This window comes from Halichoerus grypus, chromosome 8 (genome assembly GCF_964656455.1).
Source record: "Halichoerus grypus chromosome 8, mHalGry1.hap1.1, whole genome shotgun sequence".
Taxonomy (NCBI): domain Eukaryota; kingdom Metazoa; phylum Chordata; class Mammalia; order Carnivora; family Phocidae; genus Halichoerus; species Halichoerus grypus.
In genome coordinates, this window is record NC_135719.1 from 6,045,106 (window position 1) to 6,106,053 (window position 60,948).

The 60,948-nt window shown below is 46.8% G+C and overlaps 3 protein-coding genes across 10 annotated transcripts; 2 read left to right on the top strand and 1 right to left on the bottom strand.

The window, feature by feature from the left end:
• Nucleotides 1–656: 656 nt before the first annotated feature.
• MESP1 (mesoderm posterior bHLH transcription factor 1) lies at nucleotides 657–2,068 on the top strand. The gene is made up of 2 exons (XM_036069932.2): nucleotides 657–1,385; nucleotides 1,712–2,068. The coding sequence occupies exons 1-2, from the start codon at nucleotides 672–674 to the stop codon at nucleotides 1,784–1,786; spliced, it is 789 nt and encodes a 262-aa protein (XP_035925825.1). The 5' UTR covers nucleotides 657–671; the 3' UTR covers nucleotides 1,787–2,068.
• A 5,349-nt stretch (nucleotides 2,069–7,417) lies between these two features.
• On the bottom strand, nucleotides 7,418–50,818 carry WDR93 (WD repeat domain 93). 7 transcript variants are annotated; one of them, XM_036069901.2, is made up of 17 exons: nucleotides 50,690–50,818; nucleotides 47,188–47,529; nucleotides 46,378–46,570; nucleotides 44,766–44,830; nucleotides 38,809–38,887; nucleotides 36,738–36,850; nucleotides 35,091–35,129; nucleotides 27,640–27,724; nucleotides 23,877–24,048; nucleotides 22,628–22,698; nucleotides 21,985–22,071; nucleotides 20,802–20,921; nucleotides 19,203–19,416; nucleotides 17,322–17,385; nucleotides 16,337–16,493; nucleotides 15,809–16,007; nucleotides 7,418–7,756 (listed from the first exon to the last, which is right to left on the bottom strand). In XM_036069901.2, exons 2-17 carry the CDS (start codon nucleotides 47,485–47,487, stop codon nucleotides 7,660–7,662), a joined length of 2,055 nt encoding a protein of 684 aa, XP_035925794.1. In that variant the 5' UTR covers nucleotides 47,488–47,529; nucleotides 50,690–50,818; the 3' UTR covers nucleotides 7,418–7,659. The 7 variants fall into 7 exon arrangements, 6 of the variants coding, with proteins under 6 accessions (XP_035925794.1, XP_077935005.1, XP_077935006.1 ...); XM_078078879.1 differs by lacking the exon at nucleotides 50,690–50,818 and adding an exon at nucleotides 49,263–49,422; XM_078078880.1 differs by lacking the exon at nucleotides 20,802–20,921.
• Nucleotides 50,799–60,747, top strand: PEX11A (peroxisomal biogenesis factor 11 alpha). 2 transcript variants are annotated; one of them, XM_036069910.2, is made up of 3 exons: nucleotides 50,799–50,938; nucleotides 56,361–56,476; nucleotides 58,460–60,747. In XM_036069910.2, the coding sequence occupies exons 1-3, from the start codon at nucleotides 50,883–50,885 to the stop codon at nucleotides 59,029–59,031; spliced, it is 744 nt and encodes a 247-aa protein (XP_035925803.1). In that variant the 5' UTR covers nucleotides 50,799–50,882; the 3' UTR covers nucleotides 59,032–60,747. The 2 variants fall into 2 exon arrangements, with proteins under 2 accessions (XP_035925803.1, XP_035925807.1); XM_036069914.2 differs by lacking the exon at nucleotides 56,361–56,476 and having other exon boundaries at nucleotides 50,805–50,938.
• Nucleotides 60,748–60,948: the final 201 nt, after the last annotated feature.

A 60,948-nucleotide genomic window follows, 5' to 3' on the forward strand; every position in this document is an offset into this window, starting at 1 on the left:
ACTGATTCTTTTTTTTTTTTTTTTTTAATGATTTTATTTATTTGACAGAGACACAGCGAGAGAGGGAACACAAGCAGGGGGAGTGGGAGACGGAGAAGCGGGCCTCCCGCTGAGCAGGGAGCCCGATGTGGGGCTCGATCCCAGGACACTGGGATCATGACCTGAGCCGAAGGCAGACGCTTAACACTGAGCCACCCAGGCGCCCCCCCATCCTACCGATTCTACAGACCTGGCTGCAGCATGCCCCCAAGCTCCCATGGTACAAACTGGGAACGAACTTGCAAGAAAACATTAAGAATCTGCATTAGGTCCCAACAGGGAAGGCGGCCCCAAATCTAGGTCCTATACTTCCAGTTCCCTGACCGCGCTTCCTTTAACCTGCTGAGCTGGCCCAACACACCAGGCAGCTCGGGCCACTGGGCGCAAGCAAGAGGCCCGAGCGGCGGGGTCAGGTGCCCATGCGAGGGCCCAGGTGGGGCTAACCTGGGGCAGCCATCGGCCCGCACCTTCAGCAACCCCCCCCCCCGTTGGTTCAAAGGGTCAGGCCCCGCCCCCTCCAGGTCCCGAGCCCGCTTTGAAGTGCTGATGCGGCCTGGAAGGGGCCACTTCACACCTCGGGCTCGGGATAAAGCGGTCGCCGGCCGCCGGCCCCCAGACGCGCCACCGCCGCCATGGCCCAGTCCCTGTGCCCGCCGCTCTCCGAGTCCTGGCTCCTCTCCCGGGGTTGGGGCCCGGCCCGGCCTCCGCCGCCCTCCGACAGGGACTGCGGCTGCTCCCCCGCCTCGTCCCCGGACTCCTGGGGCAGCGTCCCGGCCGGCAGCCCCGAGCCGAGCCCCGGGCGGCCCGGCGCCCCCGCGGCCCCCCGAGCCCGGAGCGCTGGCAGGCGCGGCGCCCGAGGCAGCCGCCTGGGCTCCGGGCAGCGGCAGAGCGCCAGCGAGCGCGAGAAGCTGCGCATGCGCACGCTCGCCCGCGCCCTGCACGAGCTGCGCCGCTTTCTGCCGCCGTCCGTGGCGCCCGCCGGCCAGAGCCTCACCAAGATCGAGACGCTGCGCCTGGCCATCCGCTACATCGGCCACCTGTCGGCCGTGCTGGGCCTCAGCGAGGAGAGCCTGCAGCGGCGGCGACGGCGGTGCAGCGGCGCGTATGCGGCGGCGCCTCGGGGCTGCCCGCTCTGCCCCGACGGCGGCCCCGCGCAGGCGCAGACGCAGACTCAGCTGCAGGTGCAGGCGCGCGCCCCGGGCCTGGGCTCCGTCGCCGCGTCGTGGGGGTCCCCGCCGGCCTGTCCCGGAGCGCTAGCGGCGCCCGAGCCTCGAGAACCGCCGGTGCTTTACGACGAGGCAGCGTGTCCGGAATCGCTGGCGGTGGAGCTGAGCCCCTCGTCTCCGGTTAGTACCTCCTTCCCGCGCAGGACTCCCTCCCGGCGCCGTCGTGGGTGGTGCTACCCGCTGTCCCCGTCCCCGGCGTGCAGCTCCCCCTGCGGGGGCCACTCCCCCTGCGGCACCCCCACCGGCAGCCTGGCCCGGCCTGCATGCTGTCCGGAGCAGCTTAACTGGTGTGCCCGGGGCGCTCAAGCGGGGAGGGGAGGGAGAGGACACGCAGGGGACAGGGTCCTGTCTTCCGCCAAAGGTCCCCTGAGAGTGGAACCCATGAGCGCGGACACCCACCCTCAGCAGCCAACGCGGACGATAACCTGTTCCGTCTCTCTCCGCAGCTCTTTCCCGGCGACGTGCTGGCCCTGCTGGAGACCTGGATGCCCTTGTCGCCCCTGGAGTGGCCGCCGGCCTGAATAGTTGTAGTGACGACGTACAACTGGCGCCCTGTCTGTGAGCATCGAGGCCTTTTTGGCCTCGGCACCTTCAAAACGGCCCCTCTCCCGACTCCTTTCCTGGGAGGGGGCCCCTGTGATACTGGCATGCGCATTCCTGAGAGTGAGAGCCTGTCCCCACCCAGGACGGCCCTCCTCAGCCCCTCCCGCAGTGGAGGGACCCATAGATAGACCCTCGGAGGCCGGCAGGGGTGCCTGCCTAGTATGTATTTATTTATTTGTGAATAAACTGTGCTGGTGTCATTGACCGTTTCTTCTTCCCCTACATGGGCACAAAGCTCCCCCCCACCCACCCAAAGAAGAACCTAGGAGAATCAAGAGGGTCTCTTGCAGTCTTCAGCCCTCCAAGCACACAGGCTCAGGCCCTTTCCTCCTTACCCCCAGCCCTGGCTTAGCATCTCCTGATCCGGGAAGGTCAGCCTGGGAGGGGGAAGTGCTGCATGTGAGGACGTGGTCGCAGGGGGAGTCTGTCCATCTTTCCTTTGAACCTGGTGGGATCTGGGTAAACCTAAGTATCTCTGTAGACAATACATTTCTGTTAGTACTTACTATGCGGCAGGTCCTTTATACATTGTGTCACCAAATAACCATTTTACAGAAGAATAAACCAAGGATCGGCACTTAAGCCCTGATATGAATTCATATCAGGGCAGGGTCTGAGGGGACACCAGCTACCAAGGGCTTATTTCATGTGTCCCAAGCCTTTTCTCCCCTTGTGCTAGAGCATCATGGCTTGGACCTTGGGATTTTCTCATCTCCCTTCACTCTGGTTTCTCTCCCAAGTGGTTTAGGGACATAAACTAACGTCAGTGAGTCAGTCATGTAACTGTGAGCTCCTAGTGGCCTAGCTAGGGTGGAGAGGCTCATGGGGGTTGCATCCAGATCCATACAGCTGACCTGGAACCACACTCCTGTCTACACTGCTGGGTTCTGATCAGGGACACGTATGGGGAAGAAGAAAGCCTTGACCCTAAAGGAGCCTGGCCTCGCTCAAGGGGTCTGGGAAGCAGTCAAGCCTTGGGGGGAAGGTGAGATGGGGCTAGTGGATGTAGCCTCTGCCCAAAGGCCCTCTGTGGATGGATACCAAGTTCTCCCCTCTCCCTCAAGCATCTTTGAAATACAGGCCTTGGTTTTTAGTTTTTATAAGAGCTTTATTGAGATACAATTTATGTACCATAAAATTCAACTTTGTAATTCAGTGATTTTAGTATATTCATAGAGTTACGCACTCATCACCACTGTCTAAATTGAGAACATTTTTCTTTTTTTTAAGATTTTGACAGAGAAAGCACAAACGGGGTTGCTGCAGAGAGAGAGGGAGAAGCAGGCTCCCCACTGAGCAGGGAACCTGATGCGGGGCTCGATCCCAGGACCCCGGGATCATGACCTGAGCTGAAGGCAGAAGCTTAACGGACTGAGCCACCCAGGTGCCCCTAAATTGAGAACATTTTCATCACCCCCAAAAGAAACCCCGTGCCCATTAGCAGGCACTCCCCCGTTATCCCATTCCCCCCACCCCCAACCCAGCACACTCAACTCCTTTCCGTCTCCATAGATCTGCCTGTTCTGGACATTTTGAATGAGTGGAATCACACAACATGAGGCCTTTTGTGTCTGGCTTCTTTCGCCTGTCGTAACATTTCCAGGGTTTGTCCCTGTGGTCCCCTGCATCGGGACTTCTTACTGCCCAGTGATACGCCATCGCACGGACATGCCCCGGCTTATCTGTTTAGCCGTGGATACTGATAGGTTTGTTTGGAAACCACCTCAGAGCTCATTTGCAGTGCTCGGCCCGGCCGGGAGGCGCGGTAACTCAGAGCGGGCCGGCGACACGGCTGTGTCATTCAGTCGGCCAGGCGCACCCTGGCCAGCATTTGGCCGCGGAGAGTGGGATCCAAAAGCAGAGGCCCTGCAGGGGGGCAGACCTCACACCTCCACTGACCACCCCCTTTCCCACACCTCCCCTCCCATCTTGCTTTCCCCTCCCAGGACCCTAACCGGAGCAGAGTGGGAAGTCCTTCCCAGGGGCCTAGCCAATTTAGAAAATCTGTTTGCATGGCAAAGGCCCTGTGGTTTAGGATGGGGAATTAAAGTTATTAGCAAGTCTTTTCACAGATAAGTGGGGCTCATTGGCCAGCGCCCTCCCCTGGGGCGAGCCTGGCCTCCCTCTCTCGGAGCCGGGAGCGGCCCAGTGTTTATTAGCACCCGGGTGTGAATTTTCATTAACACGTCTCTGCTAATAAGACAGAGGACCGGGCATGGGAAGGGGTCTCCTCGCACCGCTCCTGCGCCTGCGCCCCCTTGCTGGGCCAGTGCCCCCCGCACCCGATCCGAGGCGCTGGGGCGGCCAGCGGCTTCCAGGTAGGCGAGAGCCTGTGCCCTCTCGGTTCTCCGCCCACCAGCCTGCGAAGGCGGCCAGCTGGTGGGGCCGTGTTAAGGATGGGAACGTGCAGTAAGGAGAGGTCAGGGGCAGCGTTGGATGGGGACCCGACGGGAGTGCAGCTTCCCCGGGGTGCACACACAGCTGAACACCAGCCTGTCTCGAGGACGAGGACGAGGGTACTGGGTGGTGCCCCCCCCGGGGGCCCTGGCAGGGGGCGGCGCGCGCCTGCTGGGAGGCGGGAGCCAGAGGCCGGCATGAGCACGGGGTGCCCCACCGGGCCACAGGCGGGTGCTGCCTCCTCCTTGGGGAGCTGCTTTCACGGCTGGCCGGGTCAGGACCCAGCGGGCACAGGCCCACGGAGCGGCTCCCGCCAGCCGGGCTCGGTGGTAAGGGCTTTAAATTCAGCGCCGGACCTCAGGTCCTCTGAGCCCGGGAGCCGCAGGGGAGGTGGGCAGGTGTGTGGGCTTAGGCCTATTTTACGGAGCGGGACACGGAGCACAGAACCCGGGGAATCGTTCACAGAGCGAGTGCCTCGCCGTCGGGGCGGGGGCAGCGGTGGGTGGTGGTTGACACATCAGGTCCCGGCAGGCGCGTGCGTGCGTGCGTGCGTTGGGAGGTGCAGAATGAGGCCCCTCGCGCTCCTTGGCCGCCCGTGCTATTGCTAGCAGGGAAGCTGCTTCTGCTCGCTGAGCAGGGATGTTGCTCCCGCTGAGAAGGCTGCACTGTGTGGGTGCTGATGCCGATGGGCCACGTCCTAAGGAGGGGCAGCTAAGCTGATGGTTTTATAGCCAAGACATTTACTCAAGGACATGCTACATGGGTCACCATATGAACCCCGGGGGGGAGGAAGAGGGTAGTGGTCACGGTTGTCTGTCGGCGGATGGGAGGGGATAGGACTGAGGCTGGGCCAGGCCTCGTGTGCCTGGGTGGTGCGTCTGGAGGAGGCTGAGCCCAGATGTCCCTCTGGCCACGTGTTGCTAAATAAAGAGGGCCATCTGAGGGGCACGCTGATGCACCAGGCTTCTGAAACAGCCTGTATCTGGAGAACCAGGGTAGCACAGGGCTGGGGAGGGCAGCTAGGCCGAACTGCAAAGCCCCTGCTTATCCCAGGGCGAGGCCAGGAGCCACCTTGTCCACCCCACTCCCCAGATGTCATCCCTGCGTTTGCACAACGCTGAGCGTGATGCCTCCTGACTATGGCACCTTGGGCACTCCTCTGACTCACACTACTTCCAACAGTCCCCTGAGAAGACCCAAGGTTCTCTTTTTTAGAGAGAGAGAGTGAGCACACTTGTGTGCCCACAGGGTGGGTGAGGGGGAGAATCTCAAGCAGACTCCCCCCGAGATCAGGACCAGAGCTGAAATCAAGAGTTGAACATTTAACTGAGCCACCCAGGCAGCCCGAGGAGACCTAAGGTTCTCGGTCCTTCTGAGGGGTTCTGTCACCCAGTGGGCAAGGACCTCTTTTGGGGACCACTGGCACCGCCCGCTCAGCCCCCGGTGGCGCACCAGCCCTGAGTGGGGCTAGAGCCGTGGGTCCCCCGCTCAGCGCTGCTTAGACCTCTTCTGCCCGTTTCCCGGCACTTTGCCCAGCCCTGGGTCCTCTGCCCTCCTCCCCGCCCCCCTCCAGTGTACCTGGCATATGAGGCTCCTTGTGAATGCCCCACCTCCCCTCCCCCCACACACTAGGCAACGAGGTGGCCTGGGTGGGCAGCACATGACTTTGGAGAGGGGGGACAGGGCCAGCTCAGCACCCCTCCTGCCTTCTTCCCATGTGACCTGGCATTTCCCTGTCTTCAGACGGCTCTCCCCTCCTTAGTTTGGGTGGGCGTGACCTCCATGTCCCTCCAGGGATGGGCCCGTGTCACAGGCCTGCACGGTCAACCCCTGAGTGCTTCAGGAACGTGACCACACTCAGACCCGTGAGAAGCAGGCTTCGGACTTTGCTGGAACCGTCCAGAAAGGGACACTGGCTGTGGGTGCTGTTGCCGGGCATGCTGCCAGCCAAGCAGAGGGCCTCCCTTTTTAAAAAGGGAACCAAAAGCGCGATGGAAAGAGAGTGCTGCTGTTCTCCCACACCTGGAGCCAGCCACGTGGCAAGCACCCCGCCTGGAGTTTTACATTACATGCGCCAACCCGGAAGCTCATGTGAGTTGAGTCTCTGACACCTGCTGGTGAGAAAGTCCTTTAGGACTTGATACGAGCTGTTCCAGGCCGTGTACCCGGAGCCTCAGTTTCCCTTCTGTGACATGTGGATAATGATGACCTCTCCATTTCACAAGGTTACTTGAGGCGCACGGGTCAAGCCCACAATCACAGTAGTGGCCCGTAAACGTTCGTCCCCTGTCCCATTCGGGTGGTGTGTGAGGCCACGGCCGTCATCCTAAGTTTGCCTCCCTCACCGGAAACGAGAGTGGCCCCCGGGCGTGCCGTCTGGAGGGACAGGGTTGTTGTGAGAGTCGCAGTTGCTGCCCGGCTCTAGCTTGCCCCGTGGGAGGCCCAGGGGCGGGGTACCTGGGGGGGGGGGGACCTCTCCGTCCAGGGACGTCCTGCGGTCAGTACCAGCGCCGTGAAGGAGGTGTCGTGGCAATGAGGAGCGTGTGTGACCCCAGGGAGGAGAGGGATGGGGGCACAAAGGGAGCTGCCTGTCACCCGCCTGCCGGGATCCGGGGACACGGGGACGCGTCAACCACCTGCAGTTGTCAGACGCACCACACGGTGTCCTCGGAGAGGCAGGCGGAGGCCCTGAGGGGGGCAGCCCTCCGTCCTGGGCTCCTGGAAGGGCCGTTTCCAGAAGAGAAAGGCACCTCTCTGCCCCGCTCCTGTCCTCCACCCCACCCCCCCCCCCGGCCTCCTCTAGGGTTCCAGGCCAGCAGTGGTACAGTCCCTGCCTGCCACCTCGCCTCTCAGGCCCCTGTGACCTCAGGCAGTGCCCAGCCACTCTGAGCCTCAGCCTCTCCGAAGTGATTCCAGAAAGGTCATGCGCCGGCACACAGAGGGAGAGGAAGTGGGTGGGGAGAAAGGGGGCCACAGAGTAGCTGGGGTAGCCTGGGGTCTTGCTCATTTGAGCAAAGTGACTCTCCTGGGCCTAGAAGGCGAGGGGTCCTCACAAGGCCCGGGACTCTGCCTGAAACCACTGCCGGGGCGCTGCTAGGGTCTGGCTGGGTGGGAAGGCAGGGCTGCACGCCACAGCAACTCTGGAGTCTGGAAACAGTATCGCTGTTTATTGGGGTGACACATCTGCCCATCCGAGGGCTCTGACAAGCGGCTTAAGGTTGAAGGCTCCCCAGATCATACCTCCGCCTTGCTGAGGTCCCAGACGGCCAGTCCAGCAGGCCCCTGGGCCTACTGAGCTGCAGCCCTTTGTCACCGCGTCTCTTGCCGTCGGGGCACCCTGGGCTGAAGCGGGCCTGCGGTCGGCCTTTTCACAGAGCCCAGGGCAACAGCCCAGTCACTTCCGGAAGTTCTCTCTTTGGAGAAGCAAGGAATATCTGCGAAGGCGGGTCCAGTGCTCCTGCTCTTTCACCTTCTTCTCCAGCTTCTGGAACCTGTGGGCCACACAGATGGGGATGAGAGGAAACCGCCTGGTGCCGTCTGCCCCCCACCCCTCCCGCTCCTAGGTCCCCGGGCAGCCCCTGACGGCCCTGTGCTAAACTAAGAAAGTCTCCAAACGGCACATCCACTGCCTGTCTGTGTCCTCAGGACTCAGCCGGGTGCACAGCCCGCCCTCGGAACCCCTTTACTGCCTGACGACAGGGCCGGCGTCCTAAACCAGGAGGCGCGCCCCGACAGAAGTCACCGCGCGCTGGGGGGCTCGCGGTCCGTGTGCGTGGACCACCGCGAGCCACATCACAGTGCCAACACGTCCAGTGAATAAACACTCCCTGAACATCGACTAGTGTCACCAGCTGGACCCCAAGCCCTGACCTTGACTGCCGCCTATTTGTACCCACCGACTTTTGTCCCGCATTTTTCCTTAAGCCCTTCTTTCCAAACAAGTAGTTTTATTTACTTTTTTTTTTTTTTAAGATTTTATTCATTTGAGAGAGGGAGATGCGAGACAGAGCACAAGCAGGGAGGAGAAGGAGAAGCAGGCTCCCTGTTGAGCAGGGTGTCCCACGTGGGGCTTGATCCCTTTCCAGCGTATCTCTTAACTCAGGCAAAAGACCCAAGGGGCACAGCAATTGTGATTGAACCCGAAACTACCCCTCAAGCAATGACATCTACCCAGAGACTTCCGGAGGCCCAGGCCACCCAGACCGGTTTGAACTTAACCCCCAGCTCACGCCTGCGCACATGGACCATGGAGTGACCCACGGAGGGACCGACAGTTACCTTTACCTCAATATAATACTAAAATCTCCACCTGAGGAGGAGCAAAAGCCTTGTTTACATAACAACCTATGTGCAGGCATGTTTCCTTAAGGCACATGCATGACCCTATGCCCACCTCTACGTACCATGACGAGGCTTCCCTGTTTAATATTCATCCTAACCCTCAATCAAAGGAACCCATTCACCCTTGCTCAGGGAGTCCCGGCTTTGGAAGTTATTCCCCGTGATCTCCTCATTGGCTGCAATGTGTGCGACAGCTCGCCTGGGGTAGTTTCCCAGTGAACTCACGTTGGTTTGGTTACACCAGTGACAGGCACGGGCGCTGCAAGTATGGGAAAGACCAGAGTGCCTAAGACAGCCCCGGTTCCCCCCCCCCCCCCCCCCCCCCCCCCGCCCTGCCCCGGTTTCCTAAGGGTGACAGGAATGAAAGAAGGCTTGTAATAGGAGGCATGTAAATGCCACCGAGGTCAAATGGAGGAAGGAGGAAGGTTCCACCCTGCCCGGGAGTGCTCCTGGGAGGTAAGGCGTTTGAGTTGGGTCTCTTACAAAATAAGAGGTTAATTACAAAACAAAACAAAAAAAACCAAGTAAATGCACTTCAGTAGAGGAGAGTCAGAGAAGTCCAGGAGTCCCCCCTCATTCTGCAGGCAGAGGTGGCCGCTGGGAGCACGCGGAGGACGCCTTCGCTCTGGGGAAGGGGTGCGGGCTGCGGGCCAGGCTTCTGCCTGTGTGCACGGAGGGTGTCAAAACGCCGAGGGCAGGCAGGAGGAGGGCTCCTTCTGGGGAGCAAGGCAGCGATTGCAGCTTTGGATTTGTTTGGAGGCTCTGCTTGCCAAGGGACGTCCACACGGAGATGTAGCTGGTACTCAGTGGACTCACTAAAACATTTTTTCACTTCAAAAAGTAATCTATACTTTGCTTTAAAAAAAAATCAAAGAATCCAGGTGGATATACAATTACAAGCAATCTCCCTCTCACCGCAGATCCTGGTTTTCCGTTCCCAAGGCAACCGTAATTAACAGCTCCTTGTAAATCCTTGGAAATTGTTTATACACGTATAAGCATAGACGGGCATAAAATCTTTTTTTTTTTTTTTTTTTTGCCACACACTGTTGTACACCCTGGTGTTTGCACTGGAAAAGTATCCTAGAAACTGCTTCTAGGTGGCACTCACAGATCCGCCACCTTCTCTTGCCCTATCGAGGACCCTCGGGGCTGCCAATCTTTTGTTAATGCCTTCCAGGCTGCAGTGAGCGTGCGTGCGTGCGGGAGCGAAGGGGAGGGAGGTGGCAGTGTGTGCGGGTTACACACTCAGGCTTTGAACCCAGACTGTGTGTGCCTCGCTTACAAGCTGGTGACCCTGGGCAGGCGATTTGCCCTCCGTCAGCCTCAGCTTCCTCGCTGTGCAGTGGGGACAGTAATGACAGTAAAAAATAGCACCCGGCACACAGTAGGGGCTCAGTACAGGTCAATTATCATAATATGTCTGCCGCTGATAAATTAGTGGAAGTGAAATTTCTGGGTCAGGAGGTCAAAACAACAGGGATGGCTCAGTTGGTGGATGGGTTGTAAGTTCGAGCCCCACATTAGGTGTAGAGATTACTTAAAAATTAAATCTTAAAAAAAGGAAAACGTGACCGTCCAAGAGGCAGCTGAATAGATGGCATGAGGGCCAGTTTTATTTATTTACTTATTTATTTTAAAGATTTTATTTATTTATTCGACAGAGAGAGAGACAGCGAGAACAGGAACACAAGCAGGGGGAGTGGGAGAGGGAGAAGCAGGCTTCCCGCGGAGCAGGGAGCCCGATGCGGGGCTCCATCCCAGGACCCTGGGACCATGACCTGAGCCGAAGGCAGACGCCTAACGACTGAGCCACCCAGGTGCCCCAAGGGCCAGTTTTAAAAGGAAGCCTGAAAATAAAGCCGTCATGTGTTAAGACGTGGGTGATTTTCAACATACACCGTTGGTGTGGAGACGGCCTTTCTCTATGATCTAATGCTAAGTAACGGCTCGCCTTTCCTGCGTGTGCCATAATGTCCCATGCGGAGATACGGCTGCCACTTACTTCATGCACGAAGACACTGAGGCCTGTCCCGTCACTCAGAGGCCCCCAGTCTGTGTCCCGGTCCTATTGCACAGCTTGCACCCTGAATTTGAGGCTCTTTATGCCCGCCCTTCAGTGAAGCCTAAGGGAGAAGGTGGAAAACTCCAGCTACCTGACCCTCGAAAACTTGTTTGGCTAGATGAGCAGCCATATTTGCTCCTACCTAAAGACAAACCAGGAAAAAATTATTCATAACACACTGGCACAGAACTCTCAAAATCAAAAGAAAATGAACTCACGCTTGGGAAAAAGATCCAAGGCAAGTCAAGGAAGGAGAGAGAGAAACGTACATTATATGTAACAAAAAGCTGCTCAATCTCCTTCACTTCCTAATGAAAATAGGAATGAGCTCTCAATTCCTGCCGGCCCAGCCCCTGGCTCCCTTGACTGTGGACCCGGTCTGTTGCGTCACCCCAGAAGCCCACCTTCTGACAGAAAGCTGGCTGCGGAGAACCCCCAGTTTTGCTGGGCTCTGTGTTCCACAGGGAATAAAGGGAAAGCGAGACAGAGAGGAGAGAGACATAGAGAGGAAGGGACACTCTGTTTCTGTCTGCTTCCTGGTGTCCAGAAATTTCTGTCTTGTGATCAAGTTTGACCCGGCCAGAGATGGCAGACTCTAAAGCAGGGCAGGGAGCCAGGAAATGGTGCCTGGAGACCGGGGCTGGAGGAGAGCAGAAGCCAGGCCTCAGGGAAGGGGTGGCGGGGTGGGGGGTGGGGGCACATATTTGGTGCTAACTGGCCTCCTTTTAAAGCCCCAAAGGCAGGCTCCCTTTCGCACTGGCTGTTTACAAAAGTCCCAAGTGCAGGTTTTGTGAAAACAATTTGGACAGATTATTGCAAGTCTGAAACTTTGAATCGATTGCCACATAAACCCATTGCCTTGAAATTTCACCTAGTTTTAGGGCCAATGGAAGCTGTTTCAGACATGAGGAATAAAAAGGGGAGAAAAAGATGAGATTAAAATTTGGGGGACATATATGGGTATGTGTGAGAAACAACAATAGGAAAATGTTAATGACAGAGTCTAAGATGGTATGTGGATGTTCAGTGACTTTTTTTTTCTCAAAGCTGCTGTATGTCTGAAAATTTTCAAAATAAGGGGCGCCTCAGTGGCTCAGTCGGTTGACTCCAATTCTTGATTTTGGCTCAGGTCACGATCTCATGGTTATGAGAACGAGCCGCATGGAGCCTGTTTAAGATTCTCTCTCCTTCTCCCTCTGCCTTCCCCCCCCCCCCCACCCTATGTGCACTTTCGAAAGGGAAGAAAGAAAGCAAGAAAGCAAGAAAGAAAGAAAGGAAATTTTCAAACTAAAATGTTGGGGCAGGGACTACTCTTTGGGAAAACCCCAGGTACCAGACCTCAGAGCAAGTAGAACAGGAAAAGGCTTCTTTAAATCAATGTTTCCCAATTTATTGCTGGGACCCAATTTAGAAAATGGGCTTTCTATTGAGATCAGGCCCAAGTAAATGTTCCTTCAATCTGGGCTGGCCACAACCACACAGTGTGACCCCTCCCAGCTCCTGCTAAGTCCCGGGACCCAGTGAGCACTTCCCTGAGCTTTTCTGTTCCCAAGCTCTCAAGCCCCTGGTCCCTGATGTCCCACCTGGCCAGCCCCTCCAGTCTTCTCCCCTGCAGAAGGTTCCCCGGGAGGCAGTTCTCTCCACCCCTCCCAGTGGCTATGGGGCCTTCCCAGGCAGAGGCTGGGGTGTGGGACCTAAGAGCTAAGCTGTGTTGACAGGAAGGAAAGACATTTGAAAAAGGGGGCTGTAGATAAGTCCCACTCCAGGGGCACCTCGGTGGATCAGTTGGTTAAGCGTCTGCCTTTGGCTCAGGTCATGATCCCGGGGTCCTGGGATCGAGCCCCGCATTGGGCTCCCTGCTCAGCGGGAGCCTGCTTCTCCCTGTCCTCCTGCTTGTGCTCTCTGTCACTATCTCTGTCTCTCTCTCTCTTTCTCAAATAAATAAAATCTTAAAAAAAAAAAAAAAGAAAAGAAAAGTCCCATTCCCACAGGAGCACAGACTGGAGGAGGTCAGGGCAGAAGAACCTCATCCTTATGAGAGCAGGCCCGACCACAGGGGAGTGGAGAAATATATGGTAGACACATCTTTCCATGGACATTACATAGGCGTTAAAAACCATATTTATAAGGAGTTTTTTCTTAAAAAAAATAATTATATTCTGGAGTGACACAAAGCCAGACTTAAAAACTGAACATGAAACAGGATCTCAACTTAGTAAAAACGCCAAAGGGAAAACCTGAAGGAAATGCACTAACATAGGAGGAAGAGCAGTGCTAGGGTTTTTGTGTGGATTGTGGGTTATTTAAATTTTTTTTTTTTTGCATTGTCCTGTTTTCCAAATTTCTGTAAGTGCATATATAATAACTTCTATCAGAAATAATGAATAACTTTTTTACAAGGGAACTACTCAGTTACAGTACTAAGTTCCTCTTGAAGCAAATTTCAGGGGCTATGTAGGGTTCCTTCTGCGGGTGTCTGAGTACTAATCTCCACTTATACCTTGTTTGAGGGTGGGCCTTGTCAATCAGGGACTAAGGCAGCCTGAGTTGGCCCGACCCTCTGCCGTCAGGCAGGAGGTGAGCCTCCCAGTACTGGAAATGTGGGGCAGGCGGGGCCCATTCCCCCAAATGGGGCAGCCAGTTGGCTTCTGGGTCAAGTGGGAAGGGTCACCCTTTCTAGGCCAGTAAAAGAGGGGGTCAGACTGAAAGGCAGAAATGGAAACAAGCTCCTTAAACAAGGAGTTCTCTGGGTCTCATCAAGAAAGAGCTCCAGACATTACTCAGCCATCAAAAAGAATAAAACCTTGCCACTTGCAACGACGTGGATGGAACGAGAGGGTATTATGCTACGCAAAATAAGTCAGAGAAAGACAAATACTATATGATTTCACTCATGTAGAATTTAAGAAACAAAACAGATGAACATAGGGGAAGGGAAGGAAAAATAAAATAAGCTGAAAATTGAGAGCGAAGCAAACCATAAGAGACAAACTCTAGGAAACAAACTGAGGGTTGCTGGAGGGGAGGTGGGGGGATGGGGTAACTGGGTGATGGGCATTAAGGAGGGCACTTCATGTAATGAGCACTGGGTATTATATGCAACTGATGAATCACTAATTTCTACATATGAAACTGATTTTAAAAATTTAAAAAAGAAAGAGCTCTAGAAAGCTCCATGCCAGGACATCCCCCGAGGAGAACAGTCACACTACAGCCATGACCTAAACTCATACTCTTGACTTTTTTTTAAACCATTATTTTAAATTTTCCAAAATAACATATTATTTTTGTAGAAAAGCTGCAAGTAGGGAAAACACAAAGAAAAAAAATCACACATACATCATCACCCAAATACAACTACCATTATTATGGGTATACACACTTCCAGTCTTTTTTACTCAAAATCAGGATTATACTGTAATATTTTATAACCTCTCCCCATCTTTTATTTAGAAAGATTTCAAACCTACAGAAAAGTTGCAAGTAGTACAATGAACCTACACCTATAATTCACCACCAGTGAACATTTTGTCTGTCTCTTTCTATGAATATTTTCCTGGGTTTCACTTCATATTTTCTCTTTCTCTCTCTAAACGTTTTCCTGGCCTGCTTGAAAGTAAGTTGTAGACTTCATGATGCTTCACCCTTAAATTCTTCAGCCGCATGTCCTCAGAACGAGTCAAGCCATCAAGGGTTAAAATAAGAACCCTCCGTGGGAGGAGCAGCCAAACACTCTTGGTAAATCTTCAACCAGGGGAAATGTCCACTGACCCCTTCTTTGCTGTCCTCCCCCAAGACCCACAGACCATCCCCCTCTCCTGAGGAATGGCCCTGCTTCCCTCCCAGGGATGCTGAAAGCCACCAGGCAGCCCACCAAGCCCAGGAAGGAACTGAGTGCGGCAGGTAAATGCTGTCATGGGGGCCGTGGCGCCACCTGGCGGTGGTGTTTAGAGTTTCCCGGGCACGAACTGGGATTAACCCAGCATCATTCTTGGACCTACCTGTGCCCAGCACTTAACACGTATTATCGCTCGAATACCTACAAAATGTGAGGGCCGGGCATCGTCGACGAGTCCACAGCACAGCGTGGTGCACCGTGGGTGTTGGACTAAGCTTTTTTGAATTAACGAGCAAACTGAGGCTCTTGGAGGTTAAGGGACTCAACAAGGTCTCAGGGTTTGTAAGTGGTGGCGTCGGATTTCAGACCTGAGAATCCTGGCCATTCCACTTCATTCCTCTGGAGGCAAGAGTAAATAGCAAAAGCGGGAGTGGTCATAAAGGGTTGTTACATGGCCAGGAGAGATCAGAGAGTCCCAGAGCGGACACTACAGAAGGTCCTGGAAGGGAAGGGGCCACCAGAGTCCCCCGCTCTGTCGTGGCGAGAATCCAGGGCTCCACTCATGACCCCGTCCCGCCTAAAGTGTATGGTCCAATCACGACACAAATCATCAATAAGAATTTGCAAGACGCCAGAAATTTGTGGCAGATAGATTAGAAGAGGCACCTGCTTCTCCAGAGCAGACAGAGTACAGCTCACGATGCTTCTACAGCAGAAAGGGCTTCGGACAGAGTCCCGGCCGGACTGGATCAGTGGAAAGGGGAGAGACGCAGGACCTAACCGTTTGTCCAGATGATGGATAAAGCAGAGGGGGCTTGGACCAGGGGCTGGCAAAGTTTCTATAACTGGCCCAGGTCAGTGAGGCGGGCCTTACGGGTCATCTGGTGTCTGTGGGCGGTGCTCAGCAGCACAAGCAGCCATCCGTAAACCTAACAAACGGGCCTGACTGTTCCAGTAACACCTTATTCCGAGAAACGGGCACAGCCCCTTGTTGGCCAGCCCCTGTCTTTGATAATCCAAATATGATTTTTAAAAAAACCAAAGAATTGAGAAAGCAGAAAGCAAACACAGTCTTGACAAGGAGAAAACAGCCAGCGGCAGCCCCTCCTTACCAGCCTGAATCCACTGCTGAATCACCAAGCTGAACGGGAACGGGCTCCCGGGCTATGACAGGGTGGGGTCCCCCGCTGAAGGGGGAACCTAAATGCTGGACGGATCTTACCATCAAACACACGCCACTAGTCCCCCACCCAGAGACAACCCCAGCTGCAGGGATGGGAAGCAGACCCAGGACTCTACCTCTTCTGGAGGAAACTCTCACATCTTTTCTCCAAGGGCAACACCTGGGCAAAGGCCATGTTCTCTGTCATGTCAGTTTCAGGAATGGTGTGATTTCTTGAGATGTTTTCCAGGAGTGGGTAGGCCTCGAGATTAAAATAGAAAACAGAATTCTGGATGTTCTTGGTGTCGTCGGATTCAATTTCGTCTGGGTGGTCTCCTGAAACGAGAGAGCCGCGTGCTGTGGAGGGATGACCTTCTCTGTGGGCTGGGCGGGCGCAGGGGGGCTGCTCTCTGTTTGTAAAGACTGGGTCACTGGGACTGAGCTGTGGGGGGCTCACTTGATCTGGAGCAGCAGGATTCCAGAGAGAAGACCTTGCCTAGCGCTTTAACTAAGTGCCTAGTGAGGACTGAACAGCTGTGTCCTTTTGGCTTGTGGTGTGGGGTTGAAGAGCAGGGAAGAGATCGGGCGGCATCACCCTGTGCTTTGGGAGGGGACAGAGAGTGTCAGGGAAATGGTCAGCAGGCCACGGGGTCCCCCTCCTCTACCTCGGAGCAGGAAACACGGGTGTTGAACAGACACGGCAAACAAGGGCTTCCAGGGGACCGCCAGATGGTAGGTTCTGGGTAGAGCAAAGGCACAGATGATCTGAGGCTTGGCCACATCCATGAGCTGTACAGAGCCATTCTTGCTGAAGATCAGCAACTGGGAAGGAAAGAGATGGTGATGGGGACTTCTCTGTCACCTCCGTTTGGAATGAGAGAAGCAGCTGGCCATAACAACCGGCAATAGAACTGGTTTGCTTTCAGGCCCCCAGAGCTGCTCAGGGAGCAGAGAAGTGTGTGTTTACTACCCTGGGGGCCCCAGCAGCAACAGGCCCTCCTCCAGGTGCTGGGTCTGATCCTCTGTGGTGCTTCCCCTTCTACCCTGGCTTCTCTTCTAGTTCACCAGCATCCCCCCTGCTGGGGAGCTGGCCCTGCACATGGTTTCAGTGCTGCCTCTGTGCACAAACCCTTTCCTCCTGTCCTCGGGGGCCCCTGCTCAATCCAACGGCCCCTCCTGGACTGAGATCGGAGGCAGACCTCCCTCCTGCCTGGGCTCCTTCCTCCTTGAAGATGAGCATGCTAGATGTACTCCAATGCCATCGTCTTCCACCTGCCACACCGTTTCCCCTCCCCCACACTCAAACATCCGGCGCCTGTCCTTGTCCTCTCTACCCCCTCCTGTCACGGCCCCCCAAAGCAGCCGCCCACCCCTGCCAACTTCCGTAGGCTGTGGGCAACCCTCTCTCTGCTCCTGGCATCCAGTGCATCATGCCTCATGGCCTCTCTTGTCTCCCATGGCAGCTGCTTGGCGATTTGTCTGTCTTCCCAGCTGAACTGTGCACCCCAGCAGGGCAGCGACTTGCCCCTTCATCCCCACGTAGCCCAGAGCTAATCTAGTGCCTAGCGCTTGACAGGCCTTCAACACATAGTTTTTGAAGGACAAATGACCACATTTACTGAAGGGGAGAGAGGGGCATGAGGAACCTACCATGCCGGGTAAGGCTAGGACCGGGGCCACTGCACAGATGGCCTCATCCAGGTGCTTTATAGGCCTGCAGGAAACAAGACACACAGACATTCATACTGGAAGTGCTCAGGCTGTGCTAGCCTCTGCTGGGCATACATCCCAGACACACTCTTGTATATAAGCACCAGGAGACATGTCAGAGACTGTTCAGAGTAGCAAATACTGGGGACAATGTGATTGTCCACTGGTAGGAGCATGCCTCGTTGTGGTCTATTATATGACGGGCCGCAGTGCCGGTGGGAGAATAACCGAGCCGCGTTCCCCAACATGTGCGACTCCCATGAACAAGGCCGCAAGGTATAGAAGAAAAAGCGCTGAGAAACAAGCTGGAGAATACATAGGACATGATTCCATTTACAAATTCCCCAGATATGCACAGCTAAACGATAGGTGACTTGGAGATACAAGTGGTTAACTCTTACAGGAAAGTGAAGGAATGATGAATTTTGGAAACGGATATTAGAGATTGAAAAAGAAACTGGCCTTAATATTTGGCAGCAACTCCTATCAAAAGGTGGGGTCAAGGGGCGCCTGGGTGGCTCAGTCAGTTGAGCATCTGACTCTTGGTTTCCGCTCAGGTCACGGGCTCTCGGGTTGTGGGATTGAGCCCCGCTGCTTCCGGCTCCTTGCTCAGTAGGGAGTCTGCTTGAAAGATTCCCTCTGTCCCGCCCCCTCCTTGCGCACACGCACTCTCTCAATATAAATAAATAAATCTTAAAAAAAAATAAAATGTCTTAGAAAAGAAAAGGTGGAGTCAGTTTTCCCACTGCTTGACTGCAGGTGTCCACATGACATGCTCTGTCCAGTGTGCCAGGAGCAGAGACCTGGAAAGCATTTGTGCATTGCTTGCTGAGGGGACCCCTTAGGCTTCCAGGTGATGGAGGCTGAGACAGCCCGCAGGAGTCGCCACAAGGATGAGAAACAAGTGTCCTGGCCAACGGCCAGCTATGTGACTGAGGCCACCTAGGACCGTCCAGCCCCTGGCCGAACTGCCTGCTGCCTGAGGCACACATGAGAGCCTAAGCAAGACCAGTGGAGGAGCCGCCCATCTGAGCCTCGCCCAAATTGCTGACCTACAGGATCAGGGGGTCCTGGGCTAAACAGTGACTGTTTTCAGCCTTAGCTGACCTGGAGATGATCTATTTTTTTAAAAGATTTTATTTATTTATTAGAGAGACATAGTGAGAGAGAGCATGAGCAGAGGGGAGAGGGAGAAGCAGACTCCCCGCTGAGCAGGGAGCCTTACACGGGGCTCGATCCCAGGACCCCAGGATCATGACCTGAGCCGAAGGCAGACAGACGCTTAACCGACTGAGCCACCCAGGTGCCCCTGGAGATGATTCATTGCTTAAGCTTGTACAGGGGAGTTTCTCTCTCTCTCTAGACACACACACACACACACACACACACACACACACACACACACACAACCTGTAGTGTATATAGACTATACATCTACGTGTATACATATATGGTGTATATATATAGATACACCCTAAATACACACACATACATATTCTATAGATCATTTGCATGCATAAAGTATTTCACAATTTAAAAAAGAAAGAGACCCTTGAGGAAATGGATAAAAGGCTATTTTGGCAGAAATGATCCTCTTCTTGGTCATGTGGGACATGAAAGGTGTCATTTGCGCTGTCATACAATTTTGCGAGACAGGTTTTACATATCTATCCACGTATAAAAGACAGTGGGGACCTTGAGAAGCTCACAGGGAGGGTGGCGGCTACAGAGCAAGTGGACTCCTGCTGGGGAGGTGGTCAGTTTCCTATTAGTCGTCTGGTTGGCAGATCATTTACCCTGTCCTGCGCTCAAGCCACCAACCTCTCAACAAGCACGCTGATGGTGGGTCCTTGGGTCCTCTTGGCTGTCACCAGATAGAGAGAAGAATCTGTGCACAGCACCACACATTTCATATGGGATTTCAAGGGACTCTCAGGGTACATGTTCTGTCCTTTGTGGACTAAGAAGTACTTCAGGAAGTGAATGCTCTGGCAGGAACATCCCTTGGGAAGAGCGATGACCCCAAGAGGGAAACCTGGAGAAACAATCACAAAAGCAGGTCAGAAAAGTAGGTAGAGGATGATGCAGCCATGGGCGCAGGGTCTGTGACCAGCAGGTATATGAGGGATGTGAAGGCAAGATCCAGCAATGAGAACCCTCTGAGAGTGAAACCAGAAACCCCAATGCCCAGTGGGAGAGAAGAGCCCCCCTTCTGAGTATGGAGAGGTGCGGGGGACAGGGAGGACCAGCCCCGTGGAGGGGGGCAGAGTCAGCACTGGGACCAAAGAAAGGAAGCTACACCCAGCCAGGTCCTGAACCACAGCTGACCGTGGCAGGTCAAGGTGCATCAGAGGGGGCGAGGGGTGGGGTGGTCTCAGAGAAGAAGAGGGAGGTGTGTCTGTAGCCAAGCAATATCCAGAATGTATCAATATCCAGAAAAATGAAAGCAAGCTACTGGGCAAGTGAATGTGCAATTAGGATCATTCTTCTGCTCTTGACGTGTCTTTAGCTATTGTAAGAACGCTGTGGGTGCAGTAACTCAAGTTCAAGAGGGCCCATAGCCATGTTTATCTTTCCACCATGTGGGCAGAGTGCCTGCTATCGGAAACAACCATGGAATTCTTCAGATGGAAATAGGGGCACCTGGGTGGCTCAGTCAGTTAAGTGTCCGACTCTTGGTTTCGGCTCAGGTCATGATCTCATAGGTGGTGGGATAGAGCCACGTGTTGGGCTCTGTGCTCGGTGGGGAGTCTGTTTGAGGTTCTCTCTCTCCATCTCCCTCTGTACCTCCCCTCCCCCCCCTCAAATAAATAAATAAATGGAGACACTCCTTTAGATCCTGATCAATTTAGGGCAACTAGACCCCACTGATTTTCTCCACCTGCAGAGCTGGACCCAAGACCCTGGGGCCCTGGGCCTCTAGCAAGGTGCCACCCACCCAGAATAGCTGCTGGTCTTGCACTGGCCACCTTAGAGGTCTCTTAGCTTCCACACCAGTGAGGTTCTCACTGACAAGGGTGGGGGTAGAATAGCAGGAACGCAGACTTGCTTATTTTGAGAGCTTGAGGGATAGGAGGGAGGAGGGCTGAGGCTGCCATGATCCCACATCCTGGGCTGGAAGACACTTCCTCACCAGAGTGTGATAATGAGGTAATGGACAGACTTCCAGGCCCTGGTCCGGTGCCGGGTACCGAGCAAGCACTCAATAAATCCACAGGGAATGGGAATTATCAGCACATGTTAAGTTCAATAAATGCCCAGCGAATGAGCGGAGGAGGAGAAGGCAGGACCAGCTCCCCAAGTTGACTTAAGAACACAGAGTAACTAACAGAAGGCCCAGAGCCTATAGGAATTCCAGAGTTCCCGGACTCTCATTACCCAGAGACCCATCCAGGTGTTTGGCAGAGGTGGGGGGCTCACCTTCGGCCAGGTCCCACAGCGTGAGCACGCCATCCTCACAGGCCAGCACTAGGTAGGTGCAGGTGTAGCTGAGCTGGGAGACCGCAATGGGTGCAGCACAGGGCCAGACGCCCTCCGGGTCTAGTGGGGAGGACACCACGTGCTAGGCTGCCCCCCCAACCCCGCACCCACCCATCACCTCCACCTGCACAGCCCGAGACCCCGCCTCGTCTGCCTGCCTGGGATGTGGGCGGGAGCCGCTGTCCGGGCTCACCATCTCTCTCGCCTCTCAGCAATGCTGCCTCCTCCCTCAGGATAAAAGAAGGGGTCAGGCTAGTATTCCACGGCAGCGAACACTGAACGGGTGCTCACGAGGTGCTGAGCACTGTGGTAAGCGCTTTACATGCCTCCTTTCAGTTAATTCTCACAAGGGTCCCATGAGGTGAGTCCTGGTAGTACCCCCATTTCACAGATGAGGAAACTGAGGCAGAGATGTAAGCGACCTGCCCAAGGTCCCAGCCAGTCAGTACAGAGGTTGAGATTGGAAGCCATACTGCCTGGGAGAGGGCTGGAAGGAGAGAGGTTCTTCCTTTGTCCATTTTTACATTTTACTATACTTGTAAAGTATAATTCTGAAGCATAACGTAAATGTCCAGCTCAAGGAATTACCACAAAGTGAACTTGCTTACGTAACTGCTTCCATGAGTTTGTATAAACCAAACAACCAACACATTTCCAAAGTGCCTTCAATCTCAAAGAGCTTTCACATCCAGAGACCCTCTGGATTTTGCTATGCGTAACAAGCGCGAGCAGTGGGCAGGGATGGTGTAATGAATTAGCTCTGTGTTTCAGATGAGAAAAAGGGACTGGGGCTCTCGGTGACTGGCCTGACAGCACGCAGCTTGCAGGCCGTTGGGCCAGGGCTGGATCGGGCCTCTGATGCCAGGCCTCTGTTTACTTGAGCTGCCAAAGGAGCCCTAGGGACCTGACCGGGCTTTGTCCCTACTGACCTGTTCTCTTTAAGAAACAGGACCGTTCAGAGACAGAGCCTTGCGGTCACTCACACCCCAGCCACTGAGCCACCTGCTTCAGTCTGCACAGCTCTCGTCCCCTAAAGTGACACGTCAGTCACATGCCCTCAACTAAGCTGGAGAAGGACACATTCTGAGAGCCCCGAGCTTGGGCAACTCCCATCTCAAAGTACCGACTTTATCCTTCAGAGTTCGGTGAAGCGAATAGAGGAAGAAGTTGTGACTTCCAGCCCAGTGTATGCCAAGGACACAGGCTACCCCTGGGGAAGAAGAGAGAAAGAAGCATCACATAAGGAATCTGGGTACCCTCTGGTTCGTACGGAAAGTGTTTGCCCAAGAGGAAGTCGTTTTGCAATCAAAAGTGGTCAGTTCTAATGGGCAACAGGCAACAGAAGGACGTGCCTCCTGGGTGGGGGGCACCCCTGGGAGGGCTGTTCCTAGGGCCGAGTCACCTTCCCGGGTTGGGAGGACGGTCACACTGCCCCTTGGCTGCTTTCACATTTTCTGGATAATTCACGTCCTCTTGGCTGTCGGTGTTTTAAATAACCTTTTCTCCAAAATGAATTTGTGTCCAGAAGCAGCCCGGCAGGCTACGTGCTCACACCCTCCTCTGTGGCAGGTCACTCCCCGAAGACAATGCCAGCCTCCGTCATCAGGGAATCTAGGTGCCGTGCATCCAACCAGAAACAGTTACGCTCCAGCTGTGAAGCTGACGACCCACTTTCCGCCTCATTCCCTCCCACATACAGGGTCTGCTGAGGCATTCCCTCGAGTGGATCACTGCCAAGGATAACTCCCTGCGTCGTGTTCATTTACCTGAGGGGCCCTTGACTTCCACTGGCATTGTAATTATGCTGCTAGGAAGGAGGAAATGGAACGTGGCCATGCTGGGGAAAAAAAGAGACACCAGTCAGAGCCCCGGCAGACTCCTTGGCCAGGAGAGATGCTGGCAGAGTCTTGGTACTAAAACCAGACACGGGTGTTTAGGATGGACCTTCCCGGGGGTACAGGGCCATGAGGTCAATCACATTCTCTGTGCTGGTCCTGGTGGCTGCAGACCTTGGAAGTTGGTGAGGGCAGGGGGGGCTGAGCTGCGGGAGTCATTCCCAGGCTGGAAAGAGCACCCCCGCCCGAGCAAAACTTTCTCTGTCCTAGGGGAAGATCCCTTAGTGACCAGACTTGGCTCACTTATGCTGGGGGCAATCCAACTAGGGGGGTGCTAATAAATTTGCTCTTAAGAAAAAAAGCAAACCAATTACCTGATTTATAGAGTTTGCTTTTACAAGAGCTTGTGGTAGAAAGGCTCCCACTACAGACATTGAAGGCAGTTTAACAACTAGCCTGCAAGACTCCTAACTACCCTGCTAGGCAGTGTACCCCTGAACCTCGCTGGGTCCCGGTTCAGGTCTCTGGCAGCTGCTATGAGGGTGCAACCCTAGGAGGCTGTGTCCTGAAGTGAGAAAATCTGAGGTGCGCTTGACAGCAAAATGTGAGGCCTCGCTTCCCGCGTGAAGCAAGAACATTCCTTGAGGTCCAGCATAGCTGTGAGGAGAGCTAGTTCCTAAAACCAGCTCCACCAAGTTCAAAGACTTGGGCTCAGTTTCTACAATCACAGCAGGGGGATCTTGAGCCCTACCTGCTGCCGGAGGTTACAAAGGAAGGCATTTTAATTATACGTTAACATATTACATTTAGAAAGACTGGATGGAAATTGAGGAAATCTGAATAGTGTGACTTTTATTTATCTCTTTAGGATCTTCTGTGTTGTCTAGATAATCAGGAAAACAAGTTTTTAAGACATGATGTGCATAAAATTGTAAAATAAACTCCTCATCTGCATACATGTCTATCCCCTCTTTGAAATCCGTGTGATCAGCCTCTGTTCTAATGTATTCGAATAATCTCCACACACCTTTTCAAAAGATCTGCTGAAATTCTTGGAAAAATCCCCTAAACCGGGAGGAGCTTTTAGACTTCGGATGAATTCGAGGGCTTGGGTCGATTGCTGTGTGTGCCCCCACAGCTCGCGGGGAGCGGGGTGCCCCTGCGGCCTCTGCCTACTCACCTGGGTGGCTCCTCTTCCCACTCCTTGTCCAGGTACTTCTGGTGTGGTGCCAGGAAGATGGCCGCCAGCTGCTCCCACTGACTGTCCTTGATGAAGTGGTTCTGCCCCGAGCCCAGCCCGTAATAGTCCTCTACCTTTGCGAACACTTCCAGGGGGCTTTTAAATGTGGTACCTCGGTTGAAAAGATTCCAGAATTGGTCAAACCATGGGACTTCCCCCTTCCTGATTTTCCCTCCTTCCTCCATGCTTTCTGGTTTCCTGTGGAATCCCTCATCCTCAGAAATCCATCTGGGAGCCCAGGGTTCGGCCTTCTCCCTGCCTCTTTCCGACCCCGGCTGCTCAGGGAGTGCAGGCAGCTGCCCTCCCTCCTCCTGCTCCTACAGCCCCATCCCACCACCACTTCCTGTTTCCGGATTACGGGATCCGCAGAGGAGGCCAAGGAAATGTTCAGGAGGTCACTAGAGGCCTCAGACCACCGTTGCTGTCCTCCCAGCTCAGCAAGGCCCCAAACCTGCCAGATATGGTCACTACTGAGCCGCTGCTGAAGGCCCATCTAAGCCAACAGTCCTGCCCCCTACCTGTGTTTACATCTACCCAACTACCGCCCTTCAAAAACCTCCTCTCCGCCAATCACTTTTCTTACCACTCCACTTCCCCTGAAACCTTTCATTTCCTTCTTTTTCAACTGTTCCTAAATCCACAGTAAAACTGTGGATTTTTCTGGGTGCCCGCCCCAGCTTTCAGAACTCTGTTCTCTTTGGAGGGTGCCCAGGAGGCCCCGCAGTGCCCCAGGCCCCCTTCCCCAGAGGCAACCAGAGGCAACTGGTTTCTGGAATTCGCTGCTACAAGGAGACCCCTTCTGTCTTAACAGATGGTAACATATGATACACTGGTAGTTCCCGGAAGTGTGGTCCCAGATCAGTAGGGATCCGGCAGGCTCAACCGGAACTTGTTAGAAATGCAGATTCTTGGGCTCCACCCCAGGCTGAAACGGAAACTCTGTGGGTGGGGCCCAGCAATTTGGGTTCTAACAAGTTCTCCAGGCGAGTCTGATCCCGCTAACGTTTGAGAATTGCTCTTAGACACTAGCACTCTTGCATTTTTCACTCACAGTAGCTTGGAGATCTCTTCATACCAGTACTACAGAGCTTCCTCATTGTTGCTTGTTTTCATTCACTAAGCCTTTTTCTTATTGTGAAATATAACACATTCAGCAAAGAGCATAAAAAATATATATCTTAATAAATTATTACAAGGCAAACATCTGTCTCTACTCAGGTCCAGAGACAGGACATCATCTGCTCCCTAGAAGCTCCGCAAAGGCCTGTCTCCAGTCACAACCTCCTGGGAAGAGCAGCAACCACTCTCTTGGCTTCTATGTAAGCACCGCGTTACATTTATTCTACTTCTGCTATCTAAATGTGCATCTAAACACGATAGCTTTGTTTGGCCTGATTTTGAACTGTATACACAAATGGAATTATATACGGTGTTAACTCTATGTCTGCCCTCTTTGGCTTAATACTGTTCCTAGATTTGGCCATTTTGTTGTGGATAGCTGTAGTTTATTCCTTTTCATTGATAGTATTCCATCAAGTGAATGAATATATGACAGTTTCTTTATCTGTTCTATCGTTGATGGACATTTCGGTTGTTCCATGTTGGGGGCTACTGAAAAATCATGCTACGTAGTGTTACCATTCTTGTATGTCTGTAAATGCCTGGTGCACATTTACTTGTAAACCATCAGGTATATACCTAGAAGGAGGGGGACTGCTTCACCCTGGTTTGCTCAGGAGTTCCCTAGTGTTAGCACTGAAAGCCCCACATCCCAGGAAACCCCTCAGCCCCAGGCAAGCTGGAATGGTTGGTCATACTGCCTAGGAGTGTAAGCACTGGGTCTCAGGGTATAAATTATCATCAACATTACTAGATCATACCAAACTGTTTTCCAGAGTGATTGTACCGATTTTCATTGGTACCGTGTATGAGAGTGTATGGTTAGTCCACATCCTCACCAACTTGGTACCGTCAGTCTTTTTCCATTGTTGCCATCCTGGTGGGTGTGGAGTGGTAGCTCATTATGGTCTTAATTTGCATTTCCCTGATAACTAAGGATGCTGAGTACGTATGTTCATATGTTTATTGGCCATCTGAATAATCTCTTGCCTGTTTTATACTAGACTATCTCTTTTCCTTAATAAGTTGTAGGAATTCTGTATATACTCTTGATATGGACCATTCATATGTTTTATGTGTTTGGCAAATATCTTCTCCCACTATGTGGCTTGCTCTTTCATGCTTTTAATGATGTCTTAGGGTAACTAGAAGTCCTTAATTTTAGTAGCCACATTTATCAAATTTTTCTTTTATTATAAGTGCTTTTTGTGTTTGTTTTGTGTGTTTTGTTTAAAAAGTCTTTCCCTACCTAGAAGTCATAAAGATATTGTCTTGTATTAATTTTTAAAAGTTTTATTGTTGGGATGGCTGGGGGCTCAGTTGGTTAAGTGTCTGTCTTCGGCTCAGGTCATGATCTCGGGGTCTTGGGATCAAGCCCTGTATCAGGCTCCCTGCTTGGCGGCGGGGCAGTCTGCTTCTCCCTCTCCCTCTGCCCCTCCCCCCACTCGTGCTCGCTCTTGCGTTCTCTCTCTCTCTCAAATAAATAAAATCTTTTTAAAAAATTCAAAAGCTTTATTGTTTTCTCTTTCCATTTACTTCCGTGGTTCAACTGGAATTTATTTTTGTGTATGGCGTGAGGCAGGAGTCAAGTCTCACTTTTGTTTCCATATGGACAAGCAGCACCATTTACTGAAATGACCATCCCTTCTCCACTGCTCTGGAGTGTCACCCCTCAGGTATCAAGTGGCCACTGACGCCTGGGTCTGTTCTGGCCTCTCTATTTCATTCATCTATTTTTCTATCTTGTCTTATTCACTGTATCAGCTTTATAATAAATCTTGATGGAGCATCATCATGTTCTTTTTATGAGAGTGAACTGGATATTCTTGGCCTTTAGAATTTCCTTCTTTGTTTTTAATGGTTGCAAAATATTCCTTTGGATGGGTGTACCAGATTTCATTTAACTAGTTTTCTGCCTCTATAAATACTGCTGCAGTGAACATTCTAGATCTTTGATGTCTGGTACAGATATTGAAAGGATAGACTCTGTCCTCTGCCTACAATGGACTTCTCCTCGGACTTCTCCTCGGCTCCTCATGACCTACTCCCACGTATCCTTCAAAACCTTCCCAAATGTCCCATCCTTTGATAAAGACTTTGCCTCTCTGTGAGCAGAGTTAGTCACTCTTTCCTCTATGTTTTCATGGTCCTAGATGTTCCCCATGGCTGCACATATCATATCCTGCAATGCTGGTTTCCTCTTACTCTTCCTTGGTAGAACTGCAGCTTTTAGAGCACAAGATGTGTCTTACTCATCTGTGTGCTTGGTGCATTACTGGCACTCAGCAAATACTGATGAATGAACTAACACAGGAATATAGAAATGAATAAACTCCAGCTAGAAGTCTGTCTGTCCTGATTTCCCAATTCTGTTAGTTAACTGTATCCTTGTAACATTTATATTTTTTTGTCTTTAGATCCCAGAGCTTATGACTTAAAAAAAATTTCCCTTTCAGAATTATACTTGTAATTTAGATATTGCTGCTAATAAATAGGAAAGATGGGAAATGTAGAGACAGGCAAAGAAAGAAAAAACAGAAATTAATAGCAGAAGGAAAGAGAGTGTTAGTTGAATTATACTAACCTGTAACTGGTTTGGGTGGTTTGATCTTCATTATGTGAACTGGAAGACTCAGCTTAATGTCTCCCCTAAAACAAACGTTCATATCCTACGATAAGGAAAAGGCACAGCTAATAAGCCAACAAAGGAGATAGAACAGAATCATTAAAAACACCTCCAAAAGAAGACAGAAAAAGAGGGGAAAGAAAGAAAAACAGGTGGAACAAATAGAAAGTAAATAGCAAAGTGATAGTTTTAAATCCAAACACATCAACAACCACATTAAATATAAATGGCCTAACTACCCCCAATTAAAAGGTAATTGTATAAAAATTGTATAAGAAAGTAAGACCCAACTACATGCTGTCAAAAAGAAATTCATTTTAAATACAAAGACAACAATATATTTAAAGTATAGGAAAAGATACATCTTGTAAAACTAATCAAAAGAAAGCTGGGGTGACTATATTAGTATCTGACATAATAGATTTCAGAGCAAAGAATATTACCAGGGATCAAAGATTCACTGAATAATGATAAAATGGTCAATTCATCAAGGAGACATAACGTTCCAAATGTTTACGCACCTAAAAACAGAGCTTCAAAATACATGAAGCAAAGACTCATAGATGTGAAAGCAGAAATAGATAAATCTGTAATCTTAGAGATTTGAACACTCTCCCAATAACTGATAGAATAGACAGAAAATCAGAATGAATATAGTAAGGATATAGAAGGAAAAGCAGTAAAGATATAGGAGACTTAAATAACTTGACCAACAACAGCTGAATACACATTCTTTTCAAGTGCACATAGAACAGTTATCAAGATAAACCATATCCTGGGCACAATACAAATCTTAATAAATTTAAAAGGTTTCAAATTATATGAAGCATGTTCTCTGATCACAATGGAATTAAATTAGAAATCACAAAAATAAAGATATCTGGAACATCTCCAGTATTTAGACCCTAAATAATATGCTTCTAAATAATTCATTGGTCAAAAAATAAATCAAAAAGCAAATTAGGAAGTATTTTTTTCTTAAAATAACATCAAAATTTAAAGGAAGCAGCTAAAACAGTACTTAGCTGTAAGTTTATAGCACTAAATGCCCATATCAGAAAAGAAGATCTCAAATCAATGAACTAGCTTTCTACCTTAAGAAACTAGAAGACAAGAAAAAACTTAAACCTGAAGTAAGCAGATGAAAGAAAATAATAAAAATCAAATTGGAAACTGGTGAGATAGAAAACACAGAAAATGGAGACAAAGAAATGAAACCAAAAGCTGGTTCTTTGATGAGATTAATAAAATTGACAAACCTCTAGCCAAGCTGATTAAGAAAAAAAGAGAGAAAACACAAATTACCAATATCAGAAATGGGGGCACCTGGGTGGCTCTGTCAGTTGAGTGTCCGACTCTTGATTTTAGCTCAGGTCATGATCTCAGGGTTGTGTGATAGAGTCCGCCATTGGACTCCGCAATCAATGGGGAATCTGCTTGGGATTCTCTCTCCCTCTCTCTCTGCCCCTTCCCCCCACAGCTTTCTCTCTCTCTCAAATCAATCAATCAATCAACAAACAAACCAATATCAGGAATGAAGAAGATGACATCAAAACAGATTTTACAGGGGTGCTTGGGTGGCTCAGTCTGGATTTAGCTCAGGTCATGATCTTGGAGTCAGGGGATCAAGACCCACCTCAGTCTCTGCATTTGTCATGGAGTCTGCTTGAGTTTCTTTCCCTCTGCCCCTCCCTCTGCTCACTCCCCCACTTTCTCTAAAATAAATAAGTAAATAATCTTTTTTAAAAAACATATTTTACAGATAATGAAAGGATAACAAGGGATTACAAACTACTTTAAGCCAATACATTTGACAACTTACATAATATGGACAAATTCCTTAAAAGACACAAAATACAAAAGTTTGCTTAAGAAGAAAGAGATAACCCTTTGTTACTCAAGACATCGAATTTGTAGTTCCACAAAGAAAACTCCACAGCTAGATGGCTTTATTGGTTAATTCTATCAAACATTTTAGGAAGAAATAATACCAATTCTACACAAACTCTTCCAGAAAATGGAATGGGAATACTCCAACTTATTATACAAGGCCAGCATCACCCTGATACCACAACCAAAGATGTTATAAGAAAATAAAACCGGGGTGCCTGGCTGGATCAGTCAGTGGAACATGTGACTCTTGATCTCGGGTTTGAGTTCAAGCCCCACGTTGGGTTTAGAGATTACTTAAAAATAAAATCTTAAAAAAAGAAAAGAAAATGAAACATATCCTTCATGAACATAGATGTGAAATTTATTAAGAAAATATTGGCAAGTTAAAATTAGTAAGTTGGATCTATGAACAGTTTCTTTAAAAAATAAAAAGAAGGCACACATAAATAACATTAAGAACAAGAAAAGGGACTAACTTAAGAGACAGGTTTTTATTTTTATACTGTAGGAGAAACATATTTACACATATCTATACCTATATATCTACACTAATAAATGAATTCTGACTGAAATAGGCTCAAAAAATATTTTTAATTTTGAAATTAAAAAGATAATATAGGACTTTTTTAGACCTAGAGGGTAAAAAAGGAAACATCCAGCCTTCTTTACAAGGCTAGCATAACACTAATACCAAATGCTGATAAGAAAACCACAAGGAAAAAAAGTTCTACAAGCCAATCTCATGTTTGAACATGGATACTACCCATGAACACCAAACTATCATTTTGGTCTGCTAATATCTTACTTAGGACTTTAATATTAGCAAAGCAAACTGACAATGTAGTTAAATGAATTATTACCAAGTATGGATTACCCAAGAATGGAAGGAAGAATGTTTCAACATTAAAAAATCTATTAATGCAATACACTACGATAGCAGATTAAAGGAGAAAAACTCCTCTCAAAAGATGAGGAGGAAGGATTTGCTGAAGGTCAATATCTATTCCTAATTTAAAAAAAAAAACAACAAAATCTTAGCAAACAAAGGCTAGAGGGACACATGCTTAACTTGATAAAGGATATTTACGTCAAACACCCACAGTAAGCTTCACGCACAATGGTGAAACACTTGGGAGTGTCCCAGTTAGGTCCTGGATAGTGTACTATCACCACAACTATTCAGCATTTTACTAGAAATCCTAGAAAATAGAACAAGGCAAGAACAATTAGTAAATAGGAGGAATAAATACTTGAAGGAGGATAAGTTGTCAGTATTTACAGTTATGATTGTCTATGATTGTCTGGCTAGAAAATCCAACAGTGTCAGCTGACAAACCATTAGGACTTCAGTAAAGAGGCCAAGAGTCCTGAGACTCAGGTAATGGAAGTGAGGCACCCAGGTATGAAATTTAAGGAGGCACTCACTCTTAGGTGCTCACCCTGTGCTTGCGTGACCCTGACAGTATCTATGTTTTGCTGACCTGACCCAAATACAAGATCGACATACAAAAATCAATAGCTTCCCTATGCACTAGTGCAGTGGACATTTGTCATCCTTTTGGCTCTCCAGCCCTCAACACGCTTCCTACTTTGAGGGGGCTCCCCTACTTGTGTGAGTCTGGAAGAATCAGTCTCCCTCTAAGGAACTGAAGGAGCCAGATTCTTCCTCCTGTCCCTTGGAATGTTGGGTGTTGACACATGACCTACACTCAACCAGCTGTGTGTTCCTGCCTAAGACTGTGACTCCTGAGGAAGTGACACGGAGATCTAGAAACAGTAGAGAAATTTTTTATAGCAGAGGTGGCCATGTCAAGAGCCCAGTGACAGAGCCATCATGGAAAGCCCAGCATCAGCTTTGGTGGCCGTGTCTCTTGGGGGTGGTGATGTTCAGGAGTGGTGGTAGTGTGGACTCCTGGCTACAGCATTTTCACTGCCTACCCTCCCTTGGTTCCTTCCAATTTTGGGAAACTTGATATCCTTCCAATTTCTTTGCTGCAACTAAGGACCTGATGAATACTGATACAGCCGTGCACTAGCAATAACTAGCTGGAAAATATAGTTGGTAATGGGAACATATAATATTTAACACCTCTCCTTCCTGAAACCCCATTAAAATGACAGAAAGGTGCTTTTTCAAAAGGGAATAAACTCATAAGGAATAAGAGAACAAAAAGACAAAGCAAGAAAATTTTGAAGTTGGAAAGCAGGTGGCTAAATGATTTAGCAGACCTAAGAAAATCAGATCTGAACCAGGAGGGGAGAAAGCCTGGGAGCCATCTGATTTATACCACAAACACCCTAAGACTCAAGAAAATGTCAGCTCCAGGTGTCTCGAGTGGAAATGCCAGTGGGGCCAGCAACAGGATTGGTTGAAAATCTCTTTAAGAAGCATTTAAACTCTTAGACTCCCTAACTCCACGCAGCCAACAGAATGAAGTTAAAGTTGACATACTGAACATAGAAGTCACCCCACCCCACCCCCAAGGTGTCTTCCCCACAAGCCTCTGCAACTCAGGTGAGAGTTGCAATTAAATAGGCACCCAGCACCTGCTTAGAGCAGGGGCCCCACCCACATCCTTCCCTGGGAGCTACACCCAGCATGTAGGCATCATGCGCCATAGCTTTTGACTCTGTGAACATCTGTGAGCATCTGTACTTCATGTCAATTTATTTTATACGTACATTAGCAAGATGTGTTCTAAGGTATCAGAAAAGCCTAAGAGAGGTTATTTTGGGAGTCTGGGAATGCTCAAAAATTTTTCCATATAAATTAATGCTAATTCTCCTTCACTTTACACTTTTGGCTTAGGAAAGGTTTCATAGGAATGCTCTCCTTTCAGATAGCAGGAGAAACCTGTGCTGTCCAAGACACTGACATGAGTGTTTTCCAACACTAAAGCCCAGTTGGGGCACTCTTTAGCAAAACCACAGTCAACCAGCCCCACCCATGCCCAAAATACTGGCTTCCTGTCAGTTTCCCCGTCACTCTTACTCTTATGAGTAGAGAGCCAAGTACCACTAGACAAGTGAGGAGAGCATCTCTTCGGAAAGCCAGAGACCAAAACAAATAGGAAGAAAAAAGCAATTTGGGGAAAATAGACCATCCATGGAGAAGAAACACCAACAATTATTATAAATGTTTTTAGGGAAGGCACAGTATTCATTAAATAAACAAACAATCAGAAAAAAAGGGAGGCTCTTGTAAATAAAAGTATGATAGCAAAAATGAAAAACTCAGTGAGAGAGTGGAAAGACTGAACCAATGAGATTTCCCCAAAGGTAAACAACAACAAAAGTATGGAAAATAGAACAGAAAATAAGCAGGTGGCATTGATGAGATTAGAACCCCAGCAGTTTTGCTCCAAAGTTCATTAAGGTCCTGGTGTAGGCAGATGAATATTGTAATGGGACAGGATAAAGAGCATAGACGTATATATAGGAATGATAAAAGATCACATTTCAAAACAAATGGGAAAAGATGAATTACTCAAGGATATTTGTGTGATGATTGGCTATTTGAAAAAAACAGATAAAAGTTGACCCCTTCTCACTCCATTCACAAAAGATGCTCCCCTATGAATTAGAGTGAAATGTCAAAAACAAAACTCTGAAATTATTAGAAGAAACCACAGGAGAACTTATTTATAACCTTGAGGTGGGGAAAGCCTTCTTCAGTGCAATGAGTATTTAAAAAAAAAAAGGATAGAAAATTCTGACTGTATCCAAACCTAAAACTTCTTTTTTTCTCCCCCCCGCTTTTTTTTTGAGAGAGAGTGTGTGCATGCACACGCAGTGGGAAGGAACAGAAGGAGGGGGAGAGAGAGAGCCCCAAGTGAGGCTCAATCTCACGATCCTGAGATCGTGACCTGAGCCAAAATCGAGTTGGACACCCAACTGACTGAGCTATCCAGGCATCCCAAACCTAAAACTTCTTTACAACAGAAAAGCACATGAACAAAGGAAAAAGGGAAACAACGAATTGGAAGCAAATACATAACAAGACAACGATACAGGCAGGCAATTCAAAGAAAACCTCAGTGGCCAATAAAAAATATGAAAGAGATCAATGAAAATTACACGAGATGCCATTTTGTTCCATCAGTTTGCAAAAAAAGAAAAATAATAATAATAATATCAAGGTCAGAGAGGCTGTGGAGAAATTGATTAAATGTAAATTGTCATGCCACTTTGGGGGGGGCAATTTAGCAGTATCTACATTAACACTAAAAATGCACATACCTGAATGCTCAGAAGCACCTGGTACACAAAGAATTTACAAAGATTTTCACCGTGTTATGTAAAAGCCATAAATTGGAAATATCCTCAGTATCATCAATAGACTCATACCCCAAATAAACTGTGGTATATCCATAATATGGAACAGAATACAAGAGGTCAAAAGAACAAGGTAGGTTTATTTGACATTGAAAAACTTTGCCAATAAGTTGATGAGTAAAAAAAAAAAAAAAGCAAGGTTGTAAGAAAATAGAAATAGTATAGGAAATTCTCATAAAACAAAAAAATAGAAATAATTTCCCATAGAAAAAACATTCCCATAAAACAAGACTATATATTTTTTAAGATAAACGAAGGTAAGAATCTAAATACACACTGAAGATTGAGAAAACACACATCAGGCTAATAATGGTGAGGACCTGTGGAGACAGCTGCTCTCTCTGAATTACCTAGCTTTTCCCAGGTATGATATGTTCACATATTGTTTGTATAATGTGAAACATAACGTAATTTAAAAAGAGGGAAAACAGAGGGCTCTCGAGAGACTTCCATGCGGAGGTGACCTCTACTCTACTGGCAAGCCTGAGTCCTCCTGAGAGCGGAGCCTCTGGAAAGCATGGTGTGCTCTTGGCCTCAAAGGGAGAGCTGGGAAGCTCCAGGGAAGCCTCTAGTTCCCTAAGGTATCCCAATACAAAGATGAAACCCCTCAGGAAACTTGGCTTGGGGGACTGGGCTGTTATTTTGGCAAGGGCAAATTGGGTCTCATGGGGCCTGAGGATATATGATTTGGGGGCCTTTGTAAAAAAAGAGAACACAAAATTTTGAGCACAAAATGCCCATGGCTATCTTAATGCCACCCAGTATGGAGTAAATAGTGACAGGGGAAATGTGAGTAAAAAGAGAGAGTAGTCTTAAGTGACTGTGGTTAAAATGTTACTTTTGCCAATTTTACAAAACTATATGACCATGTGAACACATTGTTAGGGTCCCTTGCAGGGCCTTGGAAGGAGCCATACAAGCGAGGGGCCCTGAAATTTCACCTCCCTTATCTTCATGGAAACCCATCTCTGGACAAATGCCTTGGGTCAATTATCCTCAAGGACAGGGGGCCTTCTTCCGTGGATATGAGGCACAAGATTAAGTCACAGAGAGTCTGAAAATAGTGCCCTGGGGGAACATTTTACTAGTATACTTGGTATTTAAAGTACATTTCAAGTCAAAATAAAAATCAGTGGCATGCAACCTAAATCTCCCTGGAGATTTTCTTTAAAGCTCCTTACCATTTCTAAATTCTCTGAAGTCACAGGTTCAAGAGTATTCTGAGGAGAAAAGTGAGAAATTAATTCACAATAGGCTTGATGTATGTGCCCCCTCCCCTTTAATCTCTTTCTCCCCATCACTGTTGTCAGTAGTGAACTCATCCTGTAGACCCAGAGGACTGGTATCTGCGTGGTCGCCAGGCCCGCAGGATTTTGACACAGGATCCCTACTGTCCAGGATCTTAGAATGTAGGAGGGGAAACTGGAAATAGTGATAGGAAGAAATATGAATGAACAGAGGTAAGGAGATCAGTTAGGAGCCCATTCCAAAAATCTAAGTTGAAGCAAATATTTCTGATTGGCAAAATATATTGGCCATGTTGACAATTTTATTTAACCAACTCTAAATGTAACTCACAGTTACCAGGACTACCCCTGCAACTGGTGTTAGTTGGTGGCTTCTCAGTGTATGGAAACTGAGTGAATTATGGTGAGAAACATCCCCATTCCAAGGTGGTTTTCCCAACTGGATAATAAATCAAGCCCTCAAAAAATCTATCTGTGGGGCATTGAGTATGATGCTGTGGTGTTGGTTCATAAGAAGCAGGAGGTATGTTTTTAACAATCCAGAAATTTATCATCTAGTTAACTAAAAAAAAAAACTTCCATGCACAAAAGGATAACTAAAAATCAAGGTAGTATATGGGAAATGCCAAAAAAGGGGTACAAGAAATAAATTCTGTAAGAGTTTAGAGGAGGAAGATCTCTGGGCTGGTGACTCTTCAGGGATCAGGATTACACCCCACTTTGAAGACATTCACTGGGGAGAAAAGGCCCTCGTTTGAAGCCACTCAGTGAGCTCGGCAGTGAATGTGAGTCTGTCTCGCTCTCCTGTATTAATAATTTCACAATTCTTTAGCACCTGATACAGTGCATTTTAAAGGCACACCCAATTAATAATTGTTGTTGGCTAAAAAATAACAAGTGCACATTGGATAGATAAGCAAATTAAGTTTCAAAACAGTATTTACTGAGGAACTATATTTTAAAGACAGAGTACAAGGCCCAGGGATCACATGTAACTAAACTGAAATGGGGGTGCCTGGCAGGCTCAGTCATCGGTGGAGTGTGCGACTCTTGATCTCGGGGTCGTGAGTTCGAGCCCTATGTTGGGCACAGAGATGACTTTTAAAAAAATTTTAAAATAAAAAAATAAACTGAAATGGTAGAGCACCTACTTTCTAAGAATAATATGAAGAATAAATGTATTCCTACATATTGAGAACGACCAGTTTATACCATAATCTGGGAAATTCAGTGAGGCATGAATGGATTATTTCAGTCCAGATGGGGGAAAAAATTACCAATGAGGCAGGAATCAGGACAAAAGACCGTTCTCCCAGAGAAATGCCTGGGAGTGGTCTTGGTGGAGAGGCAACTCTCAGACAAGAGAGAGTGAGGCTCCCACTACTGAGGACACCTCTACTTTTTAATATCTTATTTTAACCAAAGCAAATCGATTTTGGAGTCATGGGCCAGTGTGCCTGCAGTCCTCTCTTACAGCCTCCATAAGGCCCCATTCGTCCTGAAATCCCAAGGAGGACTTAGGCTAGATGTGGGTCAAGGGGAGGAAGAAACATATCAGTGGAAAACAGGGACATTTCCTACCGGTTGAGGCTGTCTTTTTTTCTTTGGATTTATAGCAGGTTGGGGGTGCTCCACTTCCTTGAGCCAAGACTCCTTGGGCAATTTATACACATCCAGCCAAATATCTCCAGCTCCTGCATTGGGAAACCAAGGAGCCATTGAGCAACTGTGAGCAGGCCACAAGTTTCCTGTGAGGAACAGCCTGTCTTCTCAGAACCCCCAGCACAGGGACCAGCAGGCACCCTTGTTTTTTTGTTTTTGTTTCTTTTAAAGATTTTATTTATTTATTTGACAGAGAGAGAGAGAGAGATGGGCGAGAGATGGAACACAAGCAGGGGGAGTGGGAGAGGGAGAAGCAGGCTTCCCGCGGAGCAGGGAGCCCAATGCAGGGCTGGATCCCAGGACCCTGGGATCATGACCCGAGCCAAAGGCAGACGCTTAACAACTGAGCCACCCAGGTGTCCCCAGCAGGCACCCTTGTAACAGCCACTTGGGCAAACAGAAGGAGACGTGGTCCTGCAGTGGGTCGCTGCCAGTCCTCACTCCCCCAGAGCTGTAGGGCGCCTCCCCTCAGGCCTCCGCCCTCTGAAGGAAACCAGGCTCCTCACACTCACAGCACTGATATTACAGTTTTTAACTAAGCTGTCTGCTCTGCCCGGTCCCCATGTTTTCTAGGTTCCAAGTGGTAAATTACACCGACATTTTGTCATACAGCTTTTCCCGTCAGGGGAGGAAGGCGGTATTATAGAGTCCATAACTCTATAATGGGTATGGCTGAGGGTTAGAATTGGGAGAGATCCCTCCGGAGCATTCTTCTGATATTTGAGGAAATGACCACCCATGGAAGTGGTTGTGGGGCTTTAACTTGTCACAGAAACACGCTCAGCTTCTATACCCAATACCTGTCAACCTGGGAAGGGTTACTTCCCCTTGGTTTGGGGCTCTGGCTAAGTGTTTCCTTTAACACGTAATCATCTGGACATCTGGACTTCAGGCTTCTGGCCTCCAGTCCTGGGAGAGAATAAATATCTTTTGTTTTAAGCCACCTGGTTTGTGGTACTTTGTTGGGGCCTAGGAAATATGACGAAGTATAAAAGCTTCCTTTGATGCATAAAGCATTATAAAGTATATAAGCACTTAACATTTGAGGGGCCTGTGGCAAGAATATAGAGGTCCATATACTGTCTAAATACTTAAAAGTTAAAAATCAAGCTAACAGTCACTTGAATAAAAGAATAAAAGATGTTCTATCACCACAGTAATAATGACAGCAGGTAAGATCCAAGAATGAATGATAGAATTAGTGGGTTATACTTTAAGGGGAAATGGGATATATGCATAGTCTCAAAGTATCTCCCCCCAAATGTTTATCAATTACTGTGGTGCTTTCAACATATGCCCCCAAATTCTTTGATTCTCCTGCCTCCAGGAAGGGATGCTTAAATCCTCTGCCCTTGAGTGTGACCTGGACGTAGTGACTTGCTTCTAACACAGTATGGGAAGGGAAAAGCAATATCTTAACAGTAGAGGAACCTGGCAGACACCAATTAACTAGATGACGTCGCTAGCACATACCCCCGATATACAACGACACCCCTGTGGCATCTCCCCCAAATCCGTAACCCTGGCTGAATCATGAGAAACACAGCAGGCAAATTGAAATTGGGGGACATTGTACAAAGTATCTGACTGGTATTCTTCAAAGGTGTCAAGGTCGTGAAAACAAAGAAAGACTGAGAAATTGTCACAGATCGGAGCAGACTAAGAAGACCCGATGCCTAAATAGAATATGATATCCTGGATTGAGCCTTGGAACAAAAATATTAGTGGAAAATGGGCAAAATCTGAAAAAAAAATCCTACCACCTTTAGTTAATAGTATTATACCAATGTCATTGCTTGATTTTGACAAATGTACCGTGGTCATGTTAAATGTTGCTATTGGAAAAGCTGGGTGAAGGGTCCAGGGGAACCCTGTACCGATCTTTACAACTCTCCTGTAAATTATTTCTAAATAGAAGGTTTGAAAAAAGGTGGTTATCTGGAAGAGACTACAAATCTGAACCTTCTCATCAGCCCTCGGTTAATCTTGCCTTGTAGGAGGAAGGCTGCGAAGTCCCCTCCTTGAGACATCTCCATCTTTATACAGGTGGTTTGCTTGCTGGCATCATCCTGAAAAGAAGAGAAGGGCTGATGGAGTAAGCTCAGCCTGATGACGGAGAGGAATGTGTTTCAGGGTCTTTTGTGGGTCACACCAGGGAACATAAATCCTCTTAGAGCTTGAGACATGAAAAGATGCCTCAAACTGCTTCATACTTCCCATTTTTGTACAGCAGTTGGACAAGATCGTATATAAAGAAGTGGAATTTCAATTTCCTGCCTAAAGGTTTTGGACATATTTCCTGGTTTCTTAAATACTCCTGATGATTGTGGTGATTACATACTATCTGTTCTCCTGGTCATCTCTGCAAACTCTAAAGACCTATGCCAGCACTCAGTTATTCAAAATGAGTCGAACTAAGTTCTGTATGACACTGAAAACTGGTCAGGTGTTGAAGAAAGGCTCTATGTGGACTACAACAGTGTCTTCGTCTGTTCAGGCTGCTATAAATGGCTCATAAACAATAAACCTTTATCTCTCACAGTCCTGGAGGCTGAAAAGCCAAGATGTCCAGATTTCAAGAATCTGGCAGATTCAGTGCCTGGGGAGAGCCCGTTTGCTGGTTTGTAGACTTCCTGCCTGCCACCTTCTCAGGGTGCCCTCTCATGGTGGAAGGGCTGAAGGAGCTCTCTTGGGCCTCATCTGAGGGCACTAATCCCATTTATGAAGGGTCTGTCTTCATGACCTAAACACTTCCCAAAGGCCCCACCTCCTAATACCTAATCCCACTGGGGATTAGGATTTTCAACCTGAATTCTGTGGGGATGCAAACATTCAGTCCATAGCAAGAAGAGACTGACTGTAACCCTAGTATGAAATCTGCTCAAATTTCAGGCCAGGTGAGAGACTCAATGTTTATGGTTGTCCGTGGCTTGCTTTTTCATTTTCTTAATTGTATCTTTGTAATAACGAAGATAATTGTTATTAAGACCTTTATTAATAGGTGTTTGCATTTTGTTGACTTTTTTTGAAAAAAAATCAAGTTGTAATGTTTTATTACAAATTAAAAATGAGGTGCTTAAAATCTCAACTTGGTTAGGGGCACCTGGGTGGCTCAGTTGCTCGAGAGTCCAACTCTTGATTTTGGCTCAGGTGATGAGATCAAGCCTCGAATCTGGCTCCACACTGGGCATGGAGCCTGCATGGGATTCTCTCTCCCTCTCTCTTTGCCTCTCCCCCACCACCCCAGGCTTGCTCTCTCTTTCTCTCTCTCTCTCCAAAAAAAATAAATAAATAAAAATAAAAATCTCAACTTGGCTAGATATGAAACAATTTAAAAACCTTTAAGGGTGTATCAAGAAAAACCAGACTTTTTGAAAAACCCATTTGGTATTACCAAAAAGAGATATCTTTAAGTAAAAATAAAAACCAGATGCTGCAGATAATGCCACTAGTTTTAGCTGTCTGGTCAATGGTAGAAAAACAAGCACTTGAGGTCTTCAGCTCCAATCTTTTTTTCACTTCTTAACTGCCAGAGTGTCATAATTTCACCCATCCTCCCACCTCCATCCCCCCACCCTGCCCCTCTGGCAACCACCAATTTGTTCTCTGTATTTAAGAGTTTCTTTTTTTCTCTGTTTGTTTGTTTTGTTTCTTAGATTCCATATAAGAGTGAAATCATATGGTATTTGTCTTTCTCTGTCTGACTTCACTTAGAATTACACCCTCTAGGTCCATCCATGTTGCAAATGGCAAGATCTCATTTTTTCTTATGGCTGAGTTATATTCTATTGTGTCTGCATATACCACATCTTCTGTATCCATTCATCTATCAGTGGACACTTGGGTCCTTCCATAATTCGGCTATTTTAAGTAATGCTGCAGTAAACACTGAGGTGCATATATCTTTTCAAATTAGTGTTTCGTTTTCTTTGGGTAAATTCCCAGTAGTGCAATTACTGGATCATGTGGGATTTCTATTTTTAATTTTTTGAGGAATTTCCATACTGTTTTCCACAGTGACTGCACTGATTTACATTCCCACCAACAGTGCACAAGGGTTCCTTTTCTCCACATCCTTGCCAATTCTTGTTATTTCTTGTCTTTGATTCTAGGCATTCTGACAGGTGCAAGGTAATATCTCATTGTGGTTTTTTGATTTGTATTTCCCTGATGATGAGTGATGTTGAGCATCTTCATGTGTCTGTTGGCCATCTGCATGTCTTCTTCAAAGAAATGTCTGTTCATATCTTCTGTCCATTTTTTAATTGGATTATTTATTTTTTGGGTGTTGAGTTGTAAAAGTTCTTTATATATTTTAGATACTAACTCTTTATCAGATAGGTCATTTGCAAACATCTTCTCCTATTCTGTAGTTTGCCTTGTCATTTTGTTGATGGTTTCCTTTGCTGCGCAAAATCCTTTTATTTTGGTGTAGTCCAGACAGTTTATTTTTCAAGATCACTCCTTGTTGGCTGACTGAAGTGCATGACGGTACAGGTGGTAAGCCTGCATTTGCTCAGCCCCGCCCTGCTCAGCCTCAGGAGCCGTGAAGTCTCACCTGAATTCTCAGCTGCTTTTGTCCCTTTGACATCTTATGGCCTAGGTTTTCCGGGCATTTACATCAGTAGTAGAAGTTGCGGGGTTGAGGTGGCTGCTGATCTTGGGTCTCATCTCCTTGATTTTCCTTCTCCTCTTCATTGCTGTCCTCTCTAGGCTGTCTTCAGTGAGAAGGGCCCATCCCCTGATACAGATTCTCTCACTGCTTAGCTTACCTTATTCTCTCACCATCTACCTGCTTCTGCACCCTGCTTGTCAACCCCCTCCATCCCTTCTGCACAGGAGGATTGGTGTGGTGTGATGGGCTCCCGAAGGGTCTCTGCCCACATGCAGGTGGGGACTGTCGCCTGCGCTGGGCCCAGTGCTGTGGGGCCTGACATTCAGGGGCATTCTCTGACCCCTCATTCCTTTCCTTACTCTCACGAGTCTGGAATTCTACTGGTAATTGCATGGCCCTAGACGTGGACGGTGTTCACAGTGCTTGTCTTCTGCTGCGGATTTACTGCCTTGCACTGAACTCCACCAGGGCCTGTAAGGCCTACTGCCTCTGCACACTTTCTCCTCCAACAACATCAAACTCTTCCATCTCTCCAGCTCCTATACCGAAAAGTCCCTTCTTGGGGTTACCCTTTATGGCAGTCTGCTATGCAAATACATCTTCCTTGGTGTCCTTGCTGCTAATGAAACCATGTCTGTTCTGCACATGGAATCATCTGACTGGTCCCTAAACCTCTGTTGCTGTGACCTCCTTGTCCCCACCAGCAGATGCCACAGCTCCCTGCACGGTGGCAGGTGGCGTGGGTGGGGGCATTGCAGTGTGGGCGGGGCCATTGTGGAGGCCCCTGCTGGGTCTCTGCCCCACTGCTCAGGACTGTGGTCACTCTGACTAGGGCCGGCTGCAGCTCCTACTGGGGTGTGAGGCTCCTCCTGGGGTGTGAGGGTCACTGGCCAGCACCAGTGGGGCCACTCAAGGCCCTCAGGCTCCAGTCAGCTCCTGCTACAGAGTGAACTCTACTAACATCTTTTGATGAGAAGTTTTAATGTTTTTAAACAGGTATATGTTATAGGATATAGGGATATAATAACATATACCAACTACACATGCTTAAAGTGTACAATTTGATGTTTTGACATATGTATACCCCTTGAAACCATCCCCACAGGACCGTGAACATATCCATCACCCCCAAAAGTTTCCTCCTGCCCTTGGTAATCATCCCCTTCACCTTCCTCCCACCCCACCCCAGGCAAAAACTGATGTTCTCTGTGACTACATTAGTCTGTATTTTCTAGAATTTTTTATAAATGGAATCATACGGAGTGTACTCTTTTTGTGTCTGACTTCTTTCACTCAGCATAATTATTTTAAGATGCATCCATGCTGTTACGTGCATTAATAGTTCATTCCATTGTGTGGGTATACCACAATTTGCTTATCCACTCACCTGCTGATGGACATTTGGGTGGCTTCCAGTTTTTATCTATGACACATGCAGCTGCTTATAAACATTCACGTACACGTGTTTGTATGGAGATATGCTCTCAGTTCTGTGTAAATATCAAGGAGTGGAACGCCTGGAGTGTATGGTAGGTGTATGTTTAACATTTTTAAAAAACTGCCAAAGGGGTGCCTGGCTGGCTCAGTTGGATGAGCGTGCGACTCTTGATCTCAGGGTTGTGAGTTTGAGCCCCACGTTGGGTGTAAACATTACTTAAATAAATTTAAAAACTTAAAAAAAAAAACCTGCCAAAATGATTGCACCATTCTACTTTACCACCAGCAGTGTATGAGTTCTGGCTGTTCTGTATCTCTGCCAACGCTGGGTGTGGTCACTCTTTTTAACATGAGGCATTCTAATGCATGTGTAGTGGGAGCTCACTGTGATTTTGACTTGTTTTCCTAATGACTAAGGATGCTGAGCATCTTATTTACTTTCCATGTATCTTCTTTGGTGAACTGTCTTTTCTTTTCAAACTCTTGCCCATTTTGAAAACTGGGTAGTTTATTGCCTTATTTTTGAGTTTGCGTTTTGAGAGTTCATCGTGTGTTCTGGATACAAGTCATTTATCAGATAGGTGATTTACAAATATTTTCTCCCAGTCCACTGCTTGTCTTTTTATTCTTTTACCAGTGTCATCTACAGAAGTTTTTAATTTTGATGAAATCCAACTTATCAATTTTTTATTTGATGTTGCAGCTAGAAACTCTTTGCCAATCCCAAGGTCACAAGACTTCCATGTTTTCTTCTAGAGGTTTTATGATTTTAGATTTTACAGATAGACATGTGACCCATTTCAAGGTAATTTTTGTGTATGGTATGAGAATAAGAAGTTTTTAACTTTGATGAAGTCCAATATCAATTTTTTCTTTTATATTTAGTGCTTTCCATGTCCTAAGAAATCTTTGCCTTCCCCAAGGTAGCTAAAATATTTTCCTGTGTTTTCTTCAAAAAGGATAATGTTTTTAGCCTTTACATTTAGACCTATAATCCATCTCAAATTACTTCTCATATATGGTGCAAAGTAGGGTGGAGGTTCATCTCCCCCCTACTTGTTAATCTAGCATTCCAGCATCATTTGTTGAAAATACTTTCTTTTCCACACTGACTTGCTTGTATACCCATCAATGGTATTTTTTACAAGTTAAACTGCAATTAAAAATCTACTCTGAGCAATCTCTCTCTCTCTCTTTTTTTTTCTGGACTCATCAATTCACAAAACACTTTCCGAGACCCCACAGTATACAGGCAGTGTGCTAGGAACAAGGGATACGTGGGTGAATACGACATGTCCCCTGCCCTCAGGACGGTTACGTCCAAGAGAAGAAGTAGTCATACAAACAACTAAGTATGCAGGGTGGAGAAAACACTGTGATAGAGATTCTGTTCTGTATGGGGGTGGACAGAGGAGGGAGACAATGGGTCCTTTTGGGCATCTCAGGGACAGTATCTCAGAGAAGGAAATATCTGAGCTGGTCTTAAAGGAAATGTAAGGGAATGAGGGAAATTTAAGAGGCACACATAGTCGGTAGGGAGGCAAGGGGAGCACTCTGAGCAGAGGGAATAGCACAGGCAAGGGAACAGGACGAGAAGCAGCCTGGAAAATTTAGGGACTTGTAAATAGTTGCTGAATATATTGGTCTGGTGCTCAATCTGGCCTGGAGTTCCTTAGTAACTTTCTTCTCCCGACAACAGGGTAAATAAATCCAAAGCATTCAGCATGTACCCTGAGCTGGTGGGGGATCTTTAAATTGGATATTTTAGAGGAGCTCTCCATCCAGAGAGTCTCTATCTTTCTACTCTAGGACAACTGTCGTCACCTCCATAGTAAAAGTAAACTTCATTCGCTACAGCCTTTGGCCCAGCTCTAGGTGAAAGAACAGGAACTTACCACTTCATTGATGGCTTTGATTAGGAAAAGACCATCCTTATTAAAATAAAACAGTCTAGCAATACCTGAAACAGAGAATGTAAGACAGACAAATGAATCAAAGAAGAACTGGAATTTTATATCTGACTTTCTGAATTATCATCTTGTGCTTATGGATTCTTAAGTCTCCTCCTGGCCTCTCCATGGCCCCTGCTGACTCAGTCTCCCTGGCTTCCTCCACCCCTGACTTGACATGTTCAGGCTGTTCTCCCTCCTGGGTCCTCTCTGCCTACCGTGGCCCATCCTCTTGTCCTAGAAGCCTCTGTAAGACACTCCTAACTTGCCCCAATACCCGTAATCCAGAAAGGCAAAGGCAAAGGGCCCACTGTGGGTGAAGGTCTAACTCAACTCAATAAACATCCAAGGGATAGCTGCTCCATGACCACAAATATGCCAGGGACAACCAAGGCAGTCTCTGCCTTCACATGCATTACACTGAGGATCACACAGACGTGAAACCAAGCAGATGTAATGCAGTGATAAAATACACTCCTATCTTTAGACCAAACTCCTCTTGAGTATCAACTTTCCCCCTCTAGCTGCCTCAAGGCTGTGCATGCTCAAACTTACAGAAAAGTTTCGACAATAGTACCAAGAGTTCCCGTATATCCCTCACCTCACTTCCCCAGTGATAGCATCTTACATAACCATAGTATGATTTTTCCTTTCATTTTAACAGCCTGTGCCTTGGTTCAGACTTTCATAATTTCTCTCCTTGATGAAAGCAACAGTTCTTCTTGGTCTCCCTCCCTCCTTCTTTCCTGCCTTCTTCCTTCCTTTCTCTTTCTTTCTTTCTTTCTTTCTTTCTCTCTCTCTTTCTTTCTTTCTTTCTTTTCTTTTCTTTCTTTCTTTCTTTCTTTCTTTCTTTCTTTCTTTCTTTCTTTCTTTCTTTCTTTCTTTCTCTCTCTCTCTCTTTCTTTCTTCCTCTCTTTCTAACAGAAGATAAGTTTATGTGGGGATAGTACAGAATTGCATCCCTGGACAAGTAAACTACTAAACAACCATATCTCTGCCTCTCATTTTGACTTGCTCCTACCATAGTGTCCTTCCTAAAATGCCAATCTGGTCAGGTCACTCTCCTGCAGAGACACTGTCCTCCACGACACTGTCTACAGTTCTGTGTACTATCATCCCCATGAAGCCCTGGTTCATCCTCAGGCTGAGGGGAAGAAACAATCCCTGGTTTTTATGAGCAGTAGGATTTCTGAGTGCCCAAAGGGTGTGAACTCTGGGTCCACATTGGCTGGTTGGCATCCTGCCTGTGCCACTCACCTTCTACATGACCTCAAGTAAGTTATTTAACCTCAATGCCTTGGTTGCTTCTTCTGAAAAACAGGGATAAGAAATTGTGCTTACCTCCTAGGGCTATTGTGAAGGTTAAATGGGCTAACCTATGTGCAACGTTAGACTAGTGCTTGGCACACCATCCTGTCCTGTGGATGTTAGTTAATACTACATGACCAAGGAGAACTCTCCAGGTCTGGCCCCACCCATACCTGGAAAGGAGATTAAATTGAACAGTCTACAGATAACTATAAATTCGGCTAAAAAAAAAAAGAGGAAGAACATGTACCCATTTCATCCACAGGAGCAATAAGTATTTCATTCCCCAAATCTGTGGCCCAGATGGAAGTGACATCAACCTTAAGTTTCTCCCAAATATATATTCGTTTAGCATTGTACAGATTATAGATGGAGAATCCTTTGGCTCCTCCAATAAAGACATAGTCTTGGGAAATCGCCATACAATTTGGCATTTTGTTGAGCTGGGAAAACAAAAACAAAGAGAAAAGGAATGATTTTCAGCTGCCACCAGCTGCAAGAATATGAGCTAACTTTTCAAAGAGGCATGTGGGCCCTTCCTAGGTATAATATCACCCCCACACAGTACCCATCTAAATATCTTGCCCAAATATCAAGAAAGTCATAGCATTCTACTTTTAGGAGAAAGGAGCCAGAGCAAACAAGTTGGGAATAAGTAAACATTTACAACACTAACCATAACCACAAGCCCTGTGATGAGTGGACAATGGCCCCATTCCCTGTACTTTTTTCATCTAGAATGCTGTGGAAAGAGCTACAGCTGAGACACTGGCAGATTCTCAACCATCAAGCAAGAGAGTGATTAATATATTCAGAAATATTTTTAAATAACAACAGAATATAAAAGACTTTCTGTATAATCTTCAACTAATCAGAACACCCATTCCTCCCAGGTAATTACTAGATCCATTTTAATCAACATCAGCATGCCTAGTAATCTTTCAAAAATGCACCTATCTTAATGAGTAGGTTCCCTGTAGGAGTTCCTTCCCTGGATCAGGTATTTTCATTTCTTAACCCTCAACTGGGAAACAGGAACTCCTGGTCAGCTGCTCCATACCTTGTTTTCTACAAGTGGAGGGTAGGTGGTGGGCTGGGTCCGGCTGAACTCAACATCCCTCAGTGCATCCCTCTCCTGGATAACTTCCCAACATTTGTCGAACAGAAGGTTCACCATCTTGTTGATCATGCGATAAGGCTGTGGCAGGGAATCCACCTCCTGACCCAAGTCTACGAAGACATAATCATCTTCATCATCCTTAGGCCAGTCCTTCTCTGCTGGGGACGGCACCTCCAGCAGCCCCTTTCTCATAAAGCTGGAGAACCTCTTCTGGACTTGACTTCCTCTGGGGATTGACATCACAGAAGCTGGCACCGGGAATGTCTAGGAAACTCTGAAAAGCTGATAAAGGAAGCAAGCAAAGGTACTTTGAGAAAAAAGGGAAGTTACCAGAAGACAGCACATCATCTTCTCAAGCCCAAAAACCCATGGGACTATCTATTCTAGAGACTGGCACTTTCCTTATTTATCACAGGATTGTTACCACATCACTAAAGAATGATCTTCGTATTATAAGGATATCAGCAGAAACGGGTATTAACGAGTCACATCTTCCAGGCCAGCTCAAGATGATGGGTGCTTTGGCACAGGGAGAGGAAATGTGGCATCCTTGTTGCCTTTCTCCAGCTCCTACTCAGAGAGTGTCTGTCTGGGTTCCAACTAGAATCCAACCGCTCTCCTACAACTTAGGTCTTCTCCTTCTTCCATCTCTGCAAGTGGCTGTGCCCAGGCCAGCTGGGTAGTGAACCAGGACTGCTCTCCTTCCTTTCCCTCGCCTCCAACCAGATGCCCTTCAAGCACTTTTAATCCTTGCTGTCTCATTTGGTCCTTTCTCTCTAGGCCCACTGCTACCAACCGGGAGTTCTGTAGACCGAGTGCCAGGGCCTGTGAGATTTTTCTAGGGCCTACAGAAATGTTTGAGACTCGGAAAAAAAAAAAATAGACTAAAACAAAACAAAATCCTCACAAAATCAAAATAATTAAACATTCACAAAAATATTACAACTTATCAGCTCCAGTCTGCATGTGTGCATAACGTTTCAGTCCATAGAAAAGAACAAGTCATCTGAACTTCATAAAACTCAAAACTGTACAAATTATAAAAAGGCTTTCAAAATTACAGTTAAATAAAGGCATTTAATGTGGCACATGGGGTCCATTTTAAGATGCTGCACCTGCAGCAGAGTGGGGTCTTGCACTGTCAAAGCAATAAAAAAAAAATGACCTGGCATGCAGAGGCAAGAAAACACAGCCATAATAAAAGAGAAAAGTCAGTCAATTGAAGCTGACTCATCAACACAGTTATTAGCAGACAAATTAGCAGACAAAACAGTTATAAATGTATTTCACATGTTCAAAAACCAAGAGGAAATGTTAGCTAGCGATGTGGAAGTTGCAAAGAAACACAAGCTGAGCTTTCAGAGATGAAAACTACGATGTCTGAGATGAAGAATTCGTTCGATTACATTAATCACAAGTTCTCAGAGCAAAACAAATTAGATGGACAGAAGATTCATAAATTTGAAGATACAGCAATAGAAATATTGAAATAAAGAGAAAAAAATGAAGAAAGTGAGGTGTGGGAGAACCTGAAGTAGCCTAATATAAGTGTGATTGAAATCCCCATGAAAACTATAAACTCACAGATCCAAGAAGAAAAACAAGTCCTAAGCAAATGAAACACAGAGAAATCTATACCACAGCACATCATGAGCAAAACTAGTGATAAAGACAAAATTTGAAAAGCAGCCAGAGGAAAAAAGACATGAATAAAGGAACAAAATAAAGGATGACAGCAGATTTCCTAAGGAAACCACCAGTGAAGAACAGCAGAGCAGTGTTCTAGAACACCCAACCCAATAACAGCAGTGGACAGCTTTTTTTAAGTACACATAAAACCGTTATCAAGACAAATCCTATTCTGGGCCATAAGCCAGGTCTTAATAAATTTAAAAGTACTCGAGTCATACGAAGTATGTTTTCTGACCACACAAAATTATTTTAGAAATCAGTAACAGAAAGATATTTAGGAATACACAAAACCTAAGAAGACCTAAATAAGTGGACAGAGATACCTTGCTTGTGATTGGAAGACTCAATTTTGTTAAGATGTCAATTCTCCCCCAATTGATCTATAAATTCAACACAATCTCTATGATAGTTCCAGCTGGACTTTTTCTTTTTTCAAGGAAATTTAGAAGTTGATTTTATAATTCAAATGGAAATGCAAAGTACCTAGAATAGCCAAAATAACGTAGAAAAAAGGACAGAATTGGAGGATTAATACTACCTATTTCAAGAGTTATTATAAAGCCACAGTAATCAAGACAGTGTGGTACTGGCATCAAAATGCACAAATAGATCAGTGAAACCAAATAAAGCGTCCAGAATTAGACTCACATATGTATGCACAGTTTATTTTTGACAAAGGTGCAAAGATAATTCAGTGGAAAAAGGATAATTTTTTTTCAATAAAGCTGCAGCAATTCGAAATACACATGAAAAAGAAAATGAACTCTGGGGGTGCTCGGCTGGCACAACTGGTAGAGCATGCAACTCTTGATCTTGGGGTTCTGAGTTCAAGCCCCAGGTTCGGTGTAGAGATTATTTAAAAATAAAATCTTTTGGGGTGTCTGGGTGGCTCAGTCCTTAAGTCTCTGACTCTTGGTTTCCACTCAGGTCATGATCTTAGGGTCCTGAGATGTAGCCCCACTCACTGAGAGTGTGCTTGGGATCTCTCCCTTGTCCGCCCCCCACCCCATGCCCTTGAGCACACACTCTCTCAAATAAATAAAAATAAACCTTTAAAAATAAGTATTTTAAAAGTAATAAAATAAAAAATAACCATATGGTATGTGGGTCTCTATTTGTAGTCCTCCCCTGGGGCCTGCAAATGTTAAGGGCAGGCCTGACCAAGGGAATAAAGGTTACAAAAATAGGTGACCTCACTTTTTGATTGTAGGGGGTGTATTTTGTAATATTACTGCTATGGAACGGGTGGGATTCCACGTCTTCAAACCCCAAAGAACCAACGTTCAGTGGTGCAATTTCGTCGTAATCGATTCCTGTCTCCACTTTGTCCTTATTAACCCTTCTAGGATTTCCTCAGGTAGCAATCTTCTTCGAGTACTCAATGATCCGAACAGAAAATTCACTTTACCCAGATCTTCATGCCAGAACTACACACCACGCATTGGCTTCTCTCTGCTCTAACCATTTCCTTCCCCAGACCTGGAGCTGGTGTTGCTCAAGGGAAACCGAGGTACAGAGGTGGGAAATGATTAGGCCCCAAAGTCCCCAAGCAAAACCTCAGGGGAATCTCCATTCGGGATGCCGCATGGGGTTCCTGAGTTCCCAGGATCTCCGGGAAGGCCGGAGGCTGAGCAGATGCCCCCCCCCCCGCGCCCCGAGTCCCCCTCTAGGAGACCCTAGATGTCGAAGGGCGTCTGGGGACACGCGGGGAACCGCTGAACCCCGGGCCGGAAGCCTAGTTTCTGCTCACCTGCGCCGGGAGCGTGGCGTCGCCTTAGTAACGGCCACTTCCGGCCCCCACCGGAAGCCCGCAAAATCGTTCTTCGGGAGGCGTGCCGGCCCCCACTGGGGCGGGGAGACTCAGCTTCTCCCCGGGGACCCGGCGACACCCTTGAGGACTCGCGACTGAACCCGGGGCGACACGTGGCCTCGGGCCGGGAGCCATGGACGGCTTCATCCGCTTCACCAACCAGACCCAGGGCCGGGACCGACTCTTCAGGTGAGGCAGGTGCCCGCGGCCTCCACCTCTTCCCGGTGCTGCGACCCGAGCTGGGTCTCGGGTCTTCCGGCGTCGGGAGGAGGGACTCGCCCAGTGGACGGCGGCGGGACGGAGTTCGGGTCCGGAGCCCTTCTCGCCGGCACTCTGCCGGACCGGACCCCGCGGTCCCGCCGAGCCTCCGCCGGACAGCCCGGCGTGTGGCCCCGGAGCCGCCCAGGCCCTGACCGCGGTGGACCGGTCCACCAGCGCTCTCCTAACCTGGGAGAGACCGGGTCCTCTCCACTCAGCGTTCTTCCGGGATTTTTTTTTTTTTTTTTTAAGGATTTTGGTTTTTTTAAGTAATCTCTACACCCAAGGTGGGGCTCGAGCTGGCAACCCCGAGATCAAGAGGTCCACCACTCCAGCGACTGAGCCAACTGGGTGTCCCCCGGGATTTTTCTTTTTCTTTTTTTTTTTTTTTTTTTGGAGATGAACTTTGGGTTGGCATTTGCGGCCAGGGAAGTCAGCCACTTGGTTGTGGCTTCAAATACCCCCATGAAATGCTTACGGAGAGACAGAAGTCGTATTTATCTTCTGTTACTGCCCTGTCTACCTCATTGAGATTGTAGGGAAGGAAAAATTCTTCCTCTACCCTCAAGGTCTTTCAACTAGACTAAGAATTAAGTTTACACGGAACAGGTTCACAGCAGGGGGAAAAGAAAAGGTGTGTGCACAGAGGCCCAGTATTGAAATTAAGACCTAGAGAAATGCCCCAGGCAGGCAGTGTTTCTACATTTTAGACAAACAGACAATACATTTGTGAGGAATTGACAGGATAAAGGAAACAGGTGTTTGGGAGCTTCATTTAGGCGGGAATCCTAAATCGGATTTAGGCTGAGGTAGCAGGATTAGGAAAAAAGTAACGAGGTTTGTTTCTACAACTTTCTCTGTTTTAAAGCTCCTATCTCCGGTGATAAGGATGTCTTTTTACTTCCTTAGGAGAGGGAGGGTATTTTTCATATGGGAGATGTGTTTTCTACTTTCCGGGGGACAGAGGAGGGTCTGAGTGTCCTTGCACTGGCTGTCTCTTAAGTAACTTTTATTTAGAATAATCAGTATGCCCAAGTGGCACATTTTGGGGTGGCCTACCCTCCCCCCCTACAGTTGCCTTTTCTGAAACTTCCCTGGAAGTTTCGTACGTTAAAAGTTGAGCTGATAAGTTGTTCCATTTCCTTGAACCAGTGTCTTAGTTCTGACAGGTCATTTTAGTTAAACTCATTTCAGGAGGCAGCGGTGCAAGTGTGTTCTCAAAGTTAGGCCTACGGTTCAAATAATCAGGTAATAAATAAGGCATTTCTATGGAAACAAAAGAAAAACAATGATTCATGATTAGATCAAATTATAAGCCAGTTTCGGAGTTCTCAATGCAGCCAGTCGAGGATTTCTAGTTGTCAGGTTTAAAGCATCTTTACATAAAATGAGGGCAGACTGTGGCAATCTGACAGAGTTGCTTGGTTTGTAGTTTGAGTATCTCTGGTGATCATTTTGAGTGGCTCATAGAGCACCAGGCATGAAGATTGCTCATGTGTGAGCTGTTGTGATTTTTCTGAAGTTCGCATCAAGTTGTTCATATTCAGTCTGCAGGGCTTTAGGAGAAAGGTCAGTCTTAGTTATCAAATGACTTCAAGTCAAAAATAGAAAAAATATTAGTTTGGAGAATTGTAGCCAGGCATTGGAAGAAACTAGAAGAAATCAGGATCTAGTCCAGTTTATAATGACTTGTATTTGAATCTAATATCCACAAAGGTGTGTTATTGAAACATAATTTTTTTTTCATATAATCACTCTCATTTTACCAAAGATAGCCAAATCAAGACTAATTTCTTTGCAAAATAAGCCTAGTTTGGATAAACTTGGCCTGATTATTTATATAAGTGCAGCAAAAATAGTGATTAATCATATAGGCTCTTTTTTTTTTTTTTTTTTTTTTTTATTTGAGAGAGAGAATGAGAGACAGAAAGCATGAGAGGGAAGAGAGTCAGAGGGAGAAGCAGACCCCCCACTGAGCAGGGAGCCTGATGCGGGACTCGATCCCAGGACTCCAGGATCATGACCTGAGCCGAAGGCAGTCGCTTAACCAACTGAGCCACCCAGGCGTCCCCATATAGGCTCTTTTAAATCTGCTTTGCTGGAGCTTTTTATAAGGAATATCCATATTGAACTTTAAACGGCCGTTTGATGCCAGAAGCCAAGCCAAATACTTGCCATCAGACTTCACCTGTAATACCTACAGGTTAAGGTTAATTCCTCTCTTCTTGAGGTCCCCCCGAATATCCTGAGGTTCTTGCACCTGTCAGGAAGTGACCTCCTTTACTCACCTGGTAAGATTGCTGGGAGCCCTGTAAGCAAGCTGTCAGGCTGTTTTTCCAAAGGGCTTTGCTTGCTCCATAGAGTCACCCTTAGTGCCTTAAACCTGTCTAGTCATATCCGAGTTAATGCCTGTCTCCCAAATGTGACTTTCCAGTCAAAGCCTTGGTAATATAACCCATGCTTCCAATTGTGTCCTGTTACAAGGAGAACAAACTCTTACTGAACTTACCCAAATAAATATGTTGTCAAAAAAAATACAAGAATTCAATGGGAGTTTTTGAATTCTGGAGGGATCAGATAGGGAGAAAAAGAAATTGTTGTAAATCATAGCTTAAGAGAAGAACTTTTCTTAAATCTGGAGAAACAAAACATTAAAAAATTATCAATGTTTCAAGCAAAAATGTCACAGTTGTAATTATCCTCCTCAGTTCATTTAGTCCCATGTTATTTATTCTTGATCTGCTTTAATTCTGTTCTTCCATTAGTTTCAAAAATTATTTCCCAGTTCAGTTTTATGATCTTAAGGTTATCAGAAACCTGTATTTGTCAAAGTTCCTTTTTATGAATCTCTCAAGATGAAACACATTTGCAGGAAACTTTTGTAAAAGGATCTGAGTAAAGTATTAATTGTCTATAAATGATAAAAAAGTTAAAAATGGCCATGGTTAAAGATCTGATTAAAGTTTGTCAGGGAGCAAGAATTCCTGTTCTCTCAAAGATCCTTCTAGCTAGACTAAGAATCAAATTGACCTGAGACGGATTAAAAGAAGAAAATCAAATTTAACAGGTGTACACACAGGGTATCCACCTAGACATGAAAATTCCAAAGACAGGCAAAATGAGGTGTGTGTGTGTGTCTGTCTGTCTCATCCTGAGCTAAGGAGAAGGGAGTACAGGTCTGGGATTTCAGAGGAAAGAAATGCACTTCACAGAGGAAAGAAGAAGAGCAGATGTTTGGTAATTAAATGTTTACCCTACCATACAGATGGGTCATTCAGATAAAATTTATCTCTGCTAATAACCTTATTCTGGGAAAGACCTTCAGTTTAGATTCTGTACAGTTAAGGGAGGGGCAGAAATTTCTCTTGAGCCCGTAGGGTCTGAGAGAAGTAGGATTAGAAAAAAGAAACGAGGTTTGTTTCTACAACTTTCTCTGTTTTAAAGCCCCTAAAGGATGTCTTTTTATTTCTTAGTACAGGGAGGATATTTTTCATATGGGAGATGTGTTTCCTACTTTCCAGGGGACAGAGGGGGGTCTGAGTGTCCTTGCACCGGCTGTTTCTTAAGTAACTTTTATTTAAAATAATCAGTGGGCACATTTGGGGGCAGCCTGCTCTTGGCCCCTACAAGAGTCTGCGTGTGAAATAGTTTTGTGAACTGTAAAACCAAGTACCATATGGAGAGCGCCAGACAACTAACTGCACCTCTAAGTACTGAAAATACTAAACAGAGATTGTGCTTTCATACTAATTAGTTCATGAAGTTTCTTTTAGAAATTTGATTGATTCTCGCTCAGTAATAAAGAATAAAAAGGAACTTTGACAAATACAGGTTTCTAAATCGTTAGGGTTGTGGTTTCATTTAACAGCTTCCCTTCTCTTCTGGGTGTGCTCGTGCTAATACAAACAGTCCAGTACGCATAGCCCCAGTCATGAGACTTTTGGAAGCCAACTTTATGCCAGATTTTGTTCTCAGTGTGTTACCACTGTTAATTCATTTAACCCTCATCACAACCCTGAGAGGTGGATACTCTGAATGATTCCCATTTCACAGATGGGGAAACTGAAGCAGGAGGTTAATAGGAACACAGTGGCAGAGCTGAGATCTAAATCCACGCAGTTGACTCCAATGCCCACCATTTTAATGACCAAGCCATACCACTGTTGTAATTAATTTGGTAGATTTTTTTAAATGGTCACATTGTATACAAGCTTCATTAAAAAGAAGGCTTCAAATGCAGTGCGCTCAGAATGTACCCTACAAGGTTTACAGTGAGGTTGGTTAATAAAATAATTGTTTAGGATATACTTTTCCGCAAGATCTGAGATCTCTGGTATTCATTTCCCAATCCCTGTGGTGATCTATAGCTCCTGTAAACTAACTGGCATTCATAAAATAATAGCTGGGTTTTGGACGCATTCCTGTTATTAGCCCAAATCTGAGAAAGGGGGGCTTATTGGCGTGACAGGCTTGAGCCCTGTAGCCAGGAAACTACTTTAAAAGAGAGAGATTCTTTTTTACTTCATCCCCGATAACAAGTTCACCATTTTGGAAAATGTGCCACATTTTTATTGAGAATAATATGTGTAGCCTGCAGGGATTCCAGTGCAGTTACAGGCCTGGGGGAGACAGGCACCCGCTTTGTTAAATAGACTCCGGTGCGTTTAGATGTTTGATCATGTGATATAAAACTCCTCATGGGTTACACTGCTGTTAGTAAGGCAGTGTTATTTGTAGTCGTAACAATAATCACTTTACTGACTATTTAGTATTAAGCAGGAGTCTGTATTTATATAAAATCCTAACTAGTTTTGAAAGACCAATATAAAAGCATATCTATACATATTCACGTATTGGTGTGTATTTGATCCTTTTACAAAAAATTCAGTAATGTGCCAACTGAACTTTTCATTTGGTTCTGGTTTGAGTGTATGTCCGATCACATAAGTAGGTGGTGATACGTAAAAAGTTCATTTTAGAAATCTGAAAAATCGTTCTAACTGGAGAAAATAAAGAATATGGATCGCTGCAGACTTAACATGAGGGAGATTTTTTGCAATTTCCACTTTGACTCTACCCATTTCTCTGTGCCAGCAACAGGCCTTTTGAAGGGCTGTTCACTATTACTACAGAGTTCTCTTTCATTACCTTTGGGTCACATTTCCATCACATGTTCTACCCTTTGGCCTCGTGGAGTGACTGTTGCAGAATTGTGCTCTTGTAAGAGCCACTTATATGAGAAATTGTCTTGGAAACTTTGCTTTTAGCAACACATGTTTCTCCTTTCCTTACTTCATGAATCAAGTTTCGTTTGGTTTGTAAATCATTCTCCTCATTTTTTTTTCCATTTCAGAGCCACTCAGTACACATGCATGTTGCTTAGATATTTGTTAGAGCCTAAAGCTGGCAAAGAGAAGGTGGTAATGAAGCTCGAGAAACTGGAGTCCAGTGTGAGCACTGGCCGTAAATGTAAGTACCCTGTCTCCTGAGGGACAGTGGTTCCTGGTTTCAAATCGTCAGACCCTGTAATTTACAAAATGCTTTCTAGATCATTGATTTCTAATCCTTGAAGTTTTTTGATGAAGTTGACCAGTAAAGCTGCCTTCATGAAATGACAGGCCAAGAAGATTGAACGTTTGCTATAGACCGTTCACCAACACCCTCCTGTGTGCACATGTGGTGCTATACCATATCTCTGCTCAATCACAGCCAGTGGACATACAGTGTTAGCTCACCTTTAATTCTTAGAATTATACAACGTTTTGGCAATCCCTAACATGAGCTTCTGGCTTGTGGAAGGCCTTTGTATTCTCTAGAACAGAATAGCTTGCCTTTTCCCCTTCTTCTCTTGAGGGATTGCTAGAGGAAATCGAGGGGTGGTTCTCGGCCTGTTTGTGGGATGGTTTCATGTTACAGGCAAAAGTGAAGTCTGTGTCTTGCACTCATTTAATTCATTTTAATAATAAAGCATACTGGGAAACCCCATACTTCTAGTAACAATTGCATGCCTGAATCTTAGTTGTTTGATAAGAATCAGATGTTGTTACAGTAGGTAGGCAGAGATGATAGAATGGAATGTAGAAATCCGATGTTGAACAATTATTTTTGAGCAACTACTTTGGGTAGAGAGCTGAGCTTTATAAGAGAAATAAGATTACATGGTATAAATAATGTATAAGATTTAGTGCCAAATATATTAGCTAGGATAGAGGGGGGGAAAAGGTTTGGGAGGAGGTGGAACTTGAGGTGTAGCTAGAGAGAAAGGGAAGGAGAGCCTTTTTTCCCCCCACGAAGGCTCAAAACTGTTACGAGCAAACCATTGTATTGGAAGGTCAATGACAGAAGACTTAAGTTGTCAAGGGTAGGGTGAGCTTTTTTGGATGACTTTGAAGGATAGAATAAGAAGTTCTCAGATTCTTTAGTATGTTAGAACTCACAGGTACTTTAGAGGTCACTAGTCTCTGAAGTCCGGGAAGGACTTACCCAGGGTCATTCACCCAGTTGATGCAAGAGCAAGAACTGGAACCCAGGATAATTCATTACGTATTCTCTTTTGTGTTACTTTTGTTAAAATAATACCAGACATTCTCCTGAGATTCTAAGTCTCTTGAGGGTAGCCACTTTTGAGCGTTTGCTGAGTCTAAGATATAGTCCTTTAAGGAAAGTACTTCTTTTGTATTATCCATAATGTTTAGGACTATAACTCATTCTAGTAGGTGCTCAATAAATATTTGTTGATTGATACATCCCTTATTAATTGAATTACATGCTCAGATGAGGATATGCCTTGTAGTGATTGATTTAATTCAACTAGGAGTCACATACGACAATATTAATAGTTTTCCCAGCCACTAAATCCTACCATCTCTACTTTGTCTTCCTGACAGTAGGGAGCCAAAAGGGGTTTGGACCACAAGATGGCAAAATGATAATGGTGTTTTATAAGAAAAGCCATCTTTGTCTGGAAAGTAAATAAAATCTAAGGCATCAGACTCTCCAGAATGTTGGCATCTGGGTCAGAGAAATAGCCACAGTGAATCAAAGCTTCGTATGTGCAAAAATAAATAAATAAGTAAATAAATAAATAAAGTTGCATCTAGACTTCATGTTATAGTACTTTTCTTCTAACGAAGTATAGCTGGTGACATTCAAATGTCACAATCCATACTCATGATTGACCTTGCCTGAAGGATGTTGTAAGCCAATGTTAAGGTATTTGCTGGAACGGAGGTGATAAATTTAAAGAGTCACTGTCTTTTGTGCCTTCCAGGATCATTTTGGGTGTCCTTAATATACTGCAAAGTCCTTCCTTATTCCTGAGCAAAGACCGAGCCTCAAATGACAGTCATTTGTCAAAACACCAGTGCTGGCCTCTCACCCTGATATAGGGCTTCTGCCTTCATATAACATAGTCATTAAGCATTTGTTACCTGTCGTGGGTTCTTCTTGCAGGGTTCAGACTAGGCAATGTGTTACACGCTGTGCAGGCGACTCAGCAGAGCGTTCACGCCGCCGACCTGGTACCCCGCCTGTGCCTGACGTTAGCCAACGTGAACCGTGTGATTTATTTCATCTGTGACACCATCCTGTGGGTGCGGAGCGTGGGGCTTGCCTCTGGCATTAACAAAGAGAAATGGCGCATGTGGGCTGCCCGCCACTACTACTATTCTCTCCTGCTGAGCCTGGCCAGGGATCTGTACGAAATCTCCCTGCAGATGGAACAGGCTGCACACGACAGGGCAAAGAGGGAGAAGTCCCTGTCTCAGGAGCCTCTTGGGTACAGCGTGGCTGATGAGGAAACAGAATGGCTCCAGTCCTTTCTCCTTCTCTTATTCCGATCTCTGAAGAAGCATCCTCCCTTGCTCCTGGACACAGTGAAGAACTTCTGCGATATCTTGAACCCCTTGGACCAGTTGGGGATCTATAAGTCCAATCCTGGCATCATTGGACTTGGAGGTCTTGTGTCCTCCATAGCAGGCATCATCATCGTGGCCTGTCCTCAGATGAAGCTGAAGATGCACTGATGTGGTTTCAGACTGAGGACTAGTGCCTGCTTTAAAGACAACGTCTTAGGATGGACATTTGCATGAGGCACAGACCATGTCAGACTGCGCAAAAGACTTGTTCACATGAGCGTTTAGTGACCAGTGGCGTGAGCAGAGGTGGGGCCAAGAATGGAGAAAGGGGGCGCATGAAAATATATATGTGTTTTTTAGAGGGCTGGAGTGACTTCTGAATTTCTGAGTATTTTCCTTTCATCCAGCATTTATTGAACATCTCTTAGGCTCATCGTGGGAGCTTACCGTTTGCTGAATGTATAAAAATTGAAAAAGGCCCCCAAAATTGAACATTAATATACAGCGACCTTTGGGTTGTGCGCCTCACTGCTTTTGCCCAACTACCATCGGTCTGATACCCAGCCCTCTCCCAGACCTAGTACAGGCCTCTTATTCCTCTGACCAGATCCCGACCCCCCCACCCCCCCACCCCACTTCTCCCTAGAGCCCCATGCCTAGGCGTGGCGGGGGGAGGGGGGCTGGGCTTATAGCCTTTCATCATGGCAGTCCTGTCCTTCCTCTGTCCAGAAGTAGAATCAGAAACGCATCAGGCACCTTCATGGTAGATATGCTTACTTTAGGTAGTGCATTGAGTAAGCAGAAATCAGAAGCACATAGGACTGAGGTACACATAATATGGGAGGTCACAACAGGTGCCTGTGGGTGGCCTGTGACAGATGAGGAAACAGGTTTAAAAAACCAGCCAGCACCTCATTCCTCTGACTCCCAATTCAGTGTTCTTTCGAGGATAGTTCATTGCCTTCCTGATTGAGTGGAGGTGTGAGACTCCAGAATCCTGTACAAAAAGCCTTTTTTAGAACTTTGTTAGTGGTTTATATAAAAATTAAAACTGTGTCTAGATTCATCAGCTAGATTTTTTTATTTAAAGCCATATAACAGTTTGGGCACTACCACATTAATTTTCATCGAAAGTTATACAGTTAAGAAATTTCATGAATACTCTGAATGAAGGAGCATCACAATTTTCTATGATAAATCAGACTTCATATGTGTGAGGTGGTTGGGGGAGTGGAAAAGAGCAATAAGGGGCTAGTGGAAAAGGCCATTTATTCATGGTCCTACTTCCCATCTTGGGTGTTGAGTTATTTGTGATTGCAGATCCTCTGATTTGAGGGAAATGAAGCAGAAAAATAAGATGCCATCAAGTAGGAGGCCAATGTCAGTCCTATCAGTAAAGCCATTTCACTTACCTGAATGGAAATGAGAAAAGAAATGTACACTAAATAAATTTCCCATAAATGTGAATGAGATTCTTTTTTTTTTTTTTTTAAAGATTCTATTTATTTGTTTGACAGAGAGCGAGAGCAGGAACACAGGCAGGGGGAGTGGGAGAGGGAGAAGCAGACTCCCCACTGAGCAGGGGCCCGATGTGGGGCTCGATCCCAGGACCCTGGGATCATGACCTGGGCCAAAGGCAGATGCTTAACAACTGAGCCACCCAGGCGCCCTGTGAATGAGATTCTTAAAAAGCAGGTCCTTGGCTCTCTTATTTTTAAAGTGATTAATCAAGATAATGAGATTTGAGAAAATACTTCGGGAATTTTAAGTGAAATGAAAGCTGCTAGGTCAGGGCAAGTAAAAAGTTTAAGCAACCGATTTTACTTTGTCCGGATCCTCTACTGTTGTAGATTAATTATGTCTAATAAATTTCTAGACAAGAGACTCCAGTATCTGTGAATGTGTTCTGGGAATGAAGAAGCGCTAAATGAAGGGCGATCCAGAGATGACCAGAGTATACACAGTTGGTAGCGCTCTGGTAAAATGAGCTCTCGCCTGGAAGATCTAAGCTGAGGAGGAGGATGAAGAAAGACGTAGATTGGAACGTCTGGGTTGAAAGAGACCTCCGAGGTGATCTCATCCAGG

What these genes read in the sequence shown, in the direction of transcription:
- MESP1 (XM_036069932.2), top strand. Translation starts at nt 672, where the DNA reads ATGGCCCAGTCCCTGTGCCCGCCGCTCTCCGAGTCCTGGCTCCTCTCC. An exon ending in AGCTGAGCCCCTCGTCTCCG is followed by an intron (nt 1,386 to 1,711) that starts GTTAGTACCTCC and finishes CTCTCTCCGCAG; the next exon opens with CTCTTTCCCGGCGACGTGCT.
- WDR93 (XM_036069901.2), bottom strand. Translation starts at nt 47,487, where the DNA reads ATGTCAATCCCCAGAGGAAGTCAAGTCCAGAAGAGGTTCTCCAGCTTT. An exon ending in TGGGAAGAGGAGCCACCCAG is followed by an intron (nt 22,699 to 23,876) that starts GTGAGTAGGCAG and finishes TTTTTTCCCCAG; the next exon opens with CATGGCCACGTTCCATTTCC. An exon ending in GCTGTGGGACCTGGCCGAAG is followed by an intron (nt 19,417 to 20,801) that starts GTGAGCCCCCCA and finishes TTGTTTCTCCAG; the next exon opens with GTTTCCCTCTTGGGGTCATC.
- PEX11A (XM_036069910.2), top strand. Translation starts at nt 50,883, where the DNA reads ATGGACGGCTTCATCCGCTTCACCAACCAGACCCAGGGCCGGGACCGA. An exon ending in GGCCGGGACCGACTCTTCAG is followed by an intron (nt 50,939 to 56,360) that starts GTGAGGCAGGTG and finishes TTTCCATTTCAG; the next exon opens with AGCCACTCAGTACACATGCA. An exon ending in TGTGAGCACTGGCCGTAAAT is followed by an intron (nt 56,477 to 58,459) that starts GTAAGTACCCTG and finishes TTCTTCTTGCAG; the next exon opens with GGTTCAGACTAGGCAATGTG.